We start from the raw sequence: 72,089 nt of genomic DNA, 5'->3' as shown, positions 1-72,089 counted from the left end.
ATGATATTTAACTTTTTCCTTTTCCTTTGCGTGTCTTTGACATTTTATCACATTTCTACACATTTGGAACCTTAATCCAATAAGAAAATATGACTTTTGAAACATGCATATCGTTCCTCCTTTAAAATAATAATGCAAAGAAAAGTTTCTTACTCTAATAAAATTGGACCTAGTTACTAGTAAACATTGAGCTAGGAATATAACTCTATTGTTGCAGGGGGGAAGTTGACAGAGGATTATGTAAATACACAACAAAAAACAAGTAAAGGTAGGATTTAAAGTCTTCATTTATATCACTTAATTGTAACCAAAAAGAAGGTTTTAATGCAATTATGGGATGGTTTTAATGCGATCTAGGTAAGTCAGTGCATTAATATTCATCCTAAATCCTAGTTCGTGCAGAAATTGGGAGCATGTGATTAGAGAGTCTCAATAATAAAGCAACATGAGATGCTTCTGATAGCAATTAAGTCCATCTGGGCGCTATAGGGTTGAGGGGTCGAGAAATAACGAGTTACTCTCCCAAACGAAGCATTCCGTGGAAAATGTTGGTAAAGGAAATAACTTGAGTTTATGTCAAAGGTCAGGATCGACATCCAATATAGTTGGCTATTAGTTTACGAACGACTGGTTAGAGAAAATTCCTGGATGACCACCGTGAGTTGTTGACAAAGGCTTTCCAACACAACGCTAGCATCAGTAAATCAAAGTAGATGAGGATTCAAAAGTCTCTACAACAATTTCTTTCCATCTGTCGACCTTTGATACAAGGGATTGTAAAGGCGTGAGGAAATTCTCCTGATATGATGTCGACATTAGGGAGTCAGACAAAGTAGTGATTTCAATGATTGGCTTTATAGTTGAGTCCGAAAAAGAAAAGGTTCGATCATTGGTATGGTAGTTTACATTCCAACTTTCGATATAGGGCATTATAGAGGAATGAGAGGATACTCTAATGTGTGCCTTTAAAGCCTTAGTTAATATTGATGGGGTTATCCAATGGATCATTTGATAACAGACTTCAAACTTATAAGAAAGAATGTGGAGGAGTCCCTCGTGATGGTTCAATATTTGATAATTGTAAGGGGAAGGTTGTTGGGCACAACAATAGGGTAAGAATTAAGCATTTTAAATCTATTTTATTATAAACAATCTAGTTCTACACATGCAGTGTTTGTGTTTTACAAGTTTACAGAGTCAGATTGATAATAAATTGTTACTTAATTTATGAAAAAAAAAATGATAGCCACAGAGAGGAGGAATGTAGGAAGAGGAGGAATGATGGGAAGAAAAATAATATTCTTGCCACATATTCAAGAAATTAGTTGGAAAGAATCTTTGAAGTGTATGAGAAAATAATTCACACATTAGTGTAGAAGGAGGTGAATTTGAGTAGCTTTCATCACCAGGAAGAGAAGGAGAACACCAAGCTCTTCCATATTAAGATCCATGTAAAGAATACAAATATTGATGCCTTATTCTAGTCAGGTTTGCATGTTAACCTCATAGTAGTAGATTGGAGGTTCATGATCCTTGTAGCCAACATCCATTGGGATCAATAAATAAAGATGCAAAAATGAGGGTAATAAAAACATGTAGAATAAAATTTTCTATTACTTTTGATTTTATTAATGAAGTATACATGTATGTAGTTCCACTCTATGTACATAAAGTTGTGTTTGGGAGTCCCTATATGTAGATATCTAACTAGTACCTCCTCATCAAGGATAATAAATCATTCATCAACAATGCACACAAAGGCACGTATAAAATTTCATTGGTAAGAACCAACCAAGCCAAGAAATTGAAAAGTTCTAGTAAGAAGTATGTTTTAGTGTTTTTAAAGGAAAAACAATCTAATGAGGTGTCAATAAGGGAAAAGTCATTCCTGGACCAATGTACTAAAGAGTAGAGATATAATTTGGAATGGTTGTTATAGGCATATAGGGGAGTATTCTAGCAGCCTCAAGGGATACCACCCAAGAGGAAAATAGAGTACGAGATCTAAGTTTTTCCAGACATTCCATTGACAAATATTGGAATTTATAGATAATTTATTGTGGAAACAAACAAATTGAAGAAGGTGGTACAACAATTGTTATATAAGGGAGTGATTATACCAAGAACATCACCTGGTAGGTCACCCATCATAATTGTGCCAAAGGAGGATGGGACTTTATGAATGTATATCAATTACAATTAGTTAAATAATATTACACTCAAGAATAGGTACTCCTTACAAATGATTGATGATCCACTGTATTAGTTGCAAAAAGTGAAATACTTAGCTAAGATGGATTTAAAATTAGGGTATCACTATCAGCAAGTGAAGGAAGAAGACACCTTGAAGACCATCTTCAAAACCAAAAGCGCTCTTTATGATTGGTTAGTCATGCGGCCATTTTCTCTATGCAATGTGTCAACTATGTTTATGAGACTATTGAATGATATAACACATCATTATCTAGATTTATTTGTTATTATTTATTTGGATTATATACCAGTTCACAATGATACATGGGAGAATAACATCCCACACTTGGTTTAGTTTCTAGAGAGAACCAACTTTTTCATAGAAATCATTGGTGTATTTAGGCAATGCCATTAGTGGAAGGTGTTCCCGTCCTATAATTATAGGAAATCTAATGATTCAGATATTATGTGTTTCTCTCATTATGAAGCTTTTGGCTCTCCATTTTGCATCATCCTTTACTCAGCTTCCTACTTTATCACCCACATTCCTTGTTAATTCATCTGAATATTACCCCAGCATAAGCAGAATACCTGCTTTCAAATCATTAAGAATAGGTTTGTGTGACAAAAAGGTTATATATTGTAGAGCTCCATCTCCTTGCAATTTGCATTCACAGTACCTAAGCCTAGCACACCTAACACCAAGCACAAGTGGGTAGACTTGGGCTTATTTTGTCTAAACACAATGTAACTATGGGCTTATATAAACCATCATGAAGAATGTTCTCTTGTGAATGTGGAATAAATGCCATAAAGTATATATATATATATATATATATATATATATATATATATATATATATATATATATATATATATATATATATATATAATCCCTCTTTTTACCCCTTACTTCACAAAACCCTATTAATATAAAGTTTTGGACTTTATATTAATTTCTCCTAACAAACCTATACTACCTCTTCCCCTCCAAAGTCAACCAATGGCCCACCTCGCACTAATAATTAAACCCCCTTCATTTTTATTTGCCTCGAGATTCGTAAAAATAAATAAATGGTTAAAAATTCATATCGCTCACTAAGCTCACCCAACACTTAACATCCCAAAAGCCGTCGAGATTCATAAAAATAGATGAATGGTTAAAATTTCATATCACACACTCAGCTCATCCAACACTTAACATCCCAAAAAGCACGTGAGATTAGCTGTTTTCGCACCCATCTTTTTGCTACGTGGCAGCCCCACATTATATGCATCCTCTAAAAAAAATATCACCTACCACTTTAAAGCCGTGCGATAAACCATTAGTTGTTTTGGTTTTCAATCTTATAAATGTTACGGGAATATAGGGTGGATTAAGTTCAAGTAAAATACAAAGATATGAGAATGCAGTAATATTTCAGAGCTACCGGTGAAACCATTCTTGAGGTAAGATTATATAGCTCCAGGCAATATGAGACTAAGGTTGTGGAATGAGATTCAAAGGTTAAATGGTTTTACAGTGACACCTGAAATAAAATTCAGGGATGCCATGAATTTATCAGAAGAAATAAAGGGGAAATTTTCACATGAAATTAATGTACATGAGAGCAAAGATAGCATTCATGTAAATGAATTTCAAGATAGAAGATTAACGTGAAATGAATTTACACGCATGGTGAAAATCAATTTATAGGTATAAAATCATGCTGCACGTGAAAGTAAAAGAGTAAAGTGAGAATACTCTTCCAACCATACAAATCAACACATGGTTTTGCAAAACCATCAAGGTATTATACAAGGGTAAAAGGAATTTACATACAAATAAAATGAATTTACAGAGGAAGGAGTAAGAGAACAAAACTACACATGGTTTTGTGAATTCATGGAAAGAGAAAACAAAACCACGGATTAGAAACAACACATGGTTTTGTAGAAATTTAATGATAAATTTCATTTAAAATATTTTGGAAATACTATTCATATATATATATTATTATATATTTTCCAAAATATTTTGTGACACTAATGGACGATAAAACAACACAGCAGTCATGGGATCAGCTATCAGTGAGGGAAGTCTCAGATTATCAAGTCACAAGATCATCAAGTAGTTGAGTGAATTACTAAGAAAAAGAGAGATACATCTACATCTGCTAGTTCATCTGCCAACAGAGCCACAAATTTGGGTCCACATCCTACCTAGTTCATCTGCCAACAGAGCCACAAATTTGGGTCCACATCCTACCAGCTCCCTCAGTGAGGGAAGTCTCAGATTATCAAGTCACAAGATCATCAAGTAGTTGAGTGAATTACTAAGAAAAAGAGAGATACATCTACATCTGCTAGTTCATCTGCCAACAGAGCCACAAATTTGGGTCCACATCCTACCTGCTCCCGCTTCCACAGAAACAACATTTTCACAACACATTCCACCATATCTATTATTCTACAACATTTAGAGCTTTTTAGTTCATCTATAGTCTAAAAATGTCATGTATGTTAGAGACAACATTTATTGTAAACAGTTTGTAAATTTTTTATAAATACTTCTGCTTTAGAAGTATTAGGTGGATTGTTTGAGATCAGAAAAATTAGTGAGTTGTTGGAGCATTGTAAGTATTTTTTTTTTTTTGTAAGCACTAGAGCATCAATACTAAGCAGATCATTCATAGGATTCTTGTGGCTTAAATACTGGTGATGTTTCTCTTATGTTAAAGTGTTTCACTATCATCTCTTCACTGTAATAATCTAAATTCCAATTGCAGAACAGAAAATGTGATGAATAAAATTTACTTTTGAGTACCTTATTATGGCTGATTTTGCAATCTGTATGTTTTCTACTGAAGGCCACACTAAATAATTCTTGACTACTCTTTAGTTCTGCTTGATTGACTGAATGCCACACTAAATAATTCTTAATTTCTCTTTAGTTCTGCTAAAGGTTTTCATTGTTCTGCCATCATCCACTTATTATTCTGAAAGATCTAGTAAATATTCCTAACTTGCCCTGAGTTTACTCTGTGAAAAATTGATGCAACCATCTAGTTTACCTCTTAACTCCATTGCCCAATAGATACTAATTAAATTGAATACAATAAGTCTTCCAAACCCAAAACCCAAGTACAATCATAACTAGTCTAAGATTTTCAAGAAACAAAGATAAATTTTACAGAGAGAGCCCTCTTTGGGATTGGAAGGCCTAGATTCCCATCCTGAAGTTGGTTTGATGTTACATTCTTGTGATTTGTCCTACAACCTTCAAATTACCGGGTGATAATATAAGGGAGCTTATGATAAATCCTATAAAGGTGGAGACCATCATGAAGTGGCCAATGCATACATTTTTTTGAAGTTAGAAGTTTTGGTAGAGTAGCACAATAGCTGAGGAAATTCATGGCTTCATTTTCTATAGTAGTTACATCACTCCACATTATAACAACAAGTGGCAAGAATTTCTAGTGGGTGTTGGGTTAGCATAAGGTCTTTGAAGAAATGGAAAATAAAATAAGTCAAGCATTGATCCTTACATTACCAAACTTGCAGCAACCCTTGAGACTAGAGACGAATGCAAGGGATTATTCTATGGAAACAATGTTAATGAAAGGAGTCATGTTTGCTACCACTTTGAAGTATTTCATGCATCAATTCTCAACTACCCTATATATGACAAAGAGCTCTATGCTCTAATGCAAGTTATGAAAAACAAGGGAACATAATTCGATGGGTAAGGAAGCATCATCGACATAGAGCACCTCCTATTATAGTATCAGAAAGACTAGAAAAAGATACAATAGACCAAACACTACAAGTCGATGAGGTTCTTACAACAATTTCATTTGGTCGTCAAGTACAAGGGGGATAACACAAACAAGTTGGTCGACATTATTTTGAGGTCACTCACATTAAAAATTACAACTTTGGGTACTCTAATGCACGTGGATCCTTTCACCCATGATGTATACAAAGATGCATATATAGAGGATGAATACTTCAATGAAGTGTTTCAACAATTGTAGATCCATATTCATGTAGACAATGAGAACAACTATTATGAACCTTATGCCTTCAAAGTGATCGGAAATCAATAATTACACTCATGTTCAATGGGGATAATTCCCTTAAAATGAATACAATGTATAAGATAACATTTGATGATCCCACGACTATGTCTCCTTAGAATATATATAGGAGAGAAGTGGTGCAATTATAAGAAAATGGGACCATGAAAATTTCTAGCCGACCTCCTAATAAAACAATTAGACTAATAATGAATGATTATGAGGGCCTTAATATAGGGCCCAAGGGCCATAACATATCCCCCCTCTTTTAGAAATATTTTTCCCTTAAAGCTTGTATTTGAGGGTGTTTCTACATGAACTATTCATTTTCCCAAGTCGTTTCTTCTAGAGGCGTGTTGCTCCACTTGAGTGGGTACTTTGTAATGGTTGTATTTAGAAGAGATAGATAACATTGATCAATATTTTTTCTAGTTCAAGAATCAACGTTCCTTCTTCATCTCATTCTAGAAGATCTATTTTCATTTTATAGTTTGTTCCATAACCTTTTTTATATTAGATGCATTAAAAATCTTGCGAATGTGAGAAGAAGGAAAATCACACATATGCCACTTGTATAATCCCATGAATAATAGTATAAGGACTAGAAAAATTTGGAGATAATTTCTTATTCTTCTTTTGCTTGACTATATATTATTTATTAGGTTTTATTCTTAGACATATTCAATCACCCTCCTCAAATCCTCTTTCATTTCAATGTTGATTTGCTTGTTGCTTCATCCTGTTTTGAGTCATTTGAAAGTTTTCCTTAGAATTGTCGAAGTTTCTTTAGTCTTCTCCATATGTGACTCTATTAGTTTTACTTTGAAAATATCTTGTAAAAACAATGAGATACCAAGAGCCATACATTCATAAACAGCCTCAAATGGGGTCATTTTAGTAGATATATAATAGGTAGTATTATACCCCCTTTCTTCTAGAGGAAGCCACTTCATCCATCGAGATTTCTTATCTAAGGAATAACATCATATAAAACCCTCTAAAACAACTAGAAAAATGTTATGGAATCATTCATGGAATTATAGTTAAAGTGGCAAGATGAGTTGTTTGAAGCAGCAAAAGCCTAGGTTCATACCCTCTGATACAAAATGTTATGAACTTTGCACCTTAAAAATGATAAGAAACTAATAATTATAGTCCTCTTAGATGGGGTAATCTCCCTTTACAATTAATACAATGTACAAGAAAATATTTTATGATCCTAAGACTAGGTCTCCTTGTTATATATATGAGGCAAGGAGTACACTTATAATAAAATGGGGCCATGAAAGGTTCTATTTGACCTCTTAATATAATAGCTAAAATAATAATGAATTCTTATTATGGCACTAATAAAGGGTCAAAAAAACTACATAGTTGGTTATCATCTCTAGGATGCGGTACTTTATATGCTATACAAGCTTTGAATTCCTAAATGTGAGCAAATTTAACTAATCAAGAGGCTCGGGTCTTCAAGGTTGTAGGGCATTTTGAAGTAGTGAAAATAATGGTCAAGTTACACAGGTGGGTGTACTATACCAAATACATAAATATGTAGCTAGGTTCATTGGAGGTTGTAAGCTTTATTGTACCAACAAGCATAGTGATAGGAAAGATGGTCTATACCATCCCTTCCCTGTATAACCTCTTCTCACGAAAATAATTTCCATGGTCTTTGTGGGAGGTTTATTAATAACTAGGAAGGGACTACACTACCTATTCATGATAGTTTGACAGGTTCAACAAAACATGCATTCTCATGTACTGTAAAAAGACCATAAGAGGGAGAGGAACAATAAACTTGTTCTTTGAACAACTTTAGGTTCATTTTGGATGCCAAGGAGAATCGTTTCATACATGGACACCATACTTTATAGTGCATTTTTTTATATTGTGAGAAACTATGGAAATGAAGTTGATGGGCTCTACAACATTCCATCCAAACAAAGATGAAAAACATAAACATTTAACAAGGCTTTAGTGCATTTTTTGAGGGGTTACAATCATAAGTATCCAAAGACGAGGATAAAAATATGGTATATATACAAAATTACCATAACAAAACAATTTACACTTCTATTAGTAAATCCCCATTTCCAACTTGTTTAGATATTTTCCACCTTCGCCTTCAAATGTTGTATAATGTTAGCAAGGAGGAGACAGGGAGAATCTCAAAGGGGATGTTTTTGGAGGAGAGAAAATTAGATAGATCCATTTGCAAATACATGAGACACTAAAGAAGTCACAAGAAATATACAAGGCTATGAATGATCAATAAAAACATACAAATCATTTAGAGTGGGAGACAAATTATGGCTATAGTTGAATAAGGAGAGGCTATAAGGTCTTGGTTAGAAAATCAAAGATTTGTAATATGGTGCCTTTGAGATAATGGAAAAAGTGGGATATAATGTCTACAGAGTGAGTCTATCCACATACATGTGCATTTACTCAGTAGTAAATGTGTGAAATCTTAAACTTTATGAGCCTTCCATGTTAGATCATGAAGCTTCGTAATACATATTTTTGGATGGAGGATTTAGCTCTAGATGCCCTTGCATAACTCATAGAAGACCTTGGGCATTGCATTGAAGGAAAAAAATTGGGCTAAATTATACTTGAGGGAGAAGGAAAAAAATCTTCATCTCATTTAGTGAAGTATTTTAAGGACAATAATTCTCAAAAAATGATGAGGTATGACGCTGATTGGATCATTATATTACTTTTAATCCACCTTGATGCTTTCTTAGTAGGAAAAGTGAATCCATTAACTTGCATGACTAGTTTTATCGATGGAAAGCTTTCACGGCCAAATTGAGGCCTCAAACTTTTTTCTTTTAATCAAAAAAAAATATCTCTGAAGTGTTGGAACTCATGGCATCATTATACAGTTAGAGAGCTTCCCAACGCTACAAGAAAAATGTCAATCGAAGTTTAATTGTAAAATTTATACCTACTAGATTGTGATCTATATGATTCACTACCATAATTCAACATGTTTCCACATCATCTCCCATTGCATATGGAAACAAGGCTAGCCACATGAAATTATAAAGAAGACTTTATAGGGGTCAAAGTTGTATCTCTGAGTGCTTGAGTCAAACTTGACCCTTAATTGGCCATGGGTCTATGTTGTAACCTAGCCACTTAGCGAAAGAAGAGTTCCATTCATTTCAATTGTATCTTGTTTCATAGTAGAACATAACAAGTGGGGAGTGGAAGTGGGAATGCAATTACATAACAAAGAGGGTTTAGTATATGTAGTAGTCATCAAGTCACAAGTTTCAGGTAACCCAGTTATGTTTGCTACCTTCAGCTTTATTTTCTCCCATAAAGATTTCCCAAAACATATTTTATATTCATTGTGAACACCTTCAGCTTATTTTCTCCCATAAAAATTTCCCAAAACATATTTTATGTTCATTGTGAATGGCCAAAAATTGTATTTGTTTCCTATCCATTCTCATCATTCTATCTATAAAAATAATAATTAATAAATCTGGAATCAAAAAAAGCAATCGTCATATTATACATTTCTAGCTAATTTTAATTATTGTTACGACAAAGATATTTAGGCATCAAGTACACTACACCGAAAAAACACAACGATATCAATAAAATAATGATTTCACGTAAATGTATTTTTATCTTACGTTATTATTACCCTTTAAGAGCAATGACTAGTTTTATCGTTCATCCTTGATATAACGCTTTTCAATGGCCACTTTTATTGTTCATCTTCATATAAGGCTTTTCAATTCTGGGTTCTAATTGACAAATAAAAGATCCTCTCTTAAAAGAAAACAATTACAACATACATTATTGTTCCTTCAGATCTCATTTAATATTTTTCCTGTTTCCCATATTCTGTTGTTTTAAAATGTGGAGATCATGGAGCAAAAATTTACACATTATTAAAAAACATTAATTTATTGTCGCAGCAACAACAATACACATTTAGCTACAGGCTGGGTATGTCTGGGATTCTCTCCATGTGCCACATTTAATTTAATATTTTCCATAGGCGTTCATGTACATGTACATTCCAGTTTGACAAAATCTGGTGGTTATGTGCAGGTTAGTTGATTAGACGACAATTCTAATTAAATGATGCGACAGTTGTCTGAGCCGGCCAGAAATAGAGTACACAGCAGAACAACTCAAAACAGATAAAAAAAAAAAAAATGGATAGATCATATATATCATTTATCATAGTATGGAAGAGAGTGATTAAATAAAAAATAAGCTTGACAATCTGAAAGTAGGTAAGGTATTCTCTAACCTCCCACATCTCAAATCCTGTTAAAATAACCAGCCCATCTGGAAAAATCATCACCAACTCGCCATTCCCCCTCCCCTCCATCCCCTATGGCAATCGGCTACAAACAGCTTCTCTCGCATAGCTTTCACACATTCAAGCACCATTGACGAGCTGGTCTGGTCCTTTCCGAAACCTTCCCTTCCTCTCACTGTCAAAAATATCTACTCCCTCATTTCTTCTACCCTCCCGCCTCCTCTCCCCATCTTCCCTATCAAGCTATGGAAAGCCCCCTGCCCCCTCAAGGCGATCCTCTTCTCCTGGCTCCTTTTCTCCAACAAGAACCTCACCTGGGAGGTTCTCCAGAGAAAAGGTTGGCATGGTCCGAGCAGGTGTTCTCTTTGCTCAGCTCATCCTGAATCAAACTTCCACATGTTTTTTGACTGTACAGTCTCCTCATCAATTTGGAATGAGCTCTCTCTCTCTCATGGTTTTACGCATCGCTCCTTTCCTTCTGTCCTGGACGCATTCCTCTGGTGGAGCACACAACGGCCCTCATGGCGCGCACTCTTCATTTTAACATGCTGGCACATCTGGACCTGGCAGAATCACCGTATTTTCCAGGAATCCAACACGCCTCTGCAATCAATCTTGGTCTCCATTACAGGATTTGTGCCCACCTCAGCGTAGCTCATACTTTTTATCAGGCTGTCTCTTATCGCCACTCTGTCTCTTATCGCCACTCTTACGGCTCATTTGCATTACTCCCAATATGTTTACAATCCGGCAAATACATCTCTCATTGGTATGATGTTGTAACAGCAGCAGGTATTCTGCTATGAGGGAACGGCCTTCAGTTTTATGTCTCCACGGAGATAACTGTATCTCGACAAATTATATCATCTTAATATAATTACATCATGCTTTTTTCTGTTGAAAAAAAACGATTCTATTTTTAAACTTTTTTAAATGAAAGCAGCTACTAAATCTTTTCTCTAGCAAGGGATTTTCTAATTGTTTTTTCCAATTATTCTCCAACATACTAATTCATCATCTAATAACATTATTTTATGACTTGCTGATTTATCATCTAATCCTAATCTAAGTTCACTATAACTGCAAATGCTGTCGTATCCCATCTTATTTTCATACAATCACTTATCTCAATTTGGGAAATTTGCCTCTGGATTTATGCCTAAGTGTGCAACCAGAAACTCCAATCTAATTTATCTTCAATGTCAAATCTCTTGTATCAGTCATTCTCTGGTTGATCATACTATAACAAGAACAAAACATTAAAAGCAAAACCATGTGCACAATATACGTGACTTTGCTGGTTCATAATATAATAAAGAACAAAAGTTCAGGATTGGAACTTTTTGTCAACACTAAATCGTTGGTAATTTTAGCAATTTTAAAAACAACCATTTTGTTCTTAAAAGCTTTGTTACAGAAAATAAATATATGATCATATGTTTATTTATATGCAAAGGCATTTCTTATTATAATTAAATAATAGATCTAACTTAATTAGATATATTATACGGCAAAAATTCCAAATCTTCTAACGTGCTCTTTACTACAAAGACACACAATTGTAACTAAAATAATATACCTAACGTAACTGTGAATTTATAATGGGCACTGAAATTTTAAATAATATTCTCAACTTGGAATTATCAGGTGCCAAGCTCTTTACTACCATTGAATAAGATATTTATCTTAACCAGTAATGTATTAGGGTTGAGATGGATAAAATATTTTAAGTGTAAAATTTTTTTCTAAGTTTTTTATTTTAAAAAGGAGGTTTGTATGTAAAAAGATTAATTTTTGTTTAGTGTAGATCGTTTACATATAAGGGTTTTTATTGCAACTCAACATGAGATCTGTTATAGAGTAGGCTCTTTTTATTAATGATATACTTAAAATAACTACACATATATTATGGATTGTCGGATTTATTAATAATATATTTAACATAACTATAAATATATTATGGATGGTGGGATATGTTATGGATTAGGTTCTTCTTATTAATAATATACTTAACATAACTACAAATATATTATGGATGGAGATACATCAAATTTTTTAAAGTGCAAATCTTTCCCAATTTTACATTAAAAAAAATATCAATTAAGTAAGATTGAATTTTTTAAATGTCATCAAAGAAATTACACATTACACATCTCTTTCATACTATATTTTAAAAAGTGATTTTTAATACAACAATAATTTTTTTAATATTAATTTTTTTTTATATATAAACATAAAAGAAAAAACATTTATCTAATAAATTTTTTGATGTTAATTTTTTTTAATATAAACATAAAAGAAAAGGCATTTATCTATTGAATAAAAAAAGTTTTAAGTTTAATTATTTTGTATATCTCTATATAAATAAATCTGATATAAAACTATTTTATTTAAAAAGAAATTAAAATATTCATTGATGGATATTGAAGTGTTTTACTAATTGATATTGAAATTTTGAGTCTTTTATTATAATGATTATTTTTAAATGCTATATATATCAAAAAATTATAAATCTCTTTTATTTAAATTTATTTTAAAAGTTAAACCAGACTTTTGAAAACTATTCAAATTAAGTTATCAGTAAAAAAAAATATTTTGAAATCTAAAACTTGAAAAACAAAAGCTCTATTAAAAGTTACTTAAAATTTTTATTGGGTTATAATTTGAATTTCTCGAATTATTTTTTTTTAAGTTATGAAATTCAAACATTTTTTTTTTGAAGTTATGTTTTTTTTACACCATAGGCTTAGAATTTGGTTTAAGCCTAGCTTTAAGGAACAAGTAGCCTGGAGGAAGACCATGAATACTGGTGTCACTAGTTATTTCAGGTTGGCTTACATGCCACTACTTACAAAGCACAAAATAAGCAAAAATACATATCATAGGAATCCACATTATGGAGGTGGATTTGGAGGAAAGGAGGGAGGAGCAACAAAGAGAGCAACATGTTCATGCATGTGGAAGTCTATGTGTGCCACCCTCACTTCCAGGGAGCGGAGGTGGTCATTTGTTCACCTGTGGTGACAATGTAGACTTTCCACTGAGTCCAAGATCTTGTTCTACATGTGTTGAAGATCATTGATATAAGCTACCAATTCATTTCTATCTTCGTACCTATGCTCCCTTAGAGTATCAATATTGAGATAAATGTTAGCAATCGAGCAACTATAGACTCCAAGGAGGTGTGGAATCTGCATCCTCTCTAGAATGATGGCTACCATAGTTTCAGTAGCAGAGCTTGGCTTCTCTACCATAGTTTCAGTGCATATGTCCCCTCTCACGAGGCTTTAGAACACCCTAGTAATCACTAGCCACCCTAGAGAGGATGAAGTTCCACCTAACCAGAGAAAAGAACCAAAACAAATTGTATTGAACTTGCAGAAGGAGTAAACAGAAGTCATTACAGAGACCCAACCATGCACTTTCGAGAATAAGGCATTGTTCTAAACATTATTCGCCCTCCCGCAAAGGTAGAAGAACATGAAGCCATAGAGAGATCCCAAGTTTCCATTGGAGTCGGTCTTGCACAAAGCTCACCCGTTGACAAGATACCACTGATGAGATGGCTAGCAGAGTCCCCCCTTAGATTTCCCCATAACCAAACCGAGAGAACCCATAAGTGCCGTGAGTTATCCCAATTCACGGAGAGAAAGGGTTGATGCCTTGGAGTTTCATGTTGCTATGGGGCAGAGAGAGCTCATGGATCCCATGGCCATTCTGGCTGCTCGTGGTTTCTCTCCTCTTAGCTTAAGCAATATAAAAACAATGCTCGTCTACCCCTAGCTAGAACTGCAACCATGTAGCATTAACACCAGACAAACTATCACCAAACACTCCCTCCTCATCGCCCAAAGTGGTTTAATAGCCTTTTGAGGTCTCCCTGCCTTCATATAAACTATCGCAGCAAGAGCCGGTGAGTGAGTACAAGGTACTGTTGAGCTTCATAAATTCTTATGTGGAGAGCGTGGAGGCCTATGGGGCTCCATGTGCCACCACACCACCATCTAAAGCCAACATTCATCACCCCATCAGGGAAAAGTTATGTTTATTTATCTTAGATTAAACTATGTTTTTTATATATAATATTTTTCCCATTTATTAATTTAAATAATTTCATATATATATTTATTAATCACTTAATTTCATATTCTTATTTTATATAATAATTTTTTAAATTAATATACTTAAGCCCAAACGTATAAGGGGGCGCACTTTTCCATTTGATTACTCACGGCCCTTTTGCCCCTTTGATCTCACGATAGAACATCGAACTCTAAAATTAGATAATTGATTTATTAGATATTTTTAATCTACTATCCCAAATGAATAAGAAATGCCTTATTCCATTTAATCTCTGTGCGTCATTTCATATCATAATAAAATACCAATTCTTTAAAACTAGTTCGTTAACCTATTAAGTTGTCTTAATTGTAATTATCATTCTGATATCAAGTTATCAAAATTCAAATTTAACACTAATACCAAATAAAATATAATATTTATTTACAAATATTATTAAAAGAAATCTTTAACATGGCACGTTTGATGTATACTTTACAAAATACTTAAAAGATACTGCACTCAAATTCCGGCGTTGATCAACATTGTTTTGATACTTCATTCGTTTACATAAGACCAAGGAGGATAGTAGGGTAGGTTTTCCTCCTTACCACAGACCAAGGGGAAGCACAGACCAGATTGGTTTCATTCTCTGAGGTTGGTAAAGTAGAGAGAGAATGGCCATCGGTGACCTTTCCTAGTTCCAGGTTGAGTTCAACTTAATACAAAAAGGATTACACTCGCATTCTAATCTTGATTCACACTGTTGATAATTGGTTTACAAGATAACAGGAAAGGTACTGCTGTAGTAAAGCTTATTTGTATAATGAAAATAAGGCGAGTTTACATATCCATTACTAACATTTTATAAGAGAGGAAGGTGATCTTATACATTTGGAAGTCCCATAACCAGTTGAGTCTCAACATCAATGCACTGGGTGCTTCCAAGCTGGAGCACAGGTGATGTCAAAACCGAACCTCCTTCGAGATCAGCGCACTGGAAAATATAAATCCATAAAGTTAATTTAAAATTTAAAAAAAAAATAAAGAATAATAACAAAGAGATATGCTATTTAACAATAATGGCTATTCAAATTTCTTTGAAGTAGATACAGCGGAAAAAAAATTTGAGTTATTTTTTAATTATTTAAAAAAAAAATATTGGAGCAGGCTCCCGTTGGCCGGAAACAACAGGCCCCATCCAGGGAGAGGGCCTTTGTGGCCCTGAGACAGACCTACATAGTTCTGTAACAGACATAACGTTACAAGCCTCTATGAGCTCTTCTTTTATTTTTTTGTTGCAGGCCTATGCAGCAGCCACACTTAATTGCGGGCGTCTGCAATTAAAAAAAAATTACATTCTTTTAACATAGGTTTTCTGTTGAAAATTAGATTGTTATCTTGATTCGTGATCTATAATTGTATGGCTTCTAAGGCTAAATCCAACTGTAGAAGGCGTCTTGATGAAGTCTCGGAATATGATATCCATGAAGATATCAATTCTGACTGGAGAATCAAATGCAACATTTGTCCCACTGTGGTGTCTCTAGACATAAACAGATTGAAATACCACCTGGCTAGAATGTTGGGTAGGGATGCCGTAATTTGTGATCATTGCTCATTGCTCTCCAGAAGTCACATTGAAAATGCATGCTAATATGCCATTCAGGTACAAAATGATAAGAGAGTAAAAATGAAGCATGAGGCTGCAACAATGGGTGGATTCACAGGGTCCCCATGTTCTTATAGGTTCTGCCTCATCAAATGTTGTAGGAAATGCATCTCATATAAAATATTTTTTCTTTCGTCCTACTATGGGATCTTAGTCGATCTTGGAAACTTTAAAGGAAAAAGAAGAAGACAGATCTGGCAGGTTTTGGTATCATGATGACCTCCCATTTAACTATGCAATGTCACTTTAGGCTTTTCAGCCCATGCTAGATGCAATAGCATGTGCTAGCTTAAGCTACAAAGTATCTTTTTATAATTCATTTAAGGAGAAAGATATTGGAAGTAATGTTTCATGATTTTTAAGTTGTCTTGAGTTGTCATTGTGGCTCTCTATGAGTCATAGATCAATTTTTTTGGGATCTTATCATTTAGAAGTCAGTGATCTAATTCTTATATATGTAACTGTTTTATGTGATCAATGAATATAGACTATGTTTGGTGTTGTGATTTTAATCCTTCTTTTTGCTCTCTCTCTATTTTCTAATATGGTACCAGAGCCTGGTCAAGGAAAATTTTAAGTGCTAATACTGGCAGGTGGGCTAATTTTTCATGATTTTCCCAAAAGTAATATTAGTTAATTTTTTTTAAGTGATTCCCCCAAATTTTACAATATAAAATTATTTTACTTTAAATATCACCAAAATTTTATATGATGATGATGATGATGATGGTTACTGTGAGACTATAAAATAATTATAAATCTAAATATTTTTATAGAAGTATGATCAAACATTTTACATTTTGCATATTAGGGACCATAAAATTGGCCAAAAGGTAGAAATTTTATGTTAAACTCCAATCCCTAAAATTTTCCCTGATGTCTTACTCCTTCACCCGTTAAACTAGAAAACTTAGAATTGTATTACTCTATAATTAGAGTTGTTGTAGGTTAGATGTGTGTGTGAAAATTTCTGGTGTGATAGAAAATATTGTTGTGTTTTGTGTGTGGTTTCTTTTTAATTGCAGGCATTTGTGATTAAAAAAAATACATTTTTTTAACATATTTTTCCTATTTAAAATCAGATTGTTATCTTGATTTGTGATCTATAATTCCATGGCTTCTAAGGCTAAATCCAATTCTAAAAGGCCTCTTGATGGAGTGGAATATGATACCCATGAAAGTATCAATTCTGACTAGAGAATCAAATGCAACTTTTGTTCCACTGTGGTGTCCCTCCCTAGACATATTCAGAGACATAAATAGATTGAAATACCACCTGGCTAGAATAGTGGCCAGGGATGCTGTAATTTGTGATCATTGCCCTCCAGAATAGTGGCTAGGGATGTGGTAATTTGTGATCATTGCCCTCTAGAAGTCACAGTGAAAATGCATGCGAATATGCCATTGAAGTAGAAAATGCTAAGAGAGAAAAAATGAAGCATATGGCGGCAATGTTGCTATAGGTTCCGCCTCATCAAATGTTGTAGGAAATGCATCTCATATAAGATATTCTTTCTTTCTTCCTTGCATTAGTTTGAGATCTCAGTCGAGCTTGGAAACTTCTAATGAAAAAAAGAGGGCAGATATGGCACTGAAGAGGTTTTGGTATCATAATGAGATCCAGTTTAACAATGCAAAGTTACTTTAGGTTTCCAACCCATGGTAGATGCAATTGCATGTGCTACTTTAGGTTTCCAACCCATGGTAGATGCAATTGCATGTGCTAGGTCCGGCTACAAAGCATCTCTTAATAATTTATTTAGGGAGAAAGATATTGGATTTTATAAATAGTTATTTTTTTTATATGAGTGAGTTGTACATGAGTCATAGATCCTCTTTTTCAGATCTTATCATCTAGAATTCATGATCTAATTCTTATATATATAATTATTTTATATGATCAATGAATATAGAATGTGTTTGGTATTGTGTGTTTAATAGTTCTTTCTACTCTCTATTTTCTAATATGGTATCAGAACCTATTTTAATCTTACTCATTCACAGGAAAGCCAAGAAAATGTGATAGCACTTTGAATCTTACTCATTCACAGGAAAGCCAAGAAAATGTGATAGCACTTTGAATTGTATTCTTTATAATTAGAGTTGGTGTAGCTTAGATATGTGTGTGAAAATTTCTGGTGTGATAGAAAATATTGTTGTGTTTTGTGTGTTTTCTGAGATGCTAGGGCCGCCAATTTTATCGAAAGAAATTTCAGAGTTGTCATTTTCAAAGCAAGCGGATCACATTTACTCATCCCTGCTTCAGTCAACCAAGAATAAGCTCTTTTAATACATTCTTCAACTCTGCCCAAGGACGCAGTGGCCGCATGCATTAGGCAACATGGAAATATTTGTTTATTTTATTTCTTTTAGTGTGGATGAAATCCGCCTTAGGAAAAAAAGGAAATCCAACGTATTTGATCTAAAGGGAGAGATCTATTTTCTTTAGAAGATTTACCGCTGCTAAGATAAGGAAGGTCTGAGGGTTTAAGTATTGACTGGCTTCGTTCCATGCGTTATGTCAAAAGCTATGGATTTGTCCGACAAGGTAGAATTGGTGCACATAGTTACAATCATTGATCCGGGCCACAGATGTGTGAGAAGAATTAGACCGAGAGATATAGACGGGGGCATGATGCTGATCGCATTCAAATTCACTTGTGTTGGCAATGACGGGTCCTCGAATGAAGTGCTGCACCAAAGGAGACAGCGATCTGGCACCCAATTCTGTCATGTTATCTAATTTATCCAAGCACAAGAGGGCCAACAAAAGAAAATAGGGAAGTAGCAGAGTCGATCCAAGACCAGTTGAGCATTTATCTAAGGCTAACAGAGTTCACTGGAAAAAACCATTGGCAGCTGTACCGACCCTATGCAAAGGAACATTGTATGTGTGAAGAACTAAGAGGGATTGTTGCATTTTCCGGTTTCGATATGATATAGAACTCATATCATTTTTAGCTTGACGCGATCGATCTCGGAAGGTCGCTGGTGCAGAGTTTGAGTCTGAGATTAGGGTAAAATGGTTAATTTGGCCACATTTCTTTATAATGTTCGATGGGTGAAAACATTATTTATTTTGAGCTTTATTTTTAAAGCGGAATATTTTAAGGTTATTTTAATTATTTGTTTGAAAAATATTTAATGGGTGGGAGTTAAAAAAAAGAAAGAAAAGGGGTCGTTATTAGAAATTTTAATGGTAAAAAGGAATTGTTGGTAAAAATTAAATGCATAACCACAAAGAACATGTTAACTATTTAACCGATTAAAGTGATCCATGGTGCTCTTAGAGCATTAGTTTTTAATAAGAGCAAGCTAGTGTGTGACCCATCGTAGCATCACTATAGGTTATTTTATGCAATGTTAAGTGTAGAATTGTTTGTTGAAGACACTCAGAATGTTATCCTCGATTACTGATGAACGCTGCAGAGGGCTTTGAATTTGGTTGTAGTTCCTATATAAGAGGGCTTTGAATTCACAGATGGTTGTAGTTCCTATATAAGATGGTTTAGTTGTCGAATTGAGGCTTGTGTGATCCATATCAATTTATGAGAGATTCTTCAACGTAAATCACATAGAATATCATTTGTCGACCCGTTTCGAACCAACTAGTGTGGTTCATCGTCAGGACAAGTTGAAGAAATAGATCTAGCTATGCAATTTAAATAGTATGAGCAGAGACCCCCAACTGCTATCTTATCCAATGGCTAATTTTGCCTATGGGACCAAAGTTAAAAAGTCAAAATAAAATAGTTATATTAGATGACCATTCTTTTTAAGATATAAGATTTTTATATAAATAAAATAATTAAATAGGTGTTAATGTTACTAGTTAGTTAAAAGTTTAATAAAAATATAAGTTATAAGAAATATTATAATACAATATACATAGGGTATAGAATAACAGTTAGTGAGAATAAAATAAAAAGGAAAAAATAATAAAAATATAAATGAACCAAGCTAGTAAGGGTAAAAGTTAGTTGAAAAGACAAATTAATAATAAATCAAAATAAAAGAGGAAAAACAAATAAATAAAAATAAAAAATAAAAATAAAAATAAAATAAAGCTAATAAAGGTACAAGTTAGTTTAAAAATTAAAAATAAATAAATAAATACATAAATAAAACTAAAACTTAGGAAAAACTCAGAAGGAGGTTAGTCAAGGTTAGTTTAAAAATAAAAATAAAAATAAAAATAAATAAATAAAAATAATAACAATAATAAAAGAATATAATAATAAAAATCAAAACATATAAAAGAGAACAGAGCTAAGGTAAAAGATAGTTGAAAAAGGAATAAAATAATAAATAGATCATTATACTGAAGAAAAAAAAATAAAAAAAATAAAAATATATATATATATATATATATATATATAAATAAATAATAATATATAATAATAATAATAATAATAATAATTAAAAATTAAAAAAATAAAAATAAAAATAAAAATAAATAAATAAATAAATAAAAAATAAATAAAATAAAATTAAAAAATAAAAAAATAAAAAAAAATTAAATTAAAAATAAAATCAAATAAAAATAAAATAAATAAATAGATAAAATAAATAAATTAAAAAGTAAAATAAAATAAATAAACTAATTAATTAAAAAAATAAAAATAATAATAATAATAATAATAAGTATATATAAATAAGGTATATGAATAAGAAATAAAAATAAACCAGAGAGAACGACAAAAAATAAAAATGGGGAGGGACAGAGCAAAACGAATCAACCTTAGGAGGAAGGAAGGCTTCAGGGGGGACACAGAAAGCGAGCACAAAAGCTAAAAGGAGGGGGGAAGGAGAAAGACTAAGACGACAGGGCAGGGATCCAACAGCTACTGATTTTCCAGCCATCATCTCTATTGAGATTATTAGGCCTTCTTTCAATCTCAATAGCTTCCCTGAATTTACAATGATGGAAATGAGCAACCTTAGCAACAACCTTGGCCTCCTCAATACAAACCTGATGCTTGGTCTTTTCCACATGCTCTGCTAATGCTGAAGACTTGGTTCTCCCATGTCTTAGGTCAGCTACATGTTCACTTATCCTCTGATGGATGGAGCGTCCTGTTTCCCCGATATAGGGGGTTCCACAAGAACAAGGGATCAAGTAGACACCCTTCATGTCCATAGGGTCAACAGAATCTTTCACCGATCGGAGGGATTTACGAATGGTGTTGAGGGGTCTAAAGGTAGAGGGGATGTCATACCTCTTAAGGATCCGAGCAATTTTGTCTGTGGTTCCTTGTACATAGGGAAGATGGACCCCTAGTCGGCGCTCCTTCGGTTCTTTATTAATTAACGCATTTTTAGAGGCTTTAAGGAAAGCCCTCTGACCTAGGCGCCTACTGTAGCCATTCTCCACAAAGACATTAAGGAGATGGGATCGCTCCTTATCAAAGCTCTTATTATCGGAGATCCTCAGGGCACGAGTAGCAAGGGTGTTAAGAACACCCATCTTTTGAGCAGGGAAATGATGGGAATCGGCATGAAGATACTGCTCAGTATGCGTTTTCTTTCGGAATACTGAGTGGGAGAGAGAGCCATCCATATTCTTAGAAATAAGAATATCCAGGAAAGGGAGGCAACCATTAACCTCTTTTTCCATGGTGAACTTAATGGAAGAGGACTGACAGTTGAGGTGATTGAAGAAGCGATCCAGCTCCTCTTGGCCATGGGACCAGATGACATTAGTGTCATCTACATATCTTCTCCAAAGCTTAGGAAGGAGACGAGCCGAGGCTAGAGCTTTGGCTTCGAAATCTTCCATAAAGAGATTGGCGACAATAGGGGAAAGGGGGGAACCCATGGCAACACCACAAGTCTGTTCAAAGAACTCACCCTCGAAACAGAAGAAAGTGGAAGTGAGACAGATCTCAACCAGATGCGCGGTATCGGGATCCGTTAGGCGATAGATCACTTCCAGGGCCTCCTTTATAGGGATGCAGGTATAAAGGGAGACCACATCAAAGCTGACAAGGATGTCATCAGGGTCAAGTTTAATATCTTTAAGCTCCTTAATGAAGGATGCAGAGTCTTTCACGAAGGACTCAGTGCGGCCAACCAGGGGCTTAAGTTTCAGGGCGAGGAACTTAGCTAGAAGGAAGGTTGGACCACCAATGGTATAGTGTCAAGACTCACCACTTGCGCTCCGGGAGGTTGAGAAGCGTCAATTCTGCAAATCACATCAATGATGCTCTGATGTGGGAAGCTCGAAAGTGTGGTGAAGAAAAGAGCGAAAACTGTGAGATTTCATAGTGGATATGAGTGCTAGTGATGAGCATATCAGAAAATTTTGACAAAGATTTATCTATTGTTGTAATGTCTATTTTTTATCATTGTCATGTAAGCATTAAGAGAGGGTATTGGGAGTATTGCTTCCATGACTTCAAAGTTGGCTTGAGTTTCCATTGTGAGTCTCTAGGTGTGATTCTAGAAATAGTTATTTCCCTATGTGTGTGAGTGTTTATGAGTCATAGATCCACCTTCTTCGGAGCTTATCATCTAGAAGTCAATGATCTAATTCTTATATATGTAATTATTTTATGTCACAAATGAATATAGAATGTGTTTGGTGTTGTGCGTTTAATCCCTCTTTGTGTTCTCTCTCTATTTTCTAATAAAGGACCTCAATGAGGAGTTTGAATGTGTCAAGGCATTGTCGGGCATCATTAAAAACTCGTGGAAGACCTCACCATTGGGTGCACAATTATGTCAGAGGGGTGGATAGATGAGAGGGGTAGAACAAGCATCATCCTTATTGTCATTTTATCTAAAGGAACCATGTTCCTAAAGTTGATTAATGCATCTTCACATGTAAAGGACACAAATCTGATTTTTTCAATGTTGTCATAGGTTGTGGAAGAAGTCGGGGTAAACCATATTATCCAAGTAATCATGGACAATGATGCAAATTATGTGGTAGTTGGAAGAATGCTAACCAAAATGTATCCTGCCATTTTTTAGAGCCCATGTGCCGCCCATTGTATAGACCTAATTTTGGAGGACATCAAAAAGTTGTCATGGTTGCGAGATGTTCTTTTAGAGTGCAAAAAATAACGAAGTACATTTATAACCATGCTTGGGTGCTGAGTCGTATGAGATAATTCACAGAGGGTGAACTCATTCAGCTCGTTGTCACAACTTTTGCCACCAATTTCCTCTCCCCCAAATTCTTTTTGAATGGTTACCAAAATTTAAGATGGATGTTTTGTAGACAACAATGGCTATTTTGAAAAGATTGCACAATACCTCATGCCATGGTTGCGAAGGTGTTTGTCTTCCAATAGGACTTGTGGGAGAAAGTCACTGAGATTGCTAGCTTAACCAAGCCCCTTGTGAAAGTCTTAAGGATCACAGATAGAGACAAACCTCAAATGGGCTACATTTATGAGGGCATGCATAGGCCAAAGAGGCAAGCGAGGCTTTTTATAGGGAAAATTCTTCTAAATATCTCCATATATGAGAAATTATTTATTCCAGGTGGGTCAGGAAACTACATTCACTATTGCATACAATAAGAACATATATAAATCCAAGCATATTCTATAATGAGGGGTCTGATATTCAAAAATATCTCAAGGTGATGAGAGGCATCATAATATACATTAAGAGAATGTTCTTGAACTAAGAAATTCAAGACAAAATCAATTTGCAATGATACATATACATGGAAGCTTATGGCATGTTTGGATTTATCTCAACCATATGGCTCAGGAATAAGAAAATGTCATGTAAGATTCAATTTTTAAATTCTGTAATTTCTTTAAGTTGGGCATTACAATTTCCAACACTCTAAACTTTTTTGTTGTTTTATACAACAAATTGGTGGATAAATTGTGGCACTAAGGCACCTAAATTACAAGAATTTGCAGTCAGAGTTCTAAGTCAGCCTTGCAATGCTTCAGGATGTGAGCGCAATTGGTCAGTGTTTGAACATATCCATAGAAAAAGGCGTAACAGGTTGGAGCTTGAGAGATTGCAAAAGCTTGTCTACATTTATTAAAACCTTTGACTACTCCCTAAACAAATGTGTCCAAAGGATTTAGATCCAATTGCATTGGATGACATTGAGCTAGAATATGAATGGGTTGTGGAGTAGTTGCCCACTGATTATTTGAGTCGGCTTGATGAGGAGACACAAGATCCCTCTAGTCAGTCATTTTATCAAATGGAAACTCCAAACACCCCTACTCACAATTGTTGTTTAAGCTCAATGATGTTGGCACTAGCTCATCGAGGGCTTATTCTATACATCCTTGTGTTGATGCATGAGACATGACATGGAACATGATGACATTGTCTATTTTTGGTTTTCTAATTATGTTATGATTCATGGATAACTTGCAAGTTGCTACCATATGTGATTTTGTTTATGAAATCATTTTTCAAGTTTCTTTTAAAATTTTTGAATACAAATCTCAATTGTGTTATGTTATAACTTATACGATCATATTTTATGAGATGATGTTATGAATTCTTGTGTAAACCAGGGTTTTATAACTTGTATGTGTTGGAAATTCCATTAATTTATCTTTCATACAAAAAAATGAGATATTTTTTAGTTTTTCTGCTATTTCCTCACTGTTCCGGAGTCTTCTCGATTCAACTAGTGATATGCTAGTGAGTATTTGTTGAGCACAAGTTGTGCAACATTACTTTTAAGTTCAAATTTTATAGGGAAAGGTTGGGGGTGTGAATGAATTTCAAGGTATCATTGTTCCGATAAATGTCTAAACTAGAGTGCATTTAGCACAAGTCTAATAACAATGTCTTACTTTCTAATAGGTCATTATTTTATCCAATATGTAACTCAAACCTCAATATAATTTAATAATGACAAATAATAACAATAAAACAAAAATAAAGGAACAAACACTATTTAAGCTCCAATATGAAATTTAAAATTTTAACTATAACATTGTAATATATATATTACAATGTTATAATTAGTAATTCTCTCTCTCTCTCTCTCTCTCTCTCTATATATATATATATATATATATATATTGCATGTGCTTAGCGCACACATAGTAGCCTAGCTACTACCTATACTCATAATGTGCAAAAAGTGCCCAAAAGTAGAGATTATATTTACCAAGATAAACTCAGTTTCTCTTTTTTCCTTTTCCTTGTTTGAACTTTTTGCCAACCCCCATCATTTGGATTGCCAATTACAATTGCCATTTCTTCTCCTTCTAATTTTTCTGGCACTTCTTTATCTGAGTCTGAACTCTCAGATGAGTGGGTTTGCATTGTTTTGGTTGCTCCTTAGTTGTTGTATATTTCCTCATGTTGTTTCTCAAGATCCTGGATCACTGCTAAAGCATTTGCTTGTCAGCTAGACTTTCATAATTATTATGCATCTTTTCTCCCTCCTTTAGTTGGGATCCATGTGGATTATGTTCTTCTGTTTGTTGACGATTCTCATCTATTTCTTCGTGTTCATCTTCTGAAGAAAACATATATATATATATATATATATTTCCATCCCCTTTTCATATGCAATTTTTTCTTTGCTTTTCTTTCTGCTTGCCGACATGTATTCTACAAGTGCCATGTATGATGACATATTTGACATCTGAAAGTTGCATTTTTGAAATATAACAATCGAGTCCCATTAAAATATTTATGAAGCAGATGAATGTGATATGGGAGGCCTTCACTAAGGTATATCTCAACATAATTATGTTTAACAGCTACAACCACCCTCCAAAATTTTGCCTATGCTTTGAATTTGGAGCCCCCCTTCTTAACCACAGGAGATCATCTTGCACTGGCCCAAGTATTCATGCTTCAACTCAGACTTATCTTTTCATTTGTGCATGTGCTTTCTTGCTTTCACACTTAGGTGATCTTTCTATGTCATAGGATGATGTCCCAACTTAGTCTCTGAACAATTTTGGGCTTGCCTCCAGAAACTACACAATCCTTGAGGACAAGCATCCTTGATGATGGGAATTGCATAGTCTTGACTAGCAGTCAGCCTTGAGCTCATAAATTGTGTAGTCATGGAAGGCAACCCAACATTGATTCGAGAAACCGCACAATCCATCATTGAGCTCAGAAACTGCATAGTGCACTCAACCGAGAAACTGTGAAATCCATCATTGAGCTCATAAACTACACAGTGCACTGAGCCAGAAAGTTGTCCAAATCCCCACAATTGCATAGTCTTTCCCGGCAGTGTGCATGGCGAGTTTTCATGGGAAAATAAGTAAAACAAAAAAGCATCCCTAAAAAATTGGGATCTAATTTTAGTATCCCAAATGAGGCACTTTCGCTATTTTTAGAAACTTTCACTAAGTGTCACCTTTTCCTTGATTTTCGGCATACATATCAAAATCCTTAATTCACTAAAATCTATTTAATAGACACTTTTAGAGCTCATTTTCACATTCAATATTAGAGCTCTAGCATTCCCAAGGAGATCAAGGAACCTTTAGTGCGATTGTAGTTGCTTTTTTGGGTGAGTTTCACTTTTGTTGTCTTTTGCTCCCTTTTGTCATTTGCTTGTGTGAGTGTTGTTTCACTTATTTCTCTTCATATTTTTTGGCGTTTCAACTTGTTTTAACTTGTAGAAGTGTTGTTTTAAGTTTTAGATTGTATTTCACAAGTTTCGCATTGGTTTTCCTTTTTTTGCACCAATGGTCGTCGTTGCAGGGAATCTCTTGACATACTTGATTTTCCTTTTGTTTGATTTATTGTTGCACTTGACTTCCATGGATTTACTCATAATTAGTAATATTTTCACTCAATATCACACTATCTCTCAAATTTTCTCATTTTCCCCACTTCCCTTAGGCAGATCTGCACTTTCCTTGGCTGGTTTTCACTCTGCCCAGATGGACACTGCACAATCCTAAGGCTCAAGCCACAATCTTGGCCTATGGAATTACGCAGTGCACAGTACTGGCTAGCCCCAACTACGTACTGCGCAATTCTAGGAGCCAACATGTCACCTTGGCCACTTAGACTGTGCAATGTGTAGTCTCTCCCAGACCACTGCCTAGGTTGAACTACACATTGCACAGTTTCAAGCCACAAGATTTGACCCTGACTGTTGAGACTATGTAGTTTAAAATTCCCATAGGCAACTAGTCCCTTTTGTCAATGGGAATTTCACAATCCTCCACATCAAATATATGGTTTGTTTCTTGAACATGCCTTAAAAGTAGATTTGCTTAAGACTGACATTTTCTTGCCATGAGTGTCTTTTCTGTCCCACAGGTACAACATTTCTTGAGCACCTCTACAGTAGTAATTGTTACCATGGAACGTAAGAGAGTTACTTCAAAAGAAACCACTAAAAGCAATAATGGGGAAGCAGTTAAGCAAGCGCTAGTACACTTACCAGTGTATGTAGATACTCAATTGTTTATAGAAAAGGGATCATCACTAAGATGGTAGCAGGTGAAAGATGCTTCTGTAAAGGACTTTGAGATAGACTTAGAGGACTGAAAGGTGTATCTCATCATCTAGCAATTAGGACTATACAAGGTTGCATGCAGATTTCCAGCCTTCCCATGTGCAGATATCATGAGATCAATTGTCTCACACATTGATGAGAAGACAATGACATTGAGAAGTGTTAGCGGGCAGAAGGTTGCTACCTTTCGAATAGAGGATTATCAACACATGTATCACTTTCCCAAGCCAGTGAAGCTCATGGTCTCACTTTTCTGTGCTACCCACAACTATGTAAACACAAGAGATATTTCCAAATGCTCAGTGAAAGAGATCGAATTTTCGACAAGAACCCACCCATGTATATAAGACAAAGTCCCTCAAGAAGGATTACCAGCTCTTGGTTATCTTATCTTAAAGGATCCATGGTCAGCATAGCAAGGACACCTTTCCTGAAGGGTGGGAAGTCAATAGATGAATAAAGGTATTTCACTTGCTTGATATCATGACCCTCTTATTCATTTGCAACCTAGAAGTGTAGCATATAAAATTAGGTATTATAGGTATCCATATGCACATAAGAGTGATATTGAGCATCTAATTCAAGTAATGTTAGAGGATGGTGTCATTCAACTTGGTCAAAGTTATATCTCCTCACTAATGATTATGGTTAAAAAAAATGATGCTTGAGGGTGTATGTTTGCAGATAAATTAATACCGAGGTACTATGGCACCTATAGGGTGATACATAGAATTGGAAGCATGGCCTAAAAGTTAGAGTTTTCTCCATATTCATGTCTACATGCAGTCTTCCATGTTTGTTTCCTAAAGAAGCTAATCAATGGCAAGATCATGGTCCAAAATATCTACCAAATATTATTAAAGAATGGAAAATAATACGAGAACTAGAAAATATCCTTGTATTGTAATCATTTTAATAGAAGGTTCCACGCTCAAAATAGATTGTATTCATTGACTTCTTATCATTATTAATGTATGTGTTTAATAAAACATCTCTATTGCAATGTGTCCCTTTGGAAAGTAATAATGTCTAGGTTATGTCAAAAGAAACTCTATTTTTTTGTAAATGAAGTATATCCCACATTCATCATGGAGTAAAATACCATCGTAATGATTTATAATATAAAGATTGAAATTACATTATCCCACATGTATTATGGGGATGCAATTCCTCAATATGTTGCTATATAGTAGAGGGTATGGAGTCCCATGAGAAATTAAAAAAAATATGATAGTCTCAACATTATTTAATGGTGAATCATTTGTGTTGGTTCTCTTTGTAATATTGGAGATTTCTAAAGCTAACAAAGATGTTACTATCTTCCCATGGACATTTCCTCATTGAGGTTTTACAACATAAATTTGGTGTGTTCTTTCCTTTGTCTCTTATCTTCTTCCTTTTACTGATTAAGTGGTATTAATTATGCATAGGAAGTTAGAATAGTAATGTCTTATTTTGTCATATAATTTTATATGTTTCTATATATTTTCAATATTCTAACAATCTCTAATCTATGAATTAGTGTCCAGAACAATTACATCCAAACTCTTTACAGTGTTTTATGGATGTACTTATGAACTAGGCGATCTCACCTCCTCATCAAGCCTCACATGCCAACTCACCACTACATTTCATTGTGTTGGAATATCAATATTGTAAGATGTGGAAGTCTCCCTATATCTAACAACACAAGATGGTATCATAACATTTGGAACAATTCAAGGAATGTTAACCATATAAAAATCTTGAGGAACATACGCATGGATTGTAAGCCATTTACATAATTTTGTCATCCCTTATATCACCATCATGGGAAAATCCTGTTAGAAACCCATAACCATGATGTCTCACACATGCAGCTCAAATTCTTCAATAAGTGAAACGCTAACTACAACAAGTCACCTCCCTCTTCGTAAGAAATCCTAAGGCAATAGCACAATCAATGTCAACTCCCTCTCTCTAACAAACTCCAACAATCAAATCTATATAATCTATAATAGTCCCATCTACTACAAGGTTAGAATCAATCACTAATTATATAAATAGGGTTTCAAACTATTTCCATAGCATCCTGTCATACTTGCTTTGCATATGTCTCTTCAGGACTAGAAAACACATACAACTTCCCACTAAAATGTATGAGTGCCTTAAGATCAGTAAGAAACCTATAAAGACATCCATCTAACACATCTATACCCAATGTATTCTGGCTTCCTACACTACAATTGCTGGTAAATACAACTATACTTTAAATGCAACTCTACACTAAAGCTCTACCATACAAGAAATTGAAAGAGGATTTTTCTTCAAACTAGTAGCAAACAAAACATAATGAAGCTCAAGGACATCCCATAATGGGATCTACAAGTAAATGGATCTCAAATATTTTACAAGTTAAGATGCACCATTCGCTAACTCTACTCTCATACCTCCCTCTAGATCCTGAAACATAATAGTGTCCTCTCACAAGTTATATTTATTAATTCCCCATTTTCCACACCAATTCCAACATTTGAAAAAATTTTAAAAGATAAGAAACATAACATGGAGAAGGAAACCTCAAATAATGATGATCGCTCATCCACCTCTAATACAATACATGCACTCATATTTCTACTTATGTTTCCCCTCATCTTCTTTGGGAAACAATGTTTCAAAATTTGTTCTAAGCATTCAACTTCCTTAACAACATCATCAATGGGATAGTTTCTGCTCAGAAATGATTTACATTATTTCTTATCAACCAAATGATTTCTCCCATGCTCAAATACAAGACATTTATCCACATGTTCCACATTTGTACTTATCAAGGATAATTTAGTAATAAATCCTTGGATTCACTCTACATTTGTCATTGGATCCACTATCCTGATACTCATGGCTTATATACTACATTTTCTTACTAGCAATCATCACTATCTATTGATCAACATGGCTCAACTTAAGCAATGTTAATCTCTTTATTATGTTGCACTCAAATATGAAACCACTTTGTATTTTTAATGGCCATGATCTCACTACCATATCTCACATGGTTCAACAAACTACTTGATTTGGTGACCAAACTTACATTTGAGCACGGGTATACCAACCTTGTGAAAGAATTATTTTTTGTGTACCTATTATTTATCCGAGTTCCTTCAGCTACCAGAATCATCCAAGACCTTTTACTTATGTGATGTTGTTAGAATTGCATTTTAAAGAGCATAAAATAACATATGTGAATTCTTAAAGAAGAGGAAACATGACAATGATCAACAAATCAAAACACGAGACATTTGATGATGGAGTTCGTCCAGTGTGGAGTACGTCTCTAGGCCCGGTGTCAAGGTGGTGTTGGCCACTTCATATAATGCTGGAAATGATGATGATGCACATGGAAGCCTCTTTGTCATAGCAAGAACATACACCCTCAAACAAGAGTGGTTTGTCTCTACATGAGATGTTCCACTAACAGGAATTCTCACTCAAGAAGGCCTCCTATCAGCATGTCAAACTAAAATGATCTCACACAATGTGGCAATGAGTATCCCTTCAACATAGTTATAAGGGATCTCAACAACAATACATAGCTTGACAAGCTAAATACATATCACATAATGTGGCAAAATCGATCCCACAAAATAACATCAAGTAGGGATCTCAAAACATGATACATCATCTCAACAATTATGAAGGAAAACATGACATGACTAATTCATGTACCTTCACTTCAGAAGTTGGACGAAAAATGGAAGGCTTGGCTTCAAAAAAATGACTGCACCAATGAATTTTTGTCGTCGAGAAGTGTAAAATTGACTATCCATTTGTTGAATTCTGACACCGTCAAAATCTAGGCTTGTAGGAATCTTGTAGATTCCCCGCGATTCTCCAAATATTCCCTTCTCTGGGTTGAATAGAAATCTGTTGCTCAAATCACAAATCTGAGCTCACCATCATGAACCTTGCGAGATTCCGAGACTTTTGAGTATAAAGTTGGCTGCATTCTGACTCTAGCGAATTTCAACCTCCAAGCAATCTCGAAGATTCCCTCAAGATTCTTCTCTGTCGGGATGTAAAAATTTATGTTTTCCCACCCCGGTTTTCAGTTTCACCTTATTTCTCTCATGTAGTTAAATTCCCTTTCCCATATCCATACATTCAACAACTGAAAAAATAATTTTTTTTGCTGAAAACACAAATTCTGGAAATTTTACAGAATGCTGGAAAATGCAGAAATAAAAATCAGTAGGTACAAACATCCATTTAAAACATTTAAACACAGTGATTTTTGGTCAATGTGACCCTGGAAAAACCCCTTACAACTCTTGGGGAAAACCAGTTCGAGAGCTCTTTCTTATTTATGGAAAAAATGCCTTTTACAGTGAGAAAAATTTTCAGCAAAAATTTCAGCAAGCAAACTTTACAACTTATCTCATTTTCAGGCCTCACAGTCAAGCTAGAAAACTACTGTACGGGTGTATGGAATGTACTGGTGTACGGAATGTATGGACCATACGGACTGTACGGACAAACCTCGATTTTTGTGCAGAAAATCGCCTCCTTGAAAATCGTGCCCAAAAAAATCTGCCTTTTACTATTTGCTCATTTAGCTATATGGATTTGCTTAAATGCTGCCTTGGAATGTGTGCCGATCTGCTGCCTCTTTCTCCTTCTTGTCCAGAGATCTCCCTTGCTCTCTTGCTCTCTCTCTCTCAATCTGCTCATAAAGAATGAATGATCTTTTCCTCCTTTTCCTCCCTTAATCCAACCCTAAGTGACTTTTGGGTGATCCCTAAATCCAATGGCTGAAATAGATTGAGATCTAGGGCTGAGATTAAATGCTCATTTAAATCTCACTTTCTATTTTTTAATTCACCCCACTTTAATAAAGACCCACTTTATTTCCAAAGTCATTTTTCATTTCTAATTTTTCATTGACTTTATAAAAGTCACTTTAAAATTAGACTTTAGTAACTTTATCACTTAAACTCACTTTTAAATTAGATTTGACTTTATAAAAATTATAAAGTCACTTTATGAGAAAAATTAAATTCTTTTGGACACTTTTCCCTAGGCCAAAGATCAAAGCCTTAGGGAACCACCTGTCCTCCGGTACCAAATTTCAACACTCCCTCTTACCGAGGAAGGTGTTCCTTACCACACCCATCTTGTCTCTGAAGTAGTCATGCTTGCCCCGTGGTAAGGCTTTGGTAAGAATATATGCAACCTGCTCATCAGTGGGAATATACTCAAACTTCACAGCGCCCTTCTGAACACAGTCTCTGATTAAATGATATTTGATCCTGATATGCTTTGACCTGTCATGAAATACTGGATTCTCCGTGAGTTTAATGCAACTTTGATTATCACAGTAAATCACTAAAGATCTCAACGGCTAACCAAATAAGCCAAACAACATCTTGCGAAGCCAGATGGCCTCACAACTAGCTAGACTGGCTACCATATACTCTGCTTCCGCTGAACTCAATGCTACTGATTGTTGCTTCCGGCTGAACCATGACACTACTGCTGAACCCAACCCAAAACAGCACCCTGAAGTGCTCTTCCTATCAGAAGCACAACCTGCCCAATTAGAATCAATGTAACCTGCCAGTCTCACTCCATCCCCCTGCCTGTAGTCCAGACCATAATCCACTGTCCCCTGCAAGTACTGCAAAATGTGTTTTGCAGCCACCCAATGAACCATCCTAGGCTCACACATAAACTGACTCATCGTGTTGACTGCAAAACAAATATCTGGTCTAGTGTTGACCAAATACATCAAGAAACCAATCAGCTGCCTGTACAATGTGGGATCCACCAACTCAGAATCCGAAGCATGAAGCTTCTTCCAGTTGGTGATCATCGGTGTCGACATGGGTCTACAATCTTCCATGTGGAATCTGCCAAGGACGTCCACAATATACTTCCCCTGCCCCAGGAAGAAATGCCCCTCCTCCTGCCACACCTCCAAACCCAAAAAGTAATGCATCAAGCCGATGTCCTTCATCTCAAACTCCGCTGCAAGATCTCTCTTGCAGTGCTCTATGAGTCTCTCTACACCTGTAATGACCAAGTCATCCACATACAACACCAGAATGAGAGGCTCCTCACCTATCACAATAAAGTCAAGGTTCGGATCTGCCTCACTCTTTGTGAAACCCAACCCCTGCAAGTATGTATCTATCCTAGAGTACCAAGCTCTAGGAGCTTGCTTTAGGCCATAAAGGGCCTTCTTCAGTCTGCACACATGGGACTCCTTCCCATGCACCTCAAAGCCCTGTGGCTACTCAATGTACACCTCCTCCTATATGAAGCCATTGAGAAATGCAGTCTTCACATCCATCTGGTGGATCTTCCAACCCATCTCTACTGCTATCGATATAATGGAGCGGATCGAAGTATACCGAACCACGGGAGTGAAGGTCTCCTCATAATCAACTCCCTCTACCTGGGAGAATCCTCTAGCCACAAACCTCGCTTTGAATTTCTCAATGCTGCCATCTGCAGCATGCTTTACCTTGTAAAGCCATCTGGAACTAACCACGGATTTGCCCTCAGGCCTCAGCACCACCTCCCAAACATCATTCTTCATGGTAGAAGAATGCTCCTCCTGCATGGCCTCTCTCCAGACCTGCTGGCTAGCTACCTCCTCATAGCTAGAAGGCTTAGATTCAAGGATGCTGGTAACCATTGCCATATAGCTACAAAACCTCTCAGGTGGTCTACTCTCTCTGACCGGCCTCAGGGTCAGCAACAGATGTGGCATCTCTCAAGGTGTCCTGAAGCCACTTGGGCTTCCTCTTCCCTGAGTGCACTTCTCCCATAGGAGAATGAAACTCCTCCTCCACCTTATATCTTGGTGTCTATGTGTGTTGCTTATGTGTAATTCTTTATTCTTCTTTTACTGCACTGTCTAATGAATTGCTGATATACTGATTAAAGTTCACTACATGGTAATTTGGGTAAATCAAAATATCTCTACATATACGTTTGTTTCATTAAGTATAGTTGCGTATACACGCTAGTTCACTAAGCTGAAGTAGCGTATACAAATCAGTTTTGAAAATTAAATTATTGATTTGATAATACTAATTCACCCCCGCTCTCATATTATTTCCAACACGCGAAGATGGTCCCGTTTGGTGGTTAGTGAGACCGCCCGGTGGGGGCCGACCATGTGGGTCGGGTGGGTTTGAGCCCCACCGATCTCGACTATTCATTTGTTGCTTGGTGTGTTAATATTTGGGTGGCGAGTGCGGGGTTTGACCACCCGCGATCGTTGTTTGTTTTCAACAAATACATACGACACATGTTAGTATTGTGGAGTTCAGCAGGGGTGGCGACCCTCTAACCCATTTTGGGTCATCTCTTTCAACATGTTGACCGATGGGGGGGGCGAGAGTTATGGCCTGCCCCCTATTTTTAATTATTATTATTTTTTTATAACAATAATGGGCCATGTTTAAATTTTTTGAAAATAAGGGTTATTATGCATTTTAAAGAGGCAACAATTTTTCCCGTTCCGGTGGCCAGATTTCGGTGACTGTTGCTGGTGCAATTTGTAGGACCATTAACCCTGCCACTTGGCCAAGTCAACCCTGAACTTTCACTGGCCCTCTGTCCTCCATACGAGCTCATATTTGAGTGTCATTCACACCGTGGGAACGAGGGAAACGAGCACTTCAATCTGGTTCTGGTATGAGAGAAATATAACCACTTTGAATTTTGACCACTTCTGAGCCCTCTTGGACTTCTGCATGTGTCTGGAGCCACCTGGATCAATTATGGTTATGTTTTGTATACATATTATTCATTTCTTTGGCTTCTTGGTGATTTCCACATGTTTTCTTGAATATCTCTTACATAGAAGAAAAATTAATTATGTGATATGATTGTTTGATACCTCATCATATTAGGTGTGTTTGTTAGCATCCTTATTTGGTAACACTTCTACAAATATAGTTGTTTTGTGAAAACTCCTACATACATAATTGTACATTGTATATTATACTTAATATAATGACCATGAATAAGTTTCATTGTCAAAATTATAATTTACAAAGTCCACAACTCAATGCCTCTCACCATTTAAGATCGTGACTCGCCAAGGTTGATTCATATAACCAATTCCCATGTTGACTTGAGATCTACTATTAGGCCAATAACCATGGATGCATGCTGTCCAAAAGACCTCAAAAAAATTCAAATTTCTTAGCAAATATGGCTTTGAGATGGTACCGTATCATTGTAGCACATGTCATCATATGATGTACTCATCCAAAGATTGGGGCCAACCTAGGATATTTCTCTATCTATATAATTAAATGAATTGAAGGTGGAACCTTCTCTCAACATGAAGAATAATTTGATAGTTTTCCTTCTCCTTGGTAGCTAAAATTTCCAAGATTCCACTTTTGTCTCTATATATGTTATGGAAGTGTTGGACACCTTGACATATAAAGTCAAAGGTCACCAATTGAGAATGATAATAGGTTCATGGTATGGATGTCATTATCAAATGTGTTATGTATGAAATGTTTTAAGTATTTTCGAATTATGTTAATGAAAGTATCTCTTTTGCACCCACATAATCTATTCTTGTGTTATGAATTTAAATGTGCCTTTAATGTTTACAAAATTCATTATTAGATGTTGAATTCATCATTTAATTAATGCTTTAAGTTACTTTGAAATTACAAATTCAATGCACTAAGTTTAGATATAGAGTGTCATATTCTCTAGGAAGATTAGACATATGGTTTTTGTTTGATGTGCATATAGATATGGTTGAGATTTTTATGCTTTGAATGTTTGCCATCCTTTTTGTAGAATGCAAACCACATTGAGGGGAAAAACTATTTGAGAGACTTCATGTTGTCCTCCTCTTCTCTCATTCTAATTTGATGCGGGAGCATGTAACTCAGAGGGGAAAATCTTCCAAATTATTTCAAAAATCCAAAAAAATTTACAGGCAAGGGAGTGGGGTCCTTTAGCCTGCAATTTCTATGCTTTCTTAGTTAAAATAGAATAAATTCTAGCAATAAATCATGCTATTTGTAACAGAGCTTTTCAAGCTTTAAATCATCCTGTAAAGCATGCTTTTCTTTGTATCGGATAAGGACCGAGAAAGCCTATCCTCAGTTATAAATAAAGAGGCAGCGAAGCCCTCATCAGAGAGAGGAGAGGGGCGAGTGCCTTAGTATTATTTTGGAAAATTTGTTCTCTTAGTGTCTCTTATTTAATGACTCTGTAAAATGCTTGCGTGGATTATTGTATGGTGCCTTAACATTGTTGAATCAGTGACTGGATTTCCTCACGCTGCTAATACTTTATATTAATTATAAAAATCAATTTCCCTTTCGTTTTATGTTTATACAGGCTTGAATTCCAATTGCGCATATGCCTCTGTTTATACCAAGAGCTCTTGTGATTTCATTAAGTGGCTGTAGTGGATTTAAAAGTTTATAACCGTAAGCTCTCACCCATCGTGGTTACAAGATTATATCGGCATGGGAGATTCTTAAAAAAACTGTTAGTGGTATGCCGGTTTACAAATCCTTCCGTCCAAAAGGAGACATAGCGTGAAAAAGGAGAGTTCTGAATTGGGAGCTAATTAATATAAACTGCAATATATCCTTATCGCTGAGTCCGTCGTTTCGGAGGCGGGGAAGTATTGATTGAAGCGATTGCCGAATAGCGGAACTGGCGAAGTATTAAACGCTGCGTATACGTGTATCGGTTCCGGAGTGCAAGAGATTTTAGCTTGGGCAATGTGACTTATATGTATATTGGCCCGAAACTAGCATAGAGAGCGAAGATGTATCTCCAATGCGATATATGTGTTCAAGCCTTTGTACCTGGTAACGTCCAGCATATATAAAATTGTCGCCGATATCAAATAGGAAGGGAGAGCGTACCGTGGTATATATATATATATATAACGTGGATATATATATGTTGCGTGGTATATATAATTGGATGTATATTGTATATGTAAGTCCACCAAAAGGGATATCGCTTTTAAGACTTCACCGAAAGCCACGGTTAGTTAGTAAGGCATGATATTGGATTTTTTTAGAAATGAAATATCAGTTTAATGACTGATGCACTCAATCCAGAAGAAAGGGAAACTGATCAAGACATAGAAGAACTTGCTAACAAATTAGGGAAATTGTCTCTAACGCCTGCACACTCACCATCATTAGTGGTATCAGAGCCATTAACTGACATTGAATTGAATCTCAGGAGCAGAAGAAGGATGGCTTTCAGAGTTGGAAGAGGACGAGGACGTGGTGGAAGAGGACGACTTGCTGCAAATGCTGAACTAATGGAAACAGTAGAAGAGCTGCGAGCTAGAGTGGATGCATTAACTTCAGATAGAAATATAGATGATGGAGATGTCAGTGAGCCCGAAATTGAAGCTGCTGAAGAGGAGGAAGCTGTACAGGTTACTCTTGAGATGAGATTCTTTCAGTCAGTGTTGAAATCCACAGCCAAGCCATGGAACCAATTAGTACCGATATATCAAGGAGGACTGAATCCAGAAGAATTGATCGATTGGATTAACAGCATGGAGAAATTCTTCGATTATGAGGAAACAGAGGATGAAAAGAAAGTAAAGTTTGTTGTCACCAAGTTAAAAGGACATGCAGCACGCTGGTGGGATGGTGTGCAGGCGGAAAGGAAGAGACTTGGTAAGCAGCCAATCAAGAACTGGAGCCGAATGGTAGCAAAGTTAAGAGGTAAGTTCTTGCCAAGTAATTATCAGCAAACATTGTTTAGACAAATGCAAAATCTTAGACAGAGAGCTTTAACAGTGAAAGAATATACAGAAGAGTTTTATAAAGTGAGCATAAGAGCTGGAGAAGCCCAAGACACAGATGAGAAGGTGGCTAGATATATGAATGGCCTCAGGATGGACATTCAGGATGAGATAAGTCTGTTGTCTCCTAAAACAGTAGAGGAAGCTTATCAGATAGTGCTGAAAGCTGAGGAAAAACTCATAAGGAAGCAGTCTGCCAAAGGGAGAGGGACTTTCAGAGGAAAAGGAAGTCAAGGTGGTAGAGGAAGATCTACAGCACCTAGAGATGGAGCTAGCAGTAGCTCAACCCAGCATGCACCCAGAGAAGGTGATGCAAGAGGTAGAGGGAGTTTTTCCAGAGGAAGAGGAGGCAGAGAAATAAGATGTTACAGATGTAACAAGCTGGGACACAGAGCTTTTGAGTGCCCAAATAATGTAGACATAAAGCAAAGGAGTGCAATTGTTGCTCCAGCGGAAGAAGAAGCACCAGCGGCAGCGGTAGCAGAAAAAGAAAATACACCAGAAAGAGGAGAATCTCTGGTAGTTAATAAAGTCTTACTTAAGCCAATGAAGGAGGTGGCTGCTGAACCGTCACAAAGGAAAACTTTATTCAGGACAGTGTGCAAGGTCCAAGGGAAATGTTGCCAGATGATCATTGATAGTGGCAGCACTGATAATTTGGTCTCTACAGAAGTAGTGGAGAAATTGAAGCTGAAGACAATGAAGCATCCAACACCTTATAAGGTGTCATGGTTACAAAAGGGACATCAACTGTTGGTAAGTGAACAGTGTGAAGTGGAATTTCAAGTGGGCAAGTACAAAGATAAAATTGTTTGTGATGTGATGCCTATGGACATGTGCCACATATTGCTTGGAAGGCCTTGGCAATATGACAGAGGAGCCATACATGACGGGAAGAAAAACACCTACAAGTTTGGAAAAGATGGTGTTAATCATACATTGTTGCCTCTGCAAGAAGAAGATGTACCAGGACAGAAGACTAATCCAAAAACTCTGTTACTTGGAGGGAAGGAATATTTAAAGCAGATTGAAGAAAATGAGGTAAATTTTGCCGTAATTTGCAAGCCCAAGGTAATATTGACTTCTACTAAAATTTCTGAATTACCCATTGAAATTCAAGAAATGCTGGAGAATTATTATGATATTATTGTTGATGATTTGCCTAATGAATTACCGCCAATTCGAAAAATCAGTCATCATATAGACTTGATTCCTGGAGCAAGCCTACCTAACAAAGCAGCATATAGAATGACTCCTGCAGAAAATGAAGAAGTTAAGAAACAGGTGCAAGAATTGCTTGACAAAGGGTTGATTAAAGAAAGCCTGAGTCCTTGTGCAGTGCCAACAGTGCTGAGCCCGAAGAAAGATGGAGGCTGGAGAATGTGTACAGATTCAAGAGCCATCAATAAGATTACAATCAGGTACAGATTTCCATTACCCAGAATTGAAGATTTAAGATTTCCATTACCCAGAAAACCGCTTTTAAGACCAATGAAGGATTATATGAATGGAGAGTGATGCCTTTTGGGCTGTCCAATGCACCAAGTACATTCATGAGGCTTATGAATGAAGTTCTTAAAGAATTCATTGGTAAATTTGTAATAGTATATCTGGATGATATATTAGTCTATAGCAGATCCAAGGAGGAACACTTGAGGCATTTAAATTATGTTCTACAAAAGTTGCAGCAAGAAAAATTATTGTTGAATCTGAAGAAGTGTTTATTTATGAAAGAGGAGCTGGTGTACTTGGGATTTGTTATCTCAGTTAAAGGATTGAAGATGAATCCAGAAAAGATCAAAGCAATTGTGGAGTGGCCTTCACCCAAGAGTATTTTTGAGGTAAGGAGTTTTCATGGTCTTGCTAGTTTTTACAGAAAATTCATTAAGAATTTTAGTAAGATTAATGCACCTATTATTGAGACCATAAAGAAAGATAAACAACCATTTAAATGGACTACTGAAGCAGAGAGAAATTTTCAGCTGTTAAAGAAGAAAATAACTGAAAAGCCTGTTTTGGTTCTTCCTGATTTTAACAAAACTTTTCAAGTTAAGTGTGATGCCAGCGCAGAAGCAATTGGAGGAGTTTTAAGCCAAGAAGATAGACCAATAGCTTATTTCAGTGAAAAGCTAAATGATGGAAAAAGGAAGTATTCTTCTTATGATAAGGAGTTTTACGCAGTTGTGCAGGCACTAAAGAAGTGGAGGCATTATTTAATGTCGAAAGAATTTATTCTTTATTCAGATAACCACGCATTGCAGTTTATAATGCAGCAGCCAAAACTCAGCTAGAGACATGCTAAATGGGTAGAATATCTTCAAGGCTTTCATTTTGTGTTGAAGCATATAACTGGACAGTCAAACAAAGTCGCAGATGCCTTAAGTAGGAGAAGTGTATTGCTACAAGAAAGTCAAATCCAAGTGTTGGGCTTTGATTTTCTTAAGGAATTATATGAGACCGATTCAGATTTTAAGGAGGCATTTGAGGCTTGTAAGAATCCTGTTTTGGCGGACAGGAGCAAGTGGTTGGATTATTTTATACAAGATGGACTGTTATTTAAGAAAAATCAGCTATGCATACCCAATTGTTCAATGAGAGAGAATTTAATCAAAGAGAAGCATAGTGGAGGACTTGCTGGACATTTTGGTAGAGAGAAGACCTTTGAACAGCTCAACAGATTTTACTTCTGGCCGAAAATGAAATCTGAAGTAGAGAAGTATGTAAGAAATTGTAAAGTCTGCCAGTATGCAAAAGGAAGGAGCCAGAACACAGGGTTGTATATTCCATTGCCAATTCCAGATAGGCCTTGGGATATGGTAAGTATGGATTTTGTGCTAGGATTGCCAAAAGCTCAAAGAGGCTATGATTCAATTTTTGTGGTAGTGGACATATTTTCAAAAATGGCACACTTTATTCCATGTTATAAAACTAGTGATGCTTCTCATATTGCTAACTTGTTTTTTAAAGAAATTGTAAGATTACATGGATTGCCCAAAAGCATTGTTTCAGACAGGGATTCAAAGTTCGTTGGACATTTCTGGAGAACACTATGGAAGAAGCTGGGAACTAAATTAAGTTTCAGTTCTGCCTATCATCCACAAACCGATGGACAGACTGAAGTTGTGAATAGAAGTTTAGGCAATCTTTTGAGGAGCTTTACTGCAGAACATCCAAAGCAATGGGATCAAGTGTTACCACAAGTTGAATATGCATATAATGACTCACCAAACAGGAGCACAGGACAGAGCCCATTCCATATTGTTTATGGAATGCACCCAAGGGGAATATCTGAATTAAGGAATCTGGGAAAAGAAGAAATGAGAAGTGCAGAAGGTGAAGACTTTGCTTCAAGAATGCAAGCGATACATGAACAGGTGAAACAGCAGCTACAGGACAACAACATTCAATATAAAACCAGAGCAGACATGAGGAGAAGAGAAATGAACTTTGAAGTTGGAGACTTGGTTTTAGCACACCTCAGAAAGGAGAGATTTCCAAAGGGAGAGTATAATAAGTTAAAATCCAAGAAAATTGGACCATGCAGGGTACTGAGGAAATTCTCTGCAAATGCCTATGAAATTGAATTACCACCTGGTGTGGGAATATCACCAATTTTTAATGTTGCAGACCTGTACAAGTATGAGAATGAAGCTACAGATGATACAGCACAGGATCAAGAGACTCCAGAGATTGACTGGGTAAAACAGTTACCCACAGCCAAGAATTTACAGCCAGAAAGAATTCTGGACAAGAAAGTGTATAAGAAGACAAGGGCACGAGAGTATTTCCAGTATCTGGTGAAATGGAAGGGACAGCCAATCGCTGAAGCTACTTGGGTTACATAAGACATTCTACAGAAATTGGGCAAATCTGTAGATGAGCTCATGGACAGGAGCCCATGAAGAATTTTGTCCTCAGGAGTCTGATGCAGGAGCATGTAACTCAGAGGGGAAAATCTTCCAAATTATTCCAAAAATCCAAAAAAATTTACAGGCAAGGGAGTGGGGTCCTTTAGCCTGTAATTTCTATGCTTTCTTAGTTAAAATAGAATAAATTCTAGCAATAAATCATGCTATTTGTAACAGAGCTTTTCAAGCTTTAAATCATCCTGTAAAGCATGCTTTTCTTTGTATCGGATAAGGACCGAGAAAGCCTATCCTCAATTATAAATAAAGAGGCAGCGAAGCCCTCATCAGAGAGAGGAGAGGGGCGAGTGCCTTAGTATTATTTTGGAAAATTTGTTCTCTCAGTGTCTCTTATTTAATGACTCTGTAAAATGCTTGCGTGGATTATTGTATGGCGCCTTAACATTGTTGAATCGGTGACTGGATTTCCTCACGCTGCTAATACTTTATATTAATTATAGAAATCAATTTCCCTTTCGTTTTATGTTTATACAGGCTTGAATTTCAATTGCGCATATGCCTCTGTTTATACCAAGAGCTCTTGCGATTTCATTAAGTAGCTGTAGTGGATTTAAAAGTTTATAACCGTAAGCTCTCACCCATCGTGGTTACAAGATTATATCGGCATGGGAGATTCTTAAAAAAACTGTTAGTGGTATGCCGGTTTACAAATCCTTCCGTCCAAAAGGAGACATAGCGTGAAAAAGGCGAGTTCTGAATTGGGAGCGAATTAATATAAACTGCAATATATCCTTATCGCTGAGTCCGTCGTTTCGGAGGCGGGGAAGTATTGATTGAAGCGATTGCCGAATAGCGGAACTGGCGAAGTATTAAACGCTGCGTATACGTGTATCGGTTCCGGAGTGCAAGAGATTTTAGCTTGGGCGATGCGACTTATATGTATATCGGCCCGAAACTAGCATAGAGAGCGAAGATGTATCTCCGGTGCGATATATGTGTTCAAGCCTTTGTACCTGGTAACGTCCAGCATATATAAAATTGTCGCCGATATCAAATAGGAAGGGAGAACGTACCGTGGTATATATATATATAACGTGGATATATATATGTTGCGTGGTATATATAATTGGATGTATATTGTATATGTAAGTCCACCAAAAGGGATATCGCATTTAAGACTTCACCGAAAGCCACGGTTAGTTAGTAAGGCATGATATTGGATTTTTTTAGAAATGAAATATCAGTTTAATGACTGATGCACTCAATCCAGAAGAAAGGGAAACTGATCAAGACATAGAAGAACTTGCTAACAAATTAGGGAAATTGTCTCTAACGCTTGCACACTCACCATCATAATTCCTATAAATAAGGGTTTAATTATGCCTAAACTATTGTAACAGTAGCTAACCAACTCATCATAATTCTATATAAATAATCTTTGTCCTTCTATAAGAAATCAAACTTGAAAAGACATTGTAACTGTACATAATATATTGTTGAACAACGATATAGGTTGTTCGACTGTAGGTTTTAACCCTTTACAAAAATTACCTACAAACAAATTTTTAAAACAAAAAAATAAATGCCGAGAACATAAAACAAATATACACAAATATTTTCCCCCGGATCCCAAAACCAAGACTACGAGATTGATTTTTCATTATATTCTTTTCAATGTTACAATACATAAATATACATGTAGAAGAATTCATAAACTCTAATCCATAACCCTGGATTAGAACATAATTGTAGTTCCCTTGACCATATCTACAAAATACCATGGGCAGAAAATCATCTTGCCCAAAACCATGTGCAAAACCCGTAGACAAAACTATGGGTAGGTTTGCCCATCATCTTTAGGTCCACCCCCCATCTTTGGATCTGCCCAACTATTATTGAGTCCACATAAAAAAAGAAATCCTCTTGAGCACCTTGCAAATCCCCCAATAGAGGCATTTCTACCCCCTTATAACAGTGAGTCAATGCAACGTACAACATATGGGGCTAATCGTGGAAAGAATATAACACACATCCAATACGTTCAACATTTACAAATTTCATTCATCAATATCATGATATCTCAGTGGACAACAAACCAAACTAAATCACAACAATAGTAAAGAAGTGAACAATTAGTTACTAGTTATAAGATGAAGTTATTATAATAGATTGTTATTTCTAAATATCAACATTCAAGAATGTAATTCTCGATTCTCCAATAGGGAAGGTAGAAATCATCAAGCCATGGATATTACCTTCCTTTTAAGTCGTTCAATTCGATCCATTAATAGTTCATTCTGCAATACGAAACAAGAGACAACACTTAGCTTAAACTTCACTCGAGTGCCAAACCGAAACAATGTGTAAGTTATCCATTATAAATTACTTTTCTACGTTCGAAAAAGCAAAAATCGCATGGATATTAATGTAAGTGGAATAATGTTATAACAACCTTTCGTCTTCGTATACGCTTCAATCCACGTTCAACTTGGCTTTCTAGCTGACTTAATTCCCCAGCTGAACATGATGCTAGATTTTCCCCCAACATCTTTCTACCATACATCAAAACAAAACATGTTAAACATTTCAATATTATAAAATGACAATATTCAATACCTTCGCATAGATTACTTCTCATAAAGACACTACCTCTGTGTTGATTCGAGGATCCTAATTTTCTCTTCCATATTTGCAATTTCGCGTTTTGAATGCTGCATATGGAAACATAATCAGAAAAGCGTGTTAGTCTTTGAATCTTTAGTACACCAGATCGATATGAATTTATATATACATAGTGCTCCATTGTTTTTATCTACATGAAATTGTTTTTATCTACATGAAAATGGGTTATCGTGATCCCATCATCCGCAAGTTGTCCTTTCTTTTTTTACAACCAAAATTAATTGTTCTAATTTTATTATCGTAATATATTTTTTAAGATTAGTCTTCTAGAGATTAGTTGGTGATTGGGTACAATGTAAAGGAATTATTGTGATATTATTAGTTTAAATCATACTAACCCATATAATATGTATATGGGCAATGTAGATGTACCAAGAGGTTATAAAGGTAGTGGTCAAAATCTATGTTGTATGGTACAAGTATGAGCTTGGTCCGGTGGCCAATTGTACTAGTCACTGGAAAATGTATATTTCTGAAAATTTATTAATAAAAGCAACCTTGACCTTCATAATTCCATCTTCTTCAAGTGTGCTAATTAAAACAAAGATAATAGATAGAAAAATATAGTCCAAATTGTCATGATTCTGATTCCATAGTGTTTTAGAATTTAAGTCATACAAAATCATTTTGTACATTAAGAGAAAATATGTAATATGTTGACAAAATTAGTGAAAAGGATTCACTATAACAACCATATTTATCATTGCTTATTTTTTTAAGATGCAAACTTCTACCTTTTATGTTATTTTGTATTATAACAACATGAAGGGACCCCTTTGTTGGATATTTGTTGGATGCCTTGTATATAAATATGCATCCCAACACACAATCTTGAGATTTAGAGACAAGAGTCATATTGGTGGATTTAGGGTAATAGTGGCTGCCCCTTATGTATTTTTAGTGTGGGAGCACCTAAGAAGTTGCTTTTGGTCTATAATGGGTGTTGTGAGTTATGGGTCATTTCCTAAGGCATAGAGTCAAGACCCACAATGGAGTATTAAGGGGAACAATACCTTCGTCATGTGGATGTTTGGGAGTAGGAGCCCCAAAGAAGTTGTTTTGGATATGTTATGGGTTTTATATGAGTTATAAATGGTTTTATGTCAATGGATTTATATACAAATTGCATTGTTATGTAACCTAGCAAATAGGGTTAAACTAAATTGGCCAATGGTTTTGCACACAAATTGTATTATTATTCAACCCAACATATTAGGCTTAAACAAATCTGTAAAATATTTACATTTTTATTGTGAATAATTGAGTTGACACAATGAGAAATGCTAGGTTAGTTTCCCATTTTGGGATGCCAAGATAAATTTGTATATATTGTGGAAGTGCCATGATTTCTCATATGGTTTTATCAAGAATATGTTGACAATGGGCATTGTTTTTTAGGGATTTAAAAATGTCATAATATAATGGGCAATTACATATTACACATAGGTATTAATCAAGTCACTTGGACTTTTTGTTATTTATGAATTTATGCTTTATTTTACTTTTGTTTCTTATTGTACCATATTTATAAAGTTGATCGAGTCAACTAATTTGAAACCATTTATAAGAAAGATTTTTCTTTCTTATTGTGAATGCAATTTTAGTTTTATTTGTGTTTGAGTTATCATTACATGGTATGAGAACTTGACATTCTTGAAGTCCCATCAATAGTCATGGGCCTTTGGAAGACAAGGTTTCAACCATTGTGACCTTGATAATTTGGATGACCCAGGGGCTATTTCTTAAAAATGGGGATTGAGGGATCACTATCATGACATATTAAATAGATAAAAGAATTTTTTCATTGAAAAGGATCAATTACCTCCTTCCTAGTGAATGGACACCGTCTGAAGTTATATCACTGTCGAACTTCTAAGGATGCCTTCATCAAACATCTTTTTGATACATCTGGTTTGATGGTTGTTGGTGCAAAGAATACTCCCTCTACCTTCTGTTAAAATATATCTATATATATACATCATAATAATAATAATAATATGTTGTTACTACTTACTTGTTTGTCTTTTGTAGGAATAAGAACCGAATTATGACAAGGCGAAACTGAGAAATTTTCCAAGTAATAGTCGGTGTTGTTACTCCGTCGGTGTTGTTACTCCACCGTTGTTGTTACTCCGCCAGTGCTGTTACCCGCCCGTGCTATTACTCCATCGTTGTTGTTACACTACCGTTGTTGTTACTCCGTCATTGTTGTTACTCCGCTATTGCTGTTACTCCACTATTGTTGTTACTTCGTCGTTGTTGTTACTCCACTGGTGTTATTACTCCACCGTTGTCGTTACTTCGCCGGTGTTGTTACTCCGCCATTGCTATTACTCTGTCAGCGTTGTTACTCCGTTGTGGCTGTTATTTTGCCTGTTATTTTTGTTGTTACTCCACTGCTAGGTAGATCACGAGGTACACCTTCATTGACTCTTACGGATTTAATTAAAATATACCAAAAAGAGACTGGTACGTGCCACGGATGGCCGCATTTAAGTTTGGGGGGGGGGGGGGGGGGGGGTCTCGTCACAAATAAACGACGACGTACCTAAAATTGTAATTATATCACATCATTACCAAATCTAATGCAAATAGAAACCAAAAATATTGTGATTTTGTAATCATGATTCCGACGCATTGGAATTTGAAATCGTACGCCGCATTCAATCACCATAATCATTCACCTGTACTGCCATACCCTGCCATTATTTGCTATGTTTTTCGAGGTGTACCAGTCATTGTTACCAATATTTTACCCCGTGGCCACCATGCTAATATTATTGCCATCGTTAGTTTGGATTGTTGTTACTCTCCCCCTACCAGCTGACTATATCCATCGTGTTGATCCCGTCCCTATAGCGATGGGCGGGTTGGTTGTGTGCCATGAGCCGAAGGATACGACAATGGTCCGAAATAATCAGGAAGTATGGCAGGTTTTTGAAAATGCAGGGTGGAACGTCTATCTCAACAGGTTGCAAGGGTTTAACGAGGCAATCGCGATTGAATTTGCACTCAATTTAGAGGAAGGGAGCTCTAGGGTCCGGGGGATAGAAATCCCTGTTACAGAGGAAGCCATTGCGGAGGTCAGCGGGCTACCCCAGCAAGAACAGAGATGATTTTCATGAAGAACCTCCCTCCCGAAGTTCCCCGAAGAAATTTTGCAGGCTGGAGAGAATGTTGTTCAGAAAGGTCGGGGGTATGATTGGAATTCATTAGCACACCCATGGGATGAGATAACGGGTGTTGTAATAAGATACAGAACCTGTGAGGGGAGGTATGCCACTGTGTTTAAATATCATTTTAGAGTATTGGCTCACCTCCGGTTTCCACAGTCGGAAGCCTTCTCATTGAATATGCCTTTCTTCCTGTTAAAAAGTGTCCAACTGATGGCGCAATCTGCTCGGCGTTCATGACAAGTTGCAGCAGTCATTACCAACCATGGGCTGGTTTGGTTGTTAGTCATGCATGCAATCGATCGATTTCAAAACCCGTAGGCAAAATTCAATGATTCTACAGAGGAAGAGATAGCAGCCACTAAAGCTACTAGAGAAGAGGAGCTGAAGCTGATGGAGGAAGAGCCCGGGGCAGAGGATGGATATGTAGACCAAGAAGAACCAGAAGAAATGGAGACGAAACCTAAGGAGATGGAACAAAATTGGGAGCTTGAACCAGAAAGGATAGTCGAGGCTGCTCCACAAGAACCAACATCGACCGCGGAACCGATGGAAGAAGAATTGCTACAGCAAGGAGCCGATATAGAAAGGGCCACCAGTGTCACGGCCGAGGTTGTCCCACAAGAACCAACCTCGACTATGGAGTCAATGGGACAAATCGACAACACTGTAACAAGAGAAGAGGTACCACAGCAGACTGAGGTGGAAGAATTCATTAACATTGTGGCTGGAGGTGTCCCACAAGAACCACCCTTGACCGTGGAACCAATGGAGGAAGATGAACCAGGATGAGAGGGGCCCGAAGCTGAAAGAACCGTGGGGCCAACAGAAGGAGAGGCTATAGGTATAATGGATGGAGTTGACATAATGAGACAAGAGTCCATTTTTATCAATGTTGTGCTGGAAGAAACAGTAACAGGATCATCTGCTCATGAATTGCTCAATACGGAGGGTGGTGTTACACAAGAACCACCATCAACCTGTTCGGCTCTGGAAATTGCAGAGGAATTAGATCCTGAGGCTGACACTGCTCCACAAGAACCAGCGTCAACCTCGGAACGGAGGACTACACAGACAGGGGTCTCAACCCAGAGCATAGATGTTGCAGACAGAGGGAAAGAGCTTGAGGTCATAGCCGGGGCCGGGATAGACCAGGTAGAAAAATTCTTTCAATTCCCCTCTTATTTCTCCATTCTGAGAGGGTCGAGGGTGTCTCGCTCTCCCCGACACGCAGAGGAGGACGTTTCCATTCCACCTATTTTGAATTTTGATGGGTCGATCAAGGGACCAGCTGCCATAGGTCTTTTGGTCGTAGATTTCCAGAGAGACCTTTCCCAGCAACCTAGAAGAGAGGAAGAGATAGGTGTTTCTGAGACAAGGGAACCTGGAGGAGAAATGTTTGCTGAAACACTGATGGATACCCATCAAATGAGCCCACCACCTACCGAGATAGCTTCATAACGGGTCGAGGTAGGGGTCAATGAGGAAGCAGCTGCTCCTAAGGAAGAGAGACCAAGCAGAGCATCCCCGTCGATTAAACATGTGGATACTCCCTCAAGTAATCCACCACTTGCCGAACTAGCTACAGTACCAGATGAGGTGGTGGTCAAACAAGAATGGATAGAGTTGTGTGAGCAACGGAGGCTGCCTGTTAAGCAGAAATATCAACTGCAATTCAGGGAAACAATGCGGCTCAAAACAGAGGTTAAGAGGCTGAGAAGGCAAGTACACCAGTTAAAGAAACAGGTGAAGAAATATAAGCAGCGGGCTAAGAAGCCCAAAGCCATGATGGTCGAAGCAGAGACACAGGTAGACGAAGTGGAAACAACCTCTGTTGCCACTCAAACAAACCCTATCGAGTATTTGTTCGAAGGTCGTGAGTTTTCCTTGACGGCTGAAGTACAAACCTGGAAATCCACCACAGTGCGATATCAGAACGAAGTGAAGAGAGCCCAAGAACGACCAACCACAACTATCTTCGAATATTTGGAGCGTATAGATATAATGCGATTGAGGTATGCGAAGCAGCAACTCAAGGTGGAGTGGCTGGAAGGGTGAGTGGCAGAATTGAAAGCCGATAAACAACAGATGCTCAATTTAGCACAGGACATGATGGCCTGTCGCCCTCATGCTTCCAGTTATGCTTTATTTTTGCATGAATGTTTTCTTTTCTTCTGTTTGGAAAGCATCAAGAAAGAAATCAGTCACAAGAATGAGGATGGTGTATAGTTCCTCCGGATATTGAGGGCCCATGATTTGCCAACTCAACATTTGATCTGTGAGCTTTACATGCATGGGTATATCCTGCATGTTGATAGAGAATTTAAACTAGTCCCATATGTGGGGGACATTCATTTTAGGGCCCTCACCTCTTACACTCTCAATTAGATAAGTTGGCAGAAGGCTTCTAATACGTTTGAGTCAAATCAGGTCACGAAGCCTTTTATGGTAAGAGGAGAGCACGAGCAGCCAGTGACTATGTACAATAAGCAAAACACTTTTTTAGAAATTGTGGGGAACAAGGAACGGATGCTGAAGACACAAAAGTGGTGCATTGATCTCTGTGTCAAGCAATTAGTCACGTTTCAAGATGAAGCCCTTGACAGTTGCCAAAAAAGGTGGATGATGTCACCCACGTCTATCCGAAACAGAGAACCGTTTGGAGCACTAAATTTTGCATGAGCACTTAGTAGGGTGCCAAGGTATGTGGCATGCATCCAAACATGTGGGATCCGGTGGATGGGAATTCAGTTTCAGTACCCTGTCATTTGGTTGCCAGCAGAGCACTACACCCCTGCATATAATGTACCAAATGATTGGTGGAAGGAAGTTCTTCTCTCAGAACGGTTTAAGGTTCCAGGTGTTAGTGTCAGTGTCTTCACACTTCCATCAGTGATCAAATTGCTCTTTTGCACACATATTAGGTGTCTCATTCAATCAGATGCATTCCATTAGGTCATGGATCAACTGATGGTAGTGGTTTCATGTCAATTTCCCTCATGACATTCACTTGCTGACCTATTCACACATTTTTTTAGTCATTTACTATCATAGTGTTTCATTTCATTTATAAAAATTAGTTCTAGGGTTTAGTATCACTAGGTCTTAGGGTTTGTCATCATGGTCATCTTAATTGAATAAAAAGTCAGCAGGCATATGAGGAAGTTTAATAAGTACATAAAATCATAAATTACTTTTAATATGCCCAATAAATCCTTTTTACCTCAAAACTCTGTTTTGAGGTGAAAACAAGTTTTTCCATTTTCTATACAAATTTCGTGTAATTTAAGTGTTTCTATATGTAATAAGTTCAACAGTTGTTCTTGGTCACCTTGCCAACTCCTACTACTGCAAAAACAAAAGCACCAATGCATCAGTCCATCAAATGGTCAAGAAAAAGTCAAACTTCAAATGAAAAACAAAGTTTTTGAGAAAAAGTGACTAAGACTTTATAAAAGTGGGCTTGCAATGAGGAAAAATTAAAGTGCATCATTTATAAAGTTAATTCATGCTAGCCATTCATTTCATTGTGAAAAACATCAAGTGGAGAGCGAAAATCGGGATTTGAAGGGAAATTGAGCAAAGGAGGAAGAAAACCAAACATTTGCAACAAATTTGCCTCGCACTGCGCATTAGACCAGCGCTACACATTAGACAGTTTCTGCGAGTGTAAAAATACACAAGCATTGCTCATCAGGCAGGCGCTGCGCATTGGACCCAGTGCGCTGTGCATTGGCCAGGGAGGTTCCAAAATCACTCAAATTCATCCCAAACTCTCCCAAATGCTGCATTTCACTCCTACAAGTATGTTTTCATCGACCTTGAGCTGAAATTAGTCTTCTTCATGTTTTGTTCATGAGTTTTGCTTCTTAAAATCAAAGCTCTAGCTTGCCTTCATACATTTTCATGTCATTGTAAAACTTTCATTGCATTACAAAACCAACATCTTTTTTCCCTTTCCCCAAACTTCATTGCCATGAATCTACCCATTAATTCCATTTTCCCTTTCCCTATTCCCCTAAGAAACTAATTACCATCATTAAACCCTAACTCCCTCATAAGTCAAAACCCTAATTTTCTAAATCTGTCCCTTCATTCCCCTACTCCACTTCGCATTTGCAAAATCTCTTCGTACTCATCTTCTTTGTTCTCACCCATTGTCATTGTTCACCATATCATCATCACATCACATCACTAAGACAAGCATCATGGAAAGAAGTAGTGAATCAAGTTTTGAAGAAGATACACTTAGTGATAGCTCAAGGGAAAGAAATGTGCAGTCCAGGAAACCTCATAAGGGTGGAAAAATCATTAGGGAGGAAACTATTAGCATGAGTGAACTCCTTGCTTGTCCTCTAGCCACCACATGTTTCAGATATCAATCCTGTTTTGAGTTTTTTGAAATGGTTGAGAGGGTCAAATATCACCATGAGTTAGCAAGGTAGTGTGTGATAAACATGGATAATAATATGGTGCATCTCGCTGGGATCAATTTCACTCTTTCACCAGCTATCATTCCAGAGGTTACAAGAATGCCAGATGTAGGAGAAAACTGGAACAAAAGGCAAAATATCAGTAAGCAGCATTATGAACCTTATATCAAGGCCAAATACCATGGTAAACTTAGCATGGTGTTTCCTTCCAAATTCTTGGAGGATCGGTATGTTCCATTCATGTAGCTTATCATCAAATATTTTACATGTGAGGGTAGGTTCTCGAGACTTTATTCCTACCACATCAGATTGCTTATGTACTTCACCAGGGTTAGAATGATGAGCATTCCTTATTTCATATGTAAAAACATAGAAAGGATGATAGTGATTGAAAAAAGAAAACCATATCCACAGCAGCTCAATAGTATTTATCATTTTTCTGTCATCAAAATTGTTGTTTTACATCAGCTCACTCAGTTGGGAGTGTCATGGGAAACTTTCATTACCCATGAATGCTTCAAGGGGCCTCAGATATTTTCAGATCCTCAAGAGGAAGGTGAACCTTCTAGGCAACAAAAAGAGCCTGAAAGTAAAACAAAGGAGGCTCATGTTCTTGTGTTTGTTACTTATGAAAGAGGCACTATGATACTTTTTGCAGTTGCCAAGTGAGTACTATCTCCACCAGGGGTGGAAGGGATCTCGTTTTCTTCACTGAACCACAGGCAAATGCTACCTTCACCAGGGGTGAAAGGGGCTTTGCCTTCTTCTCCAACTAAACAGGTACAGGGCAGAGACAAAGGAAAGCAACATATGCATGAAGAGGGCCCTACTGAAGGGCAAGATAGGGATTTTGTTTTGATTGAGGAGGATGTCACTGATTTGAGATCTTAAAGCTCAAGACTAAAGGACATGATTATCAAAGAGAAGGAGGCTGAAATACAAGCCTTATCACTTGACCTTGTGAGGGCCAAATGGATCATCAACTTTCTTGAACAAGAAAACAAGCAATTGGAAGATAAGCAAGCTATTATGGAGCTGCAAATGATTAGAGAAAATAGGCAAGTGGCAAAGAGAAGAAAAATCAAGATGACATCCCATGAGCAAGAAATTGAGGCTGACCGAGAATCATGGTTGGAAAGGGTGAAAATTCACCTTGAGAAAATGCTTGAGAAAGCTAACAAAGAAAAGAAAATGATGTGCTATATGGCTTATCATTACTTAGCTCGGAATAAGATTTGCAAGACAAGGGTAAACAAGCTAAAAGCTAAGTTAAAGAGAGCCTTGAGGGCAAAGAAAGAACAAGATAAACTCAAAATCTTGGCTAAAGCTTCATTAGCTTGGCAAAGCTCTTAATATTGTTGCTTCTCGCGAAATTTGAAGAAATTTTGGGAAATTTTGGTCATTTTGCAATTTTGTAAATAAAAACATAGGAAATATTTTGCCCAATGGCTTGTAGTTTTGGATTCCTCATGAAAAGACAATGAAACCCAGAAAGTTTCATAAAATTTGGAGAATATCTGGATCACCTAAAGGGAAAAAAACACCAAAAAATGCCCTCTCTGCCACTTTGTGGACACACATGAACCAGTCTTTGGAGAATCCACTTTTGAGGGGGAAAATGACCTCCAAATCAGAAAATTAAAATTGTTCCAGAAACTAGACAGGCAGGGCTTTCCAACAAGCTATCTTGGGACGGATTTGGATGAGTGGAAGGCCTCCAAAAGTAGACTTGAAGCGGTGCTATGCATCAGGCTAAGGGCACTGCGCATCAGGCAAATTTTTGCCAATTTTGCCTAAAACTCAAAATTTCGCCCAGTTTCTTTGGTGGTTGACTTTTCTTCTTGTTCAGGTAAATGTATGCATGGTAAATGATGTATTTGATGTAAGTATAGATGAAAATCACCTCATAGTTAGATACATCAAGTTCCGAGTGGTTTTGAGCTGTAATGAACTGGTTTCCTAAGTTTTAGAGGCAAGCTGTTCCACTGCCCACTTTTGTGTTCCTAGTTTAGATATGGTTGAAACCACCCCTTTTATCATGGATTCGACCCTGATATCTAGCATGAGTGGTTTCCTTGCCTATATTATGTATTTTCTTAGTCATTTGTAGAGGTTGGACTCTTGTGGATGCTTTGAGCTTTATTGTAAATCACTTCTGCAGTTTGGCAAGGAAATGAACCACGGTTTTGCAGCATTTTGTGGGATTCTTGTGATAATGTGTCTTGGCATTATTTCTTCCTTTGTTATTTAGTTTCTCTTATTTGTATATGTGCCAACATCTATTTCTTTCTTCATAACTAAATGAATCAAGATAAATAGGTGGAATCCATTGATATTCAGTGCTCTGCCCTGAGGAAACATTTAATTTTTAATGCTTTCTGTTGTTTGAAGAGGACTCATGAACTTTGCATGCCCTCTCCAACTCCTCACTGGTCGTAGACTTACCATCACACCCAATTCAAAGTACCAAAACACCTACCTAACTCGCCCCACAGAACCTCCTACAAATTTGAGTTGATTTCCCGGACCCAAAGCTGCCTTCTTCATTTGATCCAACAACCAACCATGAAAATCAAACAAAATCCTCTGACCTAATATACCTAGCCTAAAATCAGCATTTATTTTCAGTCATCTCAAACCCTAGTTGCGATATTCTAATTGAGATTGACAAGGAGAGAGCCCTCTCCTGATCTGGTAGGGCTAGCTACCAAGTTAAGCGTGGTTTGATGTTACCCTAGACCTACCTTCCTTCTGCGTGAGGTAGATTTAGGCACTAACATAGTGGCAACCATACTGGGGAACGTAGTTTTATCTTCCTCAGCAAAATGTATCAATTTTAGATCTAACAACGATCAGACACCGGAAGGCTGAAATCATTCACCTGGCGGCTCTAGTGTTGAAAATCCCTAAGGTTCAGAATTTTTATGGAAACTCTACTCTTCAAGAACCAATAGCCTAAAGAATTTCTTGGTGAATTCATTGTTATCAAAATGGATTCACTGGATCGAAGGTATGCTCCCATGAGCTGAGATCACATTCCAGGTTTCCCAAATAAAATTCTGAAGGTAGATTGGCAAAGGAATTTGCCTATGTTTAAAGATGATGATAGGAATGATGCTACTTTACATCTAGTTAGATTTCACATGCATATTCGCAAGTTGAAAGTTGATTTTCCTGAAGATTGCTTGATGAATATATTCATGGCCACTCTGGAAGGTGAAGCCCGATCTTGGTATGAAAGTTTGTTGCCTTCTTGTATTTACTGTTTAAAAGATTTTCATACCATGTTCTTTGAAAGGTATAAAGAATCTTATCCATCCTTAAATTTAGTTCAAAACTGTTGCAAATATGTTTATAGTTTTATTGAAAATCTTGAGGAAGTTTATGAAGATGATGACTTCATGGACGATGAGATCATGGAAGCCCTGTATGAAAATCCATTTTAGCAGCATAAAGAGAGCGATACTTATCAAGATGATCAAGAAAATTTGCAGCAGGTTCAAGATCTTAGTACAATTGAAAATGATGAAAGAGAAGGTCTTACTTCCGATCTGCTCATAGCAGAAGACAGTATGCAGGGAAATCAAGTTTCAATTTCAAATTGTGATAAAGTCAAGTTGACTAATTCAGATCTAGATTCAGATCATGATGATGAAGAAGATTCAGATCATGATGATGAGGAAATCATTGAAACCAGTCACTTTGTTACACAAGATCATAATCAGCATATAGTAGCTTCTTCTTTGCTTGAAGATGAAGGAATTTTGCATCTTGATAGTCAACAGGAATCATATAAAATGAATCAACAGTATGAGGAAAATTTGTATACTCCTTTGTTTGAAATTAATGAAGACAATCACTGTTTGAGCAAAAGAAAACAAAAAGTACTATCTCCTTTGTCTGAAGATGAGATAGATCAACCACTGAAAGGTCATGTTACATCCCAATCTAATGCAGATTTGCAGTGTGCACATGGTCAAGAAGGTGTTGGTGAAGATTCTTCCACTTTTGAAAGTGATGATAGTCTTGAAATTAGCTTTATAGATCAGCGAAGAGATACTGTTTTCCTTCATGAAGATGATATGGATGTCATGTTTGATAATCTTGAAGAATGATTTCTATTTCAGAAAAGCTTAGATTATGACATTGAGGAGTGTGAGCCTAAGAGACACAGTATGCCAGAATTCAGTCAGAATTTCTCATGGTCGATGAATTTATAGCTAGCACTCAGATAGCAGAAGCTTACATTGCTCTATGCCTTCCTATCAATCAGCAACCAACTGTTCTTTCAGATCAAAATGAAGGGAGTACTTGTATCTTTGCTGTTGGATCTCAAGATGAGTTAGAGCTTCAAGACTTTCAAGATCCTTTTGACATTATTTTGCAAGCACTAGAGAAGATGGATGTTGCCTAGTTCGTTAGCATAAGCCTTGGTTTCAGTTGTTATTGTGAGTTGCCTACATGTACATCATTCTACCCACTCTGTGAAAGTGAGAGCAAAATTTCAATGAGTAGCCATCAGTTGGATTGGTTACATTGGAAGGCCCACTTCACATGATTGTACATATTTCATCAGTAGGCAGGTGGTTGTCATCATGATTTGAAGCCCTCAAATCTCAATGGACTGCTGCCATTAAAAAGCTTTGTAAGTACTTGTTTCAGTTAAGGAAGTTTTTGCGATTCTTGGCACCTCGCAGGAGCTACCATCCCCATTGGAGCCAATGTTAGTGTCAGTGTCTTCACACTTCCATTAGTGATCAAATTGCTATTTTGCACGCATATTAGGTGTCTCATTCGATCAACTGCATTCCATTGGGTCATGGATCAACTAATGGTAGTGGTTTCATGTCAATTTCCTTCATGACATTCACCTGCTGACCTTTTCACACATTTTTTTAGTCATTTACCATCATAGTGTTTCATTTCATTTATAAAAATCAGTTCTAGGGTTTAGTGTCACTAGGTCTTAGGGTTTGTCATCATGGTCATCTTAATTGAATAAAAAGTCAGCGGGCACATGAGGAGGTTTAATGAGCTCATAAAATCATAAATTTACTTTTAATTTGCCCAATAAATCTTTTTTACCTCAAAACTTTGTTTTGAGGTGAAAACAGAGTTTTTCCATTTTCTGTACAAATTTTATGTAATTTAAGTGTTTCTATATGTAATACGTTCAGCAACTATTCCTGGTCACCTTGCCAACTCCTGCTACTGCAAAAACAAAAGCACCAATGCATCAGTCCATCAAATGGTCAAGAAAAAGTCAAACTTCAAATGAAAAACAAAGATATTGAGAAAAAGTGACTAAGACTTTATAAAAATGGGTTTGCAATGAGGAAAAATTAAAGTGCATCATTTATAAAGTGAATTCATGCTAGCCATTCATTTCATTGTACAAAACATCAAGTGGAGAGCTAAAATCATGATTTGAAGGGAAATTGAGCAAAGGAGGAAAAAAACCCAACACTTGCAGCAAATTTTCCTGGCGCTGCACATCAGCCCAACGCTGCGCATCAGACAGTTTCTGCCAGTGTAAAAAGACACAGGCGCTGCACATTGGACCCAGTGTGCTGCGCATTGGCTAGGGAGGTTCCAAAATCACTCAAATTCATCCTAAACTCTCCCAAATGCTGCATTTCACTCCTACAAGTAAGTTTTCATCAATCTTGAGCTGAAATTAGTCTTCTTCATGTTTTGTTCATGAGTTTTGCTTCTTAAAATCAAAACCCTAGCTTGCCTTCATACATTTTCATCTCATTGCAAAACTTTCATTGCATTACAAAACCAGCATCTTTTTTCCCTTTTCCCAAACTTCATTGCCCTTAATCTACCCATTAATTCCATTTTCCCTTTCCCTATTCCCCTAAGAAACTAATTCCCTTCATTAAACCCTAACTCCCTCATAAGTCAAAACCCTAATTTCCTAAATCTGTCCCTTCATTCCCCTACTCCACTTCACATTTGCAAAATCTCTTCATACTCATCTTCTTTGTTCTCACCCATTGTCATTGTTCACCATATCATCATCACATCACATCATTAAGACAAGCATCATGGAAAGAAGCAGTGAATCAAGTTTTGAAGAAGATACACTTAGTGATAGCTCAAGGGAAAGAAATGTGCAGTCCAGGAAAACTCATAGCTCAAGGGAAAGAAATGTGCAGTCCAGGAAAACTCATAGCTCAAGGGAAAGAAATGTGCAGTCCAGGAAAACTCATAAGTGTGGAAAAATCATTAGGGAGGAACCTATTAGCATGAATGAACTCCTTGCTTGTCCTCTAGCCACCACATGTTTTAGATATCAGTCCTGTTTTGAGTTTTATGAAATGGTTGAGAGGGTCAAATATCACCATGAGTTAGCAAGGCAGTTTGTGATAAACATGGATAATAATATGGTGCATCTTGCTGGGATCAATTTCACTCTTTCACCAGCTATCATTGCAGAGGCTACAAGAATGCTAGATGTAGGGGAAAAGTGGAACAAAAGGCAAAATATCAGTAAGCAACATTATGAACCTTATATCAAGGCCAAATACCATGGTAAACTTAGCAGGGTGTTTCCTTTCAAATTCTTGGAGGATCGGTATGTTCCACTCATGAAGCTTATCATCAAATATTTTACATGTCAGGGTAGGTTCTCTAGACTTTATGCTTACCACATCAGATTGCTTATGCACTTCACCAGGGTCAGAATGATGAGCATTCCTTATTTCATATGTAAAAACATAGAGAGGATGATAGTGATTGCGAAAAGAAAACCATATCCATAACATCTCAATAGTATTTATCATTTTTCTGTCATCAAAATTGTTGTTTTACATCAGCTCACTCATTGGGAGTGTCATGGGAAACTTTCATTGCCCGTGAATGCTTCAAGGGACCTCAAATATTTTTAGATCCTTAAGAGGAAGGTGAACCTTCCGGGCAACAAAAAGAGCCTGAAAGTAAAACAGTGGAGGCTCATGTTCTTGTGTTTGTTACTTATGAAAGAGCCACTAGGATGCTTTTTGTAGCTGCCAAGCGACTACTATCTCCACCAGGGGTGGAAGGGGTCTCGTTTTCTTCATTGGACCACAAGCAAATGCTATCTTCACCAGGGGTGAAAGGGGCTTTTCCTTCTTCTCCAGCTAAACATATACAGGGGAAAGAGAAAGGAAAGCAACAGATGCATGAAGAGGGCCCTACTGAAGGGAAAAATAGGGATTTTGTTTTGATTAAGGAGGATGTCACTGATTTGGGCTCTCAAAGCTTAAGACTAAAGGACATGATTGTCAAAGAGAAGGAGGCTAAAATACAAGCCTTATCACTTGAACTTTAGAGGGCCATATGGATCATTAGCTTTCTTGAACAGGAAAACAAACAACTAGAAGATAAGCAAGCTATTATGGAGCTCCAAATGATTAGAGAAAATAGGCAAGTGGCAAAGAGAAGAAAAATCAAGATGACATCCCTTGAGCAAGAAATTGAGGCTGACCAAGAATCATGGTTGGAAATGATGAACACTCACCTTTAGAAGATGCTTGAGAAAGCTAACAAAGAAAAGAAAACGCTGAGCCATATGGCTTATCATTACTTAGGTCAGAATAAGATTTGCAAGGCAAGGGTAAACAGGCTAAAAGCTAAGTTAAAGAGAGCCTTGAGGGCCAAGAAAGAACAAGATAAACTCAAAATCTTGGCTGAAGCTTCATTATCTCAGCAAAGCTCTTAATATGGTTGCTTCTTGCCAAATTTGAAGAAATTTTGGGAAATTTTGGTCATTTTTGCAATTTTGTAAATAAAAACACAGGAAATTTCAGCATTGAGTTGGCTCAATATTTTGCCAAATGGTTTGTAGTTTTGGATTCCTCATGAAAAAACAATGAAACCTATAAAGTTTCATAAAATTTGGAGAAAATCTGGAGCACCTAAAGGGCAAAAAACACCTAAAAAATGCTCTCTCTACCACTTTTTGGACGCACATGAACCATTCTTGGGAGAATCCACTTTTGAGGGGACAAATGACCTCCGAATCAAAAAATTCAAATTATTCTAGAAACTAGACAGGAAAGCCTTTCCAACAAGCTATCTTGGGCCTAATTTGGATGAGTGTAAGGCCTCCAAAAGTAGCCTTGAAGTGGCGATGCGCATCAGGCAAATGTTTGCCAATTTTGCCTAAAACTCAAAATTTCGCCCAGTTTCTTCAGTGGTTGACTTTTCTTCTTGTTTAGGTAAATGTGTGCATGGTAAATGATGTATTTGATGTAAGTATAGATGAAAATCACCTCATAGGGTAGATACATCAAGCTCCAAGTGGTTTTGAGCTGTAATGAATTGGTTTCCTAAGTTTTAGAGGCAAGCTGTTCCACTGCCTACTTTTGTGTTCCTAGTTTAGATATGGTTGAAACCACCCCTTTTCTCATGGATTCGACCCTGATAGCTAGCATGAGTGGTTTCCTTGCCTATATTATGTAATTTCTTAGTCATTTGTAGAGGTTGGACTCTTGTGGATGCTTTGAGCTTTATTGTAAATCACTTCTGCAGTTTGGCAAGGAAATGAACTAGGGTTTTGTAGCATTTTGTGGGATTCTTGTGGTAATGTGTCTTGGCATTGTTTCTTCCTTTGTTATTTAGTTTCTCTTATGTGTATATGTGCCAGCATCTATTTCTTTCTTCATAACTAAATGAATCAAGATAAATAGGTGGAATCCATTGATATTCAGTGCTCTGCCTTGAGGACACATTTAGTTTTTAATGTTTTCTATTGTTTGAATAGGACTCATGAACTTTGCATGCCCTCTCCAACTCCTCACTGGTCTTAGACTTACCATCACACCCAATTCAAAGTGCCAAAACACCTACCTACCTCACCCCACAGAACCTCCTGCAAATCTAAGTTTATTTCCCGGACCCAAAGCTATCTTATTCATTTGATCTAGCAACCAACCATCAAAATCAAACAAAACCCTCTAACCTAATATACCTAGCCTAAAATCAGCATTTATTTTCAGTCACCTCAAACCCTAGTTGCCATATTCTAATTGAGATTGACAAGGAGAGATCCCTCTCCCGACCTGCTAGGGCTAGCTACCAGGTTAAGCATGGTTTGATGTTACCCTAAACCTGCCTTCCTTCAGCCTGAGGTAGATTTAGGCACTAACACCAGGAACAGAAATGGTCGAGGAATACGATCTCGCCTGACTTCATGAAGCCCATAGCCCATCCAATCCAAACCTACGGAGGCGGCGAGCTGCATGAGGGCATGCAGAAGGCTAGTTGGGGGGAGATGTTTGGCACCAAATCGGCCTATCTTTTTCCTGCATTTCCACTCTTATTCTCATATGTATTCATTCACATATATTTACTATGGTAAAACTGTCAGGTAAATCCCCTTTTTTCGTCTCTTGGAATATTTAATTAATGAAGTAGAGTCATGAGGGTTTTGCCTATGCGAACCACTAAAACATGTTATGACCACAGATTCTGGAGCACAAGTGTTGACTTCACAGCATATCACAGCAGTTCGACGATTCACAGTAGCCGATTGAACATGATGAAACAACATACCAATTTGCAGCTGTTCTCAACCTATTTTGGATCATTTTTGTTCTTGCTCTCTTGGCATTGGTGCTGTGTTGAATTGATGTATATCTTTGGGCATATAGTTGCCAGGTTTTGGGGAGAGATGTTATTCCCTTTGTACTGTATAAAAGACGGGTCATTCCTGTACGAGGGGTTAGCTAGACCCTAATCTATATTGTAACAACATTTCTCATATTAATAAAGTACAACCCTTTTTGTTGTTCTATCTTTCGCTGTGAGTAACGCAGCCCTAATTAGAGATCTGGGCCCGCTCTTCTGATTAAGTGCTGTGTATTTTCCTGTTATGTGTGTTGTTCATTGTTGTGTGTATTTCTTGATTGTTGTTACAGATTTCTTTAGATTACTGTGAATGCCTTTTTAAGTTCAGCAGTTAATTTTATCTCTATTACAGTAATGCTTTGATTTTGTAATCATGAACCCTTGGTCGATGACATATTGTAACCTTGCCCCTGCATATACTTTGTGTGTTACCTTGAAAATAATACGTACCCAAATTGATAAGTTAATGTAGGAAAGGGGGTGAATAAATTGTTCATAGCTGGACACCAACACTGGGGAAGAACACATTAATTTCTTCTTGATTTTGCAAAAAATTATTACTACAACAAAATGTCAGTTTGCAAGGGGAAATCCATGGCTTAGAGCACCAATCATTTATATATCCATTTCTCTATGCACAGGGATCTCGTCCATTAAATTTATTCTTCCCCATGTGTTTTTCAATCATAAATATCAAGACCACAATTATGCTTTGGATATGGAAATATGTCTGGTACTCTTGTGCTTAAATTACTGATCAGTTGAAATTTTTTTGGTTTAGATATTTTAGGGAAGAAAATTAAGGTTTTTTTTTGTGTAATGAAGTTTTGTTCATAGTTTGTCGTGCGAACAATATCAATAAGTCCGGGTTGTGTTCAAAGCTAGTTATGTGGGAGCATAGAAGAGAGATACTTTATTCACAATCATCTAGCTTTTACTATAAAGTATTATAGGGACACTGAGGCCGATACTGAATACATTGTTAGTTTTAAGTTTTTCCATACAGTTGCATAAGTGAAAGAGACACTTGTAAAAGCAAAGGTGAAAAAAGCAACAATTAGGAAAACTCATCCAAATAGAAGTACAATTGCAACCAAAGTGAGAGATAGATTGTTAATAAAGAGTGTGCACTAATTGTCGACATAGATTGTACATTGCACTATCCTTATGGACTAGAGGTTGCGTAAGCTTTCCTCTCATAATTGCGCAATGATTATTTAAGCTTCAAGAAGAAAAGCGGGCTTGTAAATTCATCAAGGCTGAACATGTGTGAGAAAGTGACTCTGAAACTTAGAATCTGAGAAGAATACTTAAACACTTTGCAAAAAAACAACCGACTATGAAGATTTAATAGAATAACAGATCATAAGATCCTTAGTAGACTGCAAAATAAAAATGTAGGAAAAATTTTGGACAGTGTTTGTCGCAGTGACAACATTTAGCTACACACTTGTAGAACTCAAACTTCTCTATTTTGGTTTTACCTTTAAGTGTAAGGTCTCACTATTTTGCGAAGTATTAATTTTCCATGAAGATTACCCAATCTTTGTTAGTTATCTTGATTAAATATAGAGTCTCTTTTTTCCTTCCTCATCTTCAAACACATTTACAAGACTAGTCATACCACTATTGTTATGGTAGGGGAGAAGGATAGTAAGTGTATCGAGCATTTGATAATCAGAGTTAAGCATACTCACCGTTGTTTCTCTGCCACAAGCGAGCCTGTTCAATACCCTAGTGGACTCACCTCAAGGAATCATAATTGTCACTTCGCTGCTAGCAGGCATGTTCAGTACCCCAACAAAGTTCCTTTCCTCACCTCTCTACATAGGAATCCTTTCTCTTCTTCACCTCTTTATTTAGTTACTAATAGAATGTGCAAAGGCACTTATTTATTTTTAAGGTGGAATAGGGATCTCGTCTTATTTACTTGCAAGAGAGGTTATTCATTGTTTAAGGGATTCAGATAGTATTTAAAGTTGATATGCTCATTTTGAGGTTTTCACCTTTCGCTTCTCAACTTGGTTGATACAACAAGTCGAAACATCATTCAATACAAGCTTGAGTCAGGTGTGAAGATCCTAATAAAGATATGGGATTTGTAGTTATGCCAAAGGAATTATGTCCAGAAAAAATAGTATTTTTCGTTCCGACATCATCAACTTTAAAATTATATAGACCCAAATAGAGAAGAGGGTAATATATTAGCCAAGTGTTGCTCGTTATCACAATTGCCCCTTTTAAAGCTTCACTACATAGTCTTTTGAGCCAAAGGAACACTTTCACGTATAGTCTTATTAACTTAGAGGTAATGCTTACATTCTATATCTAAGAAGTTGGTTTGTGAGTTGTTGGTAATGGTTGAGAAATTATCTCAACCTCTCATCCTAAATTAGGAATAAGGTAGACCTCATAAACTCTATATTATAGAGTAATTGTTGAATGTGTGTGTGTGTGTGTGTTAGCGCATGCATGCCCTATGTGAAATATATTATATGTGTGCTTTTAATCATTCTTATTTTGGTATCAAAGTCGATGATTAGAACGATGATGTTTGTTCCTAACGGTGGTGGCGTTCAGTGTGTATTGTGTTCAGTGCTAGGGGCTAAGTTAGAGATAACATTGTTTTGATCCTCTTGATGTTAAGACGTTGAGTTATTGTCTCTCCTTATTAGTTTGGAGCTCACTAAATTCCAAGTGATGATTTAGGGCAACCGCACACGTCTTAAGCTTCACGAAAGACAATGATTTTTTAACTCGTACACTGTATTAGCTAAAAGAGGAATAAAAAATTAGCCTTCAGACTCTCAAGCATAATTCTATAGTTTAATGACATTCAAAAGGGAAACTAGAATCTTGAGAGCCATGAATCATAAATTTTCTTACCGCTTATGTTGAATCTGCAAGTGAGGTATTTCAATTTAGGCAAATTGCAGCAACTTCCTGCATGGTTCAATGGGTTTTGATATTCCCGAGCCCCATGAATACATTGTTTGTTGAGAACGAAGAAATATCCACTTTTCTTCCTTCTTGTCCATTTGTGTAGCTGCAAAACAAAAGCAGAAAGATTTGTCCACTGCAGAAGTTAAGTGATGTGTCATCCAATTAGAAAAACTATTTAAATCCCAACAAAGCGTAGAGCTATCATGGTCAGAGTAATTTGAAAAATTAGAAGAGAGATGATGAAGCATTGTTAGAGGGGCACTTCAAATTTAAATTTAAGAAAGAAGAAGGTATTTTTGGTAGAAAGGGCCACCAGTACCACGGTCGAGCCTGTCCCACAAGAACCAGCCTCGACTATGGAGCCAGTGGGACAAATCGGCAGCACTGTAACAAGAGAAGAGGTACCACAGCAAGTTGAGGTGGAAGAATTCATTAACATTGCGGCCGGGGGTGTCCCACAAGAACCACCCTCGACCGTGGAACCAATGGAGGAAGATGAACCAGGACGAGAGGGGCCCGAAGCTGAAAGAACCATGGGGCCAACAGAAGGAGAGGCTATAGGTATAATGGATGGAGTTGACATAATGATACAAGAGTCCATTTTTATCAATGTCGTGCTGGAAGAAACAGTGCCAGCATCATCTGCTCAAGAATTGTTGGATACGAAGGGTGGTGTTACACAAGAACCACCATCAACCCGTTCGGCTCTGGAAATTGCAGAGGAATTGGATCCTGAGGCTGACGCTGCTCCACAAGAACCAGCGTCAACCTCGGAACGGACAAATACATAGATAGGGGTCTCAACCCAAAGCAGAGATGTTGCAGACAGAGGGAAAGAGCTTGAGGTCATAACTGAGCCTGGGATAAACCAGGTAGAAAAATTATTTCAATGCCCCTTTTATTTCTCCATTCCGAGAGGGGCAAAGGTGTCTTGCTCTCCCTGACGCGCAGAGGAGGACGTTTCCATTCTACCTATTTTGAAGTTTGATGGGTTGATCAAGGGACTAGCTGCCATAGGTCTATTGGCCACAGATTTCCAAAGAGACCTTTCCCAGGAACCTAGAAGAGAGGAAGAGACAGGTGTTTCTGAGACAAGGGAACCTGGAGGGGAAATGTTTGCTGAAACACTGATGGATACCCATCAAATGAGCCCACCACCTACTGAGATAGCTTCACAGTGGGTCGAGGTAGGGGTCAATGAGGAAGCAGTTGCTCCCAAGGAAGAGAGACCAAGCAGAGCATCCCCATCGATTAAACATGTGGATACTCCCTTTGAGTAATCCACCACTTGCCGAACTAACTGTAGTACTAGATGAGGTGGTGGTCAAACAAGAATGGATAGAGTTGTGTAAGCAACGGAGGCTGTCTGTTAAGCAAAAATATTAGCTGCAATTCAGGGAAACAATGTGGCTCAAAACAGAGGTTAAGAGGCTGAGAAGGCAGGTACACCAGTTAAAGAAACAGGTGAAGAAATATGAGTAGTGGGCTAAGAATCCCAAAGGCATGATGGCCGAAGTAGAGACATAGGTAGACGAAGTGGCAACAACCTCTGTTGCCACTCAAACATACTCTATCGATTATTTGTTCAAAGGCCGTGAGTTTTCCTTGATGGCTAAAGTACAAACCTGGAAATCCACTGTAGCACGATATTAGAATGAAGTGAAGAGAGCCCAAGAATGAGCAGCCATGGCTATCTTCCAATATGTGGAGAGCATAGATATAATGTGATTGAGGTATGCGAAGCAGCAACTCAAGGTGGAGCGGCTGGAAGGGCGAGTGGCAAAATTGAAAGCTGACAAAGAACAGATGCTTAATTTAGCATAGGAGGTGATGGCATGTCACCCTCCTGCTTCCAGTTATGCTTTACTTTTTCATGAACGTTTTCTATTCTTATATTTGGAAAGCATAAAGAAATAAATTAGTCACGAGATCGAGGATGGTGTACAGTTCCTCAGGATATTGAGGGCCCATGATTTTCCAACTCAGCATTTGATGTGTGAGCTTTACATGCATGGGTATCTCCTGCATGTTGATAGAGAATTTAATCTGGTCCCATATGTGGGTGACATTCATCTAAGGTCCCTCATCTCTTACACTCTCAATCAGATAAGTTGGCAGAAGGCTTCTAATTTGTTTGAGTCAAATCAGGTCACGAAGCCTTTTATGGTAAGAGGAGAGCACGAGTGGTCAGTGACTATGTACAATAAGCACAACACTTTTTTAGAAATTCTTGGGAACAAGGAATGGATGCTGAAGACATAAAAGTGGTGCATTGATCTCTGTGTCAAGCAATTAGTCATGTTTCAAGATGAAGCCCTTGACAATTGCCAGAAAAGGTGGATGATGTCACCCATGTCTGTCTGGAACAGAGAACCATTTGGAGCACCAAATTTTGCACGAGCACTCAGTAGGGTGCCAAGGTATGTGGCATGCATCCAAACATGTGGGTTCCGGTGGATGGGAATTCGGTTTCAGTACCCTTTCATTTGGTTGCCAACAGAGCACTACACCCCTGCATATAATGTACCAAATGATTGGTGGAAGGAATTTCTTCTCTCCGAAGGGTTTAAGGTTGCAGGGACAGAAATGGCTGAGGAATACGATCTCACCCAGCTTGAGGCGACGAGCTACATGAGGGCATGCAGAAGGCTAGTTGGGGGGAGATGTTGGGCACCAAATCGGCCTATCTTTTTCCTGCATTTCCACTCCTCTTCTCATCATTTTTGTATTTATTCACATATATTTACTGTGCAAAAACTGTGAGGAAATTCCCCTTTCTTCATCTCTTGGAATATTTAATTAATGAGGTAGAGTCATGAGGGTTTTGCCTATGCGAACCACTAAAACATGTTATGACCATAGATTCTGGAGCACAAGTGTTGACTTCACGGCATATCGTAGCTGTTCTGCAATTCACAGCATCCGATCGACCATGATGAAATAGCATAACCAATTTGCAGTTGTTCTCAACCCATTTTGATCATTTTTGTTCTTTCTCTCTCGGCGCTAGTGCTGTGTTGAACTGATGTATATCTTTGGGCATATACTTGCCAGGTTTTGGGGAGAGATGTTATTCCCCTTTGTACTGTATAAAATACAGGTCATTCCTATATGAGGAGTTAGCCAGACCCTGATCTATATTGTAACAGCATTTCTCAGATTAATAAAGTACAACCCTTTTTGATGTTCTATCTTTCGCTGTGAGTAACACAGCCCTGATCAAAGAGCTGGGCCCACTCTTCTGATTAGGTGCTGTGTATTTTCTTATTATGTGTGTTGTTCATTGTTGTGTGTATTTCTTGATTGTTGTTACAAATTTCTTTAGATTACTGTGAATGCCTTTTTAAGTTCTGCAGTTAGTTTTATCTCTGTTACAACAATGCTTTGATTTTGTAATCGCGAACCCTTGGTCAATGACAGATTGTAACCTTGCCCCTGCATAAACTTTGCGTGTTACCTTGAAAAGAATACGCACCTAGATTGATAAGTTAATGTAGTAAAGGGGGTGAATAAATTGTTCACACCTGGACACCAACACTGGGGAAGCACACAAAAGTACACAACGATTTCTCCTTGATTTTGCAAAAAATTATTAGTAAAGAAAAATGTCAGTTTGCAAGGGGAAATCCAAGGGTCAGAGCACCAATTATTTATATATCAATTGCTCTATGCATAGGGATTTCATCCATTAAATTTATTCTTCCCCGCGTGTTTTTCAATCATAAAGAATATATACATAAATATCAGGACCGCGATTATGCTCTGGATATGGAAATATGTCTGGTACTCTTGTGCTTAAATTGATCGATTGGTTGAAATTTTTGTGGTTTAGAAATTTTAGGGAAGAAAATTAAGGTTTTTTTTATGTCATGAAGTTTTGTTCATAGTTCGTCGTGCGAACAATATCAATAAGTCCGGGTTGTGTTCAAAGCTAGTTATGCAGGAGCGTAAAAGAGAGATACTTTATTCACAATCATCTAGCTTTTACTGTAAAGTATTATAGGGACATTGAGACTGATACTAAATACGTTGTTGGTTTTAAGTTTTTCCATACAATGTGAAACATGAATATAAACAATCTTGGGATCCTGAGAATCCACAACTAACAATTTTCAATATAGATATAAAGCATTATGTTTCAGGTGTTGATACTCCTAGGAAGTAGAGGAGGGTAAAGAGGTCATCATCACGTATAATGTTATCCTCTAGGAAAGTCTCATAAAATGAGCATCCCGATGAGATATATACCTTCCAATGACAGATGATCAAATACGCTAGTTCTCCACTATTAATTCACTATGGATTGTTCTCTTCCTCTCTGGTATGAAAGAAATGATCATAATGAGAATTTTGTATAATGATATCTCAAAATACAACCAGTTGGAGACACAAGAAGAAACAAGATGGAAATTGGTCAATGGAGATGTGTTCAAGCCCCATACTCATTCGACCTTACTTTGTAAGTATGGTGCTATTGCGGGTGTTCATGTGTTTGTACTCTGGCTACTCTTGTGCCTGGCAATATGAAATTTTCAAGGGCCTAAGATGGAATAAAAACACACTAAAGACTATTTTCATGTTTCCTAGAATCATTTTCTGCATTTTCTTTGTGTTTAATGCATTGGTTTGGGCTACTTTGGCTACAAGAAACCTACAATTAAAGATCTAGTGAAAATAAACAAAATTCCCAGACCTGTGGAGGGAATGATGTTAGCTCATTCTGGCTACTATGTTTTCACTCTCTTCAAATTCAAAAAAACAACAATCAGTCACACCAAAACCTGGATGGAAGAGGCTTGGATTATAGAGGAAGTTGCATTAAATGTGTCTAAATTTTCTTTGGATTGCTCTATCCCTCCAGTAGATGTAATATGTGGTTTTGTCAGTGAATCCTGAGAGGTACCTCAAAAAAGAGGCAAATCCATAGCTGGGAGCAACCGCAATAAGGTGGTTGCATTGGAGAAACCTCAAGGAAAGGGCGATAATATCATTTGGAGGAAACTCTGGATGATTATGTTGGACAGGATGTTGAACTCTTTCAAGCAATGTACAATATCTTAGACATATAACTCTTCGTTTACTCACAACTAATCCTATATGGGAGGAAACTGATAATGTTGACATCAATGTCCACATCAACAAATAATTGTGTTGCCCACATTTTTCAAAACTCTTCAGGGTCTATATGTTTGCTAAGAATGCTTGTCATTCCTCAATTTTTTTGCGAGTTTGATCTTTCCTTCTGGTTATGGAATAGTTTGTGTAGTGTAGTTAGTTCTTCTCCTTGAGAATAAATCTCAATGACCAAGAACAATGAATGTGGGTGGGTTTTGACATGTAGCCTTTTTCTCCATAATCATTTCTTCCATATTACTGTTTTGTGCCATTTTCATTAAGCTATTTTGCATCCTGATTACTATATGGCTAAATTAGTTCTACTACATATTTGATTTCTTGTTCATAGTCTTTGTTATCTTACTTGCCACCTGCGTAGAGATTACCATTGTTTCTGCTACTTCCAGTTATTCAATGAAGATCATCACTGATGGTGGAAACCATATCTAACTTCAGGCTCTTCAGTGCTTTAACCTTCAATTCTTGATCAATTTCTCAAGTTGACAGATTTCAAGAAATAGTTTTATCAAATTGCAGATTTCCCTCAGTCAGTGAACAAATTCAAGATTTCAAGGAGGAAAAATTAGAAATTAGTTAACATATTCCTAGATTTCAAGGTAGGAGAATCAACACGTTGCAATTAAAATACTACACTCCAAATCCCAAGCATAAAAATAAGTAGTCGAAGGGGATAATTAGAGCAATTGATACATACACGTGGTAGATTTCTAGTTGAGACAGTCTCAACATCTTAGGATTTTTAGGATGAATATCAATATTCAAAGGATTAGCTTCCAGATTCCAAAGCAGAGGACTAGCATCAGTAACACGGTTTCAAATTTAAGGTCAAATTCTCAAGTAGCTAATAAGTAGACAATTGAGCGCCTAACAATAGAGGTCTAAGAATGTCTAGCAAGAAATTAACATTCCATATTTCAAGGATCAATATCAGCAAGGTATTCCAGGTTCGAAGGTTAATGGTAGTAGCACATTAAAGCAAAGATCAAACAAAATTAAGGTTTTGAGGGCATTTAATTTGCCTAATCTCGTATTTCTAGGCAATAAATTGACATTCCAATTCACAATTTGGGTATTTCTAAATAAGACATATGGCAAAGTGTATTAATTGTTAAAGATTTCATTCCCAAGTTTCATGTGAGCAACAAAAATATCATCAGTTTTGAAAGGCATCTGAACCAACAATTTGAGACACATTACAACCTAAACCAAATTTGGTTTATTTTTGGAGATTTTATTGATTTTAACTCCTAGAACTTAGTTTCCTGTTCTTAAAATTTAGAACAGTTTGTTGGTTGTAATACTCTATACATTCTTAAGTTTTAAATCTAAAAGGGTTTCCTTTTGATGCCAAAATCATGTCGCTTTGTAAAACTTTTATTACAGAATTCCTAATTGAAGTATTCTAGCTCCAGTTCATGACATAATTTGTTTTTCCTGTATGTTTTTCTAGTGCTTTCATACTTTATTTTTGCACATGTTCAAGGTAACATAGGAGATCTGGGTAAGAATAGATTGAGTGTCAATCTCTCTGAAAGCCCCTTGCAAAGTTATAATCATTTAAAGAGATTAATTAACTGAACTGTTTGTCTTGGTTAATTCCTCTACATATTTTAATTGTTTCCTTCTGTCATCTCTTGAATGTGTTATGTTTGGCTATAGAAATATTCTACATGCATCCACTATATCTGGTTGATTAAGTATTCAGTATGACTGCTTAA

General features: G+C 36.8%; 1 protein-coding gene across 1 annotated transcript; it reads right to left on the bottom strand.

Moving 5' to 3' along the window:
• Positions 1-15,031: 15,031 nt before the first annotated feature.
• Positions 15,032-45,132, bottom strand: LOC149212066 (MADS-box protein SOC1-like). The gene is made up of 4 exons (XM_089390539.1): positions 45,036-45,132; positions 44,839-44,938; positions 44,642-44,683; positions 15,032-15,601 (listed from the first exon to the last, which is right to left on the bottom strand). Exons 1-4 carry the CDS (start codon positions 45,101-45,103, stop codon positions 15,491-15,493), a joined length of 321 nt encoding a protein of 106 aa, XP_089246665.1. The 5' UTR covers positions 45,104-45,132; the 3' UTR covers positions 15,032-15,490.
• Positions 45,133-72,089: the final 26,957 nt, after the last annotated feature.

This window comes from Pinus tabuliformis, chromosome 1_1 (assembly GCF_031772625.1).
Source record: "Pinus tabuliformis cultivar Carrire ecotype Pingquan chromosome 1_1, CPIR1, whole genome shotgun sequence".
Lineage (NCBI taxonomy): Eukaryota > Viridiplantae > Streptophyta > Pinopsida > Pinales > Pinaceae > Pinus > Pinus tabuliformis.
Note: the sequence above shows the minus strand (reverse complement) of the source record. Positions and strands in the feature narration are given on the sequence as shown.

Excerpts from the sequence above, each read along its gene's own strand:
- LOC149212066 (XM_089390539.1), bottom strand. The coding sequence starts at position 45,103 with ATGCAGCATTCAAAACGCGAAATTGCAAATATGGAAGAGAAAATTAGG. Across the intron at positions 44,939-45,035 it reads ATCCTCGAATCAACACAGAG|AAAGATGTTGGGGGAAAATC; the intron begins GTAGTGTCTTTA and ends GATGTATGGTAG. Across the intron at positions 15,602-44,641 it reads TTGAACGACTTAAAAGGAAG|TGCGCTGATCTCGAAGGAGG; the intron begins GTAATATCCATG and ends TATATTTTCCAG.